Source organism: Labrus bergylta, chromosome 12 (genome assembly GCF_963930695.1).
Source record: "Labrus bergylta chromosome 12, fLabBer1.1, whole genome shotgun sequence".
NCBI classification, from domain to species: Eukaryota; Metazoa; Chordata; class Actinopteri; order Labriformes; family Labridae; genus Labrus; species Labrus bergylta.
The window spans coordinates 5,017,121-5,089,021 of record NC_089206.1 but is presented as its reverse complement, the minus strand read 5'-3'; the positions used below and the strand labels follow the sequence as shown (position 1 = coordinate 5,089,021).

General features: G+C 39.7%; 3 protein-coding genes across 21 annotated transcripts; 2 read left to right on the top strand and 1 right to left on the bottom strand.

The window, feature by feature from the left end:
• Positions 1–14,826: 14,826 nt before the first annotated feature.
• On the bottom strand, positions 14,827–20,011 carry pfdn4 (prefoldin subunit 4). Its single transcript, XM_020650891.3, has 4 exons — positions 19,876–20,011; positions 19,445–19,552; positions 17,026–17,166; positions 14,827–15,219 (listed from the first exon to the last, which is right to left on the bottom strand). The coding sequence occupies exons 1-4, from the start codon at positions 19,900–19,902 to the stop codon at positions 15,088–15,090; spliced, it is 408 nt and encodes a 135-aa protein (XP_020506547.1). The 5' UTR covers positions 19,903–20,011; the 3' UTR covers positions 14,827–15,087.
• A 1,772-nt stretch (positions 20,012–21,783) lies between these two features.
• On the top strand, positions 21,784–39,411 carry bcas1 (brain enriched myelin associated protein 1). Of its 16 annotated transcripts, none has more exons than XM_065961299.1 (17): positions 21,785–22,045; positions 22,141–22,228; positions 22,438–22,522; positions 23,321–23,916; positions 29,193–29,384; positions 30,321–30,380; positions 30,938–30,973; positions 31,237–31,452; positions 32,924–32,986; positions 33,191–33,232; positions 33,474–33,515; positions 33,642–33,713; positions 34,000–34,032; positions 34,812–34,934; positions 35,033–35,113; positions 36,435–36,647; positions 38,318–39,411. In XM_065961299.1, exons 2-17 carry the CDS (start codon positions 22,190–22,192, stop codon positions 38,393–38,395), a joined length of 1,971 nt encoding a protein of 656 aa, XP_065817371.1. In that variant the 5' UTR covers positions 21,785–22,045; positions 22,141–22,189; the 3' UTR covers positions 38,396–39,411. The 16 variants fall into 16 exon arrangements, with proteins under 16 accessions (XP_065817372.1, XP_065817371.1, XP_020506542.2 ...); XM_020650886.3 differs by having other exon boundaries at positions 34,000–34,044; XM_065961300.1 differs by lacking the exon at positions 30,938–30,973 and having other exon boundaries at positions 21,784–22,045; positions 34,000–34,044.
• Positions 39,412–48,127: 8,716 nt separating this feature from the next.
• znf217 (zinc finger protein 217) lies at positions 48,128–56,818 on the top strand. 4 transcript variants are annotated; one of them, XM_029280600.2, is made up of 6 exons: positions 48,157–48,379; positions 51,307–52,684; positions 53,129–53,236; positions 53,342–54,709; positions 55,136–55,261; positions 55,385–56,818. In XM_029280600.2, exons 2-5 carry the CDS (start codon positions 51,364–51,366, stop codon positions 55,246–55,248), a joined length of 2,910 nt encoding a protein of 969 aa, XP_029136433.2. In that variant the 5' UTR covers positions 48,157–48,379; positions 51,307–51,363; the 3' UTR covers positions 55,249–55,261; positions 55,385–56,818. The 4 variants fall into 4 exon arrangements, with proteins under 4 accessions (XP_065817665.1, XP_029136433.2, XP_065817663.1 ...); XM_065961591.1 differs by adding an exon at positions 48,639–48,708 and having other exon boundaries at positions 55,136–56,818; XM_065961593.1 differs by having other exon boundaries at positions 48,128–48,238; positions 55,136–56,818.
• Positions 56,819–71,901: the final 15,083 nt, after the last annotated feature.

The window sequence follows — 71,901 nt, the reverse complement described above, 5'->3', positions numbered from 1 at the left end:
ATAGCAGGCATCCAAAGAGGATTATTATTTACAATGAGTCAACTTTGATTGAGAACACTGTACTATAATACGATATAGAACTTACTTGCTCTGACGCACAATACAAGAACAATGATGATCTTTATTTATAAGTTTCCTTCTATTGATCTGAGAAATGAGCCAACAGGAAAGTGCCAAAAACTGCAGTTCCTTGAGTGACCACTCGAGGCTGGTTCCAAAAGTGAGTCAGTCCCCATAAGGCTCCATAATAAAATGTGCAAATTAGCAGCAGAATTACAAAAAAAAAAACATTTTTAGTCTCTATAGCTAATATAGCTAATTAGTTGTAAAGGAAGTATACTGTTGGTATCTTTTTTGGACATAGCTGAGTCTGAGTTTCATTTAGCAGCCAACAATCTCAATGTCTGCTACAAGTGATAAGACCTTTTAAATGTGTGTAGCTAACATCAATCTCAACAACCTTTGGTAAATCTGCCATTTATTGAATGCACAGGTATAATAGGTATGTGGCATAAAGGTAAACAGTGCCATGCACAGTAAGGTTTATTGTATTGAATCCCACTTCAATGTCTGCAAGATATGAAAAGCTGAAGACCAACCCTGCATGGAGAAATACAAACAAATCAGCACTTGTGATATTTAAACTTTGAGATTACAGAAACACAGCCTGCTTTACAAGAATTCTACTGCCAAGTTATGGATGCAATCCTGCCTAAGCCCGTTACATAAAGAGCTACAGCAGCACAGTCAGGTAGAGAAGTATAACAAGGGAAAGCCAGTAAAAGAAGTGGGCGTTTGTCAAAAAAAAGAAGTGTCGTCATGAAGCTTGAAGCTATATGATAATAATAACTTTAGATACTTCATTAATCTCATAATAACACCCTCGGTGAAATCAACACCAATCGGAAAAGCTATTCAAAATATGACCTCTTTCCAAAATTCTTCAGAAGTTTAACTTTTCAGTGATTTTTTTTGGTGAGTAAATCAGCCCCCTGAGTATCCTCGACTTCATTAGATGAAGTTCAGATCATATTTAAATCTCACACTGGATAATTTTTTTAAGCCCACAAAGAGCTTTTGCTGAACTGTCGCAGCCTCAGCATCACGCATTAGAAGTGTTGTTCACTCCAGACAGGATTAATATGACTGACTTTAATTTAACATTCATAAAACAAATTCACCTGCCAGATAGTTAGCAATAGTGTCATCGACAAAGCTGTAAGAGTCCAACAACTCTACAGATGGTGTCATCTCCATATTATATAATACATTTTTAGGCAGACCAATGACATAGGTATCTTATACAATGGATGTGGCTCAGTTGGTAGATTCAGTCGTCTCCCAATCGCAAGGTTGGGGGTTCAATCCCCAAACCCTATTCCAAGTGGGAGGATGTACAAATGTGTATGAATGGGATTAGTTACTTCTGGTGGTCACTTCACAAAGCAACTGCTGCCATCAGTGTGAATGTTTCTGAATGGGTAGGTGTGATGTGGTATAAAAGTTGAGTAATCAGAAGGCTGGTGTGATGACCTGTCCCTTTTTGCTCCCACTCTGTCTGTCTGTTTCGTGTTTTTTGTCTCTCAGCCTTGTGTTCTATCCAGGTGATTAGAATTGGGATGTGAGTGGAGCTAGCAGGGTCGTCAGCTCGTGCCTGCTCAGCTGAGTAGGGCCTTCAGAAGGTTATTTAGGCCTGCTTAAGAGTTGTGCTCACTCTCTCTCAGCTGGGCATGCTGCAAACATCAGTACATTTATGTCTATGATCTATTGTCAACTGGATGACCTTCATATATGTATGTATATATGTGATACTTTAGTTAATTAAAATATTATTTGAATGAATAACTCTGTGTGGCCTCCCTCCTTTGTTACCTGCCATGAGCCATTAGCCATTTACAATGTAGCTTCAACCAGGAATACATCATCTGACCCGTTGTTACGATTCTTATGGCATACTAACATTCGGGGTAAAGGAAGTATACTGAAAATAATGAAAATGAAGTGAAATATATTCATACACAGAAAAAGCAGGTATTGATATTTAATAGACTGAAGTAAATAAAATACCTGGTTATTATCTGAAGTTTGATGGTATAACAACAGAGCAAAAAAACATAGGGAAGAAGAATGAAAGAAGAAGTCAACTGGACTACCCAACAAACTACTCTCCTAATTGTTGTATAAATATCAAGTGATTTCACACCATGTTACACATAAAGGATCATCTGTGAGGCTAAAGTTAAGAAAACATAACTAATTCTAAAACATATTGTTGCATTAATAATTTTAATCTCGATTAGGTCGAAATACAACTTCCGAAAAATGTAGTATTTTTTTATTGCAAGTCCATGTTGCAGCTTTTCGTAGATAATAAGTCAAAGTCACTAAATAAGACATTACATCTTTGTGACATAAGCAGGTGTGTCACCAGGATTTAAAATCACACACTGTGAGCGACAATGACACATTCCTCTTTTGTTGTTCCCGGCTCTAATATTAAATTTAGTTTTACATTATTCTCAGTATTGAATGAAAGCCTGCCAAATAGAGCCACATTTCATTTATTAAGGGTCTGAGAAAACCACTTTTTCCAAATCAGCTTCTTAATATGAGCAAAGAGCTCCGACATTAGCACACAATTTTCCGCCAAGGTTTGGGGGTTTTCACAGACAAGTTATTTTTGGCTTTGATGTTTTGTGTGAGCTCACTTTTCCACTGGTTTAAAGAAAGTGATGAAATGTTTTCCCAGAGCAATCAGTGTTGAGCAATAGTTGAATAAAATAGTATGAATTTAAAACACATGAATGTAAGGGATAGATTTCTTTGAAGGGTGATTGTGTGAATATATGACCTCCTGAGACTGCTGACCACAAGTCAACGCCAACTGACTCTTGAACACTTGGAGCCAGTCCCGCCAAAAACTAAAAACAATACTCTAAAACAACTTACTGTTTATGCTTCATAGTGAATATTTTCTCCGACTCCCATTGCTGAAGATGGCCTTTTTCTTTGGCTCTATATTTCTTCTAAACCGTGCAACGTCCGTATTGCTACACATAGCACGCTCAGGACCCGCCAGTCTGTTTGGGTCAGTGGTTTTATGGAAGGGACGACTCCAGAAGCCTTCCTCAGACTGGTGCCATGCTGACTGCAGGTAATACACTGACTATTAATAGGCACTTGTTCAACTTCAACTTTAACAATCTGGTCCGTCCCTTTGAGGGTGTCTTTTGTTGCTCCCTTAGTTTTTATACAAACCTTCGGACTGGAATGGAACAGAAAGCCTTTATGGTCATTGCACATTGTTAAAATAAATGTGCTGTTCTCCTAAAACAGGTTAAAAAGCTCCAGCAACACTTGTAGTATGAAGATCAAATTTATTAACAAATGAGACTGAGGCGTTTTGGCTTGTTGCCTTCATCAGGGTCATCCAATGTGCACTTTGTGTCGCTGGAGCTTTTTGACCTCTTCTAGCCCTTCACTCTTCATGAACGTTGGTAGTTGGGGAAGTTGTGTCCTGGAAAATCCCAGACGGCATCTCCTAAAACGCCAAGTGCCCCATGTACAGAGGCTGTAGACCTCATCGCATTGGTTCAAATCTGACCACGGCCCTTTGCTGAATGTCGTCACCCACTCTCTCTTCTCCCACAACTTCCATTATGGAGGTTTAAAAGTACATTTTAGAGAATTTAAAATGCATGCTAATTGTCAGTGTTGTTACGTTATTAATCTCAATGAAGATACCCCAGCCAAACATCTCGAACCATTAATTATTGAATCATTTTTAGTTCATCAAAACTCTGAAATGCGTTGAAGTAAGTGAGTCAGACGTGCGCTATCTCTGCAGGATATTTTGTGTGATTAGGAAGACACGCATTGTGTTGTCTTTGTTTTGAGCCCGATCCAATTACACCACTTATGAAGAGGCTTGACTCGATTGTGCTGCAGTATCATGTATTCCTCTGCATCTATTATTGAAGGCATTTCCTCCCGAGCTGATCGAGTGGCCCAGTTGAGAGTTTTCAATGGACGATTTATTGGCAGGGATGACATCCACTTACTTGGCGCACATCAGAGTTACATTTGCCAGTTTGAGCCGAGTGATGTGTTGAAAACCAAAACTGAAGTGAAAGCAATGCACAGCACCTACCGAGGTGTTAATAGAAGAGACTCAGCAGCAGGATCAAGGTGAACAACTCCCACAGACATCACAGTGTCAGGCTTTAGAATAGAACTCACAAAGCACATCAGGACTTTTAATGAAATTCAGCAAACCCCCGGTAGAATGCTATACTATGATTTGATTAACCTTCTACTGCTCAGTCAATTTTTAGATGATGATTTATTTTGTGCTTAAATTTGTTGATACCAATTACACGAAAAATCAAGAAGTCATAATTCATCCTTGTTTTCCCCCTTTTATTTCCCCTCCTAATTAAGCCGTCTGATGTTTCAAAATAAGGACTGGTGAGATGGATGCCAGAGCGATTACAGAGAGAACAAAACTGCAGAACGTCACCCTAAAGGAGGACTACATAAAACCATCTTTTGCACGGTTATTTGCTGTTGCCGGCCCATAAATTGAAGCTAATTGGGCGACAGTACAGCTGAGTCGGTGCAACACTAATGTGACTGAAGGATCATTGGTTTAAATCACTACTTTGGGAAAATCCTGCCTGGATTGAAATTGCAGCATTCATTCTCCCACAGTTAATGTCATTACGGCAACACTGAGCAACACACAGGACTTTAGATTGGCCTGCCAGAGCTGCCCAGTGCTCATAAGCTCAGCGTATGTAACTGGACTGGACCACCCAGGTTGTGCTGCCCTATTGGTCTGAGTGGTTAAAAATAACTTTCCCACTCTGGGAGGGGATTAAACTTTGACTCTAGCACTTTATAAGCAACAAGCCTTAGGCCCAATGCCAACAGTCTTGAAAAAAAAGATTTCCAATCTGAACAAGTTTCTGTCCTGGTTAAATAAAGGTTATATAAAAAGAAATTAAAAAGAAATACATTCTGCCCCTTGGCCCGACGTCTTGTGTTGGAGGGCCCATTACTTACTGGGTAATGGGACGTTCCTAATTACATAAAATTCTTCAAGCTTTTTACGAGGGACACTAAGTAATTTACTAATTGTGTTTAAAGGTCACATATTCTCCTCCTTTTCAAAAAGTTTAAATAAGTCTCAGAGCTCCTCAAAACATGTCTGTTGTTTCTGAAGTTTATTGTTCTAAATCCACTCTGATCCTGTATTTGATCATGCCTATAAACCCCTCTATTTCAGCCCTGCTCAGAACAGGCTGTTTCTGCATCTGTACCTTTAAATGTGTAAATGAGATGTATCTAACCCTGCCCCCTCTCTGGAAGGGCTCGGGAAGCTCAGGACTTTCTCGCTCCATGCCCAAGTGTTTACGCTGAGAAGGCAGACTCAGAGGGCAGAACAAACACCTAGCTGTGGGAGTGTCAACCACCTGGGGGAGGAGTTACTGCCCTTATGATGTCACAAAGGGGAAATCTCCAAATGCCTGTTTGAGCACACATTTTCTGAAAAGTGGAGCAAGCAAAAGACGGAGAGGATGGACTTTTCTCATCATTGGGGGTTTGTAGACAGACTAGGGACACATATTAGTGTTAGAAAAACACAGTAAAGTGTATTTTATACAATGATGAGCCAGGTCCAAATAACTAAAAAGAAGTAAGTTTTACTTCTTGAACAACATGTTTGGAATGACTGTATTAGGCTACATATTTGCACAATTACCTTAACCTGCAATTGGTGACAGTTGGGCTGTGAATGGTTGCCTCTGAGGAGGTGGTATCTGGAAGTCTGAGCTAGCCTGTGAGCTGTGACTCGACACAGACGGAGCAAACTGTGAGCCTAAATCCTTAGGAATATGTTCTGAGGTAGATTGTTAAACAGAATCCATTTCAATGAGGTGTGACCAGCAGGTGAATCTGTGTCCGTCGAGACAGTAAGACTCTCTGGTCAGCAGTGGATTCTTGTGTGCACGCAGAGCTGATGATTTATAATAATAGTTTACTATTGTTGACAGACCCAATACAATTCTCGATAATAAATGGTTGTATTGGTGTAATTGCCTTTCCTTAAACTAAGCTACATCAAGAGAGTTTGATTATTTTTAATTACTTGGAAAAATATGAACATATTGCATCTTCCACATTTAACTGCATCCTTTCTTATGCATTTTCTTTTCCAGCTGGAGTCTACATCTTAAAATGCTCCAGGGCACACTGACCTCTACACCTCAATCCCAAACAGAAATGAGACCCTGTACTCTACTAGGAATCACACAAAACAGAGTGGTAAGGCCAAGTGGAGAAATTGGAATCTGGGCCTAAAAGTCCAGTTGCATTCTGTAAGGCTGCACTTAGGTACAAAGTTGGTTTGAGCTACATACTAAAAGCAGCATGACTTTTTTTTAAAAAAATTTTTAGAAGGTATAATAATATAATAACAAAGTTTATTTGTACCCATCAAGGCCGACGCTCCAAAGTGCTTTACAAAACATAAAAGCCAAAAATAGAGGAATCAAACAGGAGATCATTCTGAATAAAAAATGAAAAAAAAAGGTTGAATAAAAGAAAGACATGTTAGTGATTAAAATGTGGTTCATGCCATTGTGGAGGAATGTGAGGCTGTCGAATAGTGGTGATGTATTGTGTTGTTTTTAAAGTGCTAAAGCGCTATTAACCTGTTAATGTTTTAATATAATTTGTGAAATTCACTGTGGATGAATTTAATGCTGTTGCATTGTGGTTATGTTTTGTTGTGTATTTGTTTTTAGTGTCTCCTGCCCAGGGACTACAAATGTAAGTTAGCTCATAGCTAGCTCTGGTTTACAGCTAAGTGGCTTTACATTGTCAGTGTCAAAATAAAATACAAATAGATAAAAAAACTTTTTGAATAAGCACTACTTTTGGGAGTATTTAAGCCAAATAATTTAAATTCTAACTTGATGATGGAGGTAAACAAAGAGTGAAAATAACTGAAATGTGATTAAAGTTATCCTGAGGAGACCATGAATGAGTGCACCAATAGTTGTTTAGACATGTCTTTCAATAACGGTAATGTCTCTGTTTCTGTCATTGCTGGCATGCTTTGAGTCAGGGCAAGTCAACTTTATTTATATAGCACATTTATAACAGCCGAGGCGGACCAAAGTGCTGTACAGTAAATCATTCAAAATACATTACATCCAAAACATCATAAAGACACGTAAAAGCAAAAATTAAAAGTAAATTAAAACACAAAACAATAGTAAAAGTTCTAGTAGACACTGCTGCTGGGATAAAAACACTCAACTAGAGATAAAAGCCAAGGAAAAGAAATGGGTTTTTAAAAATGACTTAAACTGCTCAGTTGTGGCAGCAGATCTTATATTAAATGGTAAGAATATTCCAAAGTGTCGGCGCTGCAACAGAAAAGGCTTGAGTGTGCGCTGGTGAACGAAATGGGTAGAGAACGAGCATGGAGACGGGGAGTCGTGATTGGTTCATCAGATTGGTACCTCGTGGCAGACATTGGTCAAAGTTTTTACAGACTTACAAACTGCTACAGATGATGGACTTTCTTTGTTCCTTTTTTCAGAGAACATGAGTTATTAATTTCTGTCAGGACAATTTCAACCAAAATCTTAAAAAGTGGATCTGGAGGAAATTACCAACCCTGCCCTTAAACTTCTTGGGGACCATTTAGAATTTAAGACAATCTACCCAATAGTAACGAGAAATATTCGGGTCTGTACTAAATTGGTGTAATGACAGACAGACACACAAATCATGTGGTTAAAACTATCAAACTGACCCATTTTAAACGTAATGGTTACATAAGCTCCATGTATGATGTGAATATTTGGTAAGATTTAAGCTTGTCCATCATTTCCTGAGAGCAATTCAAAGCATCCAAAGTTTGGATGATTCCTCAAGGTCCCTGCAATGCAAAGCGTCGTAAATTCAGCCTTTGGTAATGATATTCATTGAAATGTTTGGAGGCATTCTACTGTCTTTCATATGGTGAGTTATTTGGTCTATTGTTCCATGATGGATATGGAAATGCATTTTTCTCGAGTAATATTCTCAGCATATGAAGGGGGGGTCACTGATTAAAATAGATAAGTGATGGAGACTTACAAGCTCACACTCACACCCACACATTTTAAGGGATTCTAGACGAAGAGACGTGATGATACACGAGCGAACATTTTAATTTCCAATTCAGGGATTCATAAATGAAAGATAAACAAATCTTTAAATAAACCACTGCGTGTTGGCTCTGGGACACCAATTTGTTTTCAAAGCACTTATAAGTCCTGATTGCTACACTGATGCCACACACACTCACACACACACTGACAGAGGGATCAGTCCACACAGACTTGTCTTCATCATTCAGATGATTCATACGCTGCCACTGTGGAATTGCGCCTTTATTGTCTCGGATGATCAACTTGACGGACAGTAATGAAATGAATGACAGAAGATATCCCAGCCTCCACACATAAATCCAGAGTCCCCGTCCAGGAGGAAGCGGAGGAATGGAACTCATTATCAGCAAATTAATTAGTGTTGAAAGTCTCACTCACAATAAACTTCCTCGGGCCTTCGGTGCATCTGCAGCTTGAGCTCGGTGCCCTTTCCTAAATGATCCAAGACATTTGTTCACACAGGTGTGCCGCTGCGTTGTGCCTCTCTCAGGCCCCTGACACATGGTCTCTTCATTGCACTCCATATTCTTTGTGTTTTTTTTAGACTTCTCTGCTTAATCCCCCCGATGCAGCTTACTTGACATTCACTCGGAATATGCAGCGGCACAGCTGTCGAGGCTAAGGACCCTCGTATCCCGTCCCGTCACTCAGAGACTCAGGTGGGTTTTGTAGCCGCTAGACGGGGTCGTCCTTGTGCCGCAGCCATTGAAAACTAATGCTGCGAATATGAATAATATTTGAATTGGCAAATCTGTTGGTATAATTACTACATATTGAGAATGTCCTCAATACAAAGGATTTCAACCCAACAGTCCAAAAATCAAAGATATTCCATTTACAAAAAGAGGTCGTTCTGTCATTTCAGCTCACTATTCCTACCCTTCTTGATAAATGGTACAGTAGGCATAGAAAAAGGATTCAATGGCTAATCAGGTCTGCTATGACTAAACGAGTACTTTCCATAGCCTGTACTTTTTCACTTTCCCTTTAGTAAGTCGAGTCAGTACTTCTATTTTTTACCAGACATGTTTAAAGGAAGCGTGTGTGACTTTTTGATCCAGTAGATGTCGCCCTTGAGCACCAGCATTACGCCAAAACAAACCGCTGTTTGGTCGACATCTCCGCTATTCTGAAGCCTCCGTTCATTAGACAGTCATGACTCAGAGACATTCACAGAGGATATACTTGATTTCAGATGAATTTATGTTTAAAATGTTGCACATTCTTCCTTTAACAAAAGTATCACTACATAATAAATAAAGCATACATTTTTAAAGCCTCGTTAGGAAAAAGAGAAAAGTTGCATTTCTTTTCTAATCTTGATCATGAGATGTTCCTGAACAAATACCTCATAATTCATGATTTAAATCTGACACGGTAGCTGTTGTTGCATGTCATCTATCTGTATTCCCACATCTGAATGAACTTCCAAACTCCATTCGATCTGCAGAGTCCCTCTTCACCTTTAAGAAAAAGCTAAAGACCCAGCTCTTTCATGAATACCTACTAACTTAATGATGATGGTCTCCATATTATTGATGATGATGATGGTAATGACGATGGTTTTTGTTTGATAACGAGGACTTATAAGATGGTTTCTATACTGATTAGAGCTCTCAAGAACTGCCCTCAATGTTGTGCTTTGCCTCTGGTCACTTCCTGTCAGCATCTGTGTGTCCAATCAGACTCAAAGCTGATCGTTTGCTCTTACTGACATTGTTCCCTTTTTTCTAGATCCTTGCTTGTGTTGTTCTTACTCTCTGATGTACGTCGCTTTGGAGAAAAGCGTCTGCTAAGTGAATTGTAGAATGTGTACTGTAGAATGACAATAAAATAATAATTAAAGCTATAAAGTGTGGATGAACACGTATGCTGAGCGGTCAACAATACCTGCCTACAAGGTATCTGTGTTGTACAAGTATAAATATCTTCAGTATGAATTTCATGGCCTTTCACTGGAAGCTTCTGAGCGGCGTTTAGATCTCGTCTCACTTCTCACGGATGAAGCCGTGTGAGACAGAAACGCTGGACAGTGATGGAGAATGGCTGAAGCTGCTGTGGATTACTCAAAGCGTCTGGGTTGACTCTCCTGACATTTAAGCCAAAACACAGAGACAGTGAGCGAACACTATTCTTCACTGTAGCACCAGCAGAGAATGATGAAGTGTGCACAAAGTCTCTAAACCTGTACTATTATATTTTATTGAGAAAGTAGAAAAGAGGGGATTTGACCAAAAAGGTGGTCTGACTCTGAACATGTATGACTTGAACAGAGAGTCCATATCATGAATGACCTGTGACAGTCACAGGCTTAATGTGTTTCAATTATTTCTGTTATTTCCTTTACATTTCTTTAGTATTTTGTTCTGTGGATCTATGGCGTAACATGTTTAATGAATTTCTTTATTATCGACAATGTGCAGCTAATGGCTCAGTTTGTAGAGTCAGTCATCTCTCAACTGGAAGGTAGAGGGTTCGATCCCCAGCTCCTGCAGCCACATGTCCGATGTGTCCTTGGGCAAGACACTTATGGTGCATTCATGTGGTATCGGACACATCAGTCCGATACCATCAGAGTTGTAAAATGCACATGAACGCCCGCTCATTTCGGAAGAAGAAGTCGGAAACACTGGGAAAAAATGAGGTGTCCGACTTGCCGACTTGTATCATCACATGGGGGGGCACATACACTTTTTGCTCAAATATAACTCATAACACAAACGTTCACACTTCTTCATAGCATCAACGCTTTTTTTGCAGTTGTTACATCAACCCGTGAACACAATGAAGTCGAAAGAACGACTTCCCTACTCGGAAACTGGGACCATCCGAGGTGCACATGAATGCAGCAATAACTCCAAGTTTCTCCCTCTGCTTCGTCGGCCGCGGTGGCTTATTATTGTAATTGGTGAATGGACTTGAGCTTGTAGTCCTTCTGAGTTTTCTTCTGTCCCATCTGTGCATTGAGAACAAAAACGGACATTTCTGTCCTTCTTTAATCTTATTTTGTTTGCACGTTTTAAGGAATCTTCTTAGTACTAGTAAAATCTGTGATTTCACTTGTGACATTACTGGGGAGACAGAGACACCTGCTGGTCGGTTTCTGTTGCTGCACTAAGCCTGAGCTTAAATATCAAATGTTTTATTCGGACACACACTCAGATTGTGTTTGGTATATTTGGGCCTAATTAGCAGAATTTATACAGCTGTAATTGAAGTAAAACTTTAATTTCATGAGTCCTCAGATCCTGGCAGACAGCAGCGTCCCACCTTATTTGACAGTTTAGTACAAATAGGAAATCAAATTTAAAAAGCTGTGAAAGTGTTCACTACAGAGGCACAGTTGATAAATATCAACATCTGTGTCATTAGGGAGGAAGCAGCAGAGTGAGAGGACGGCTAGAAAAGAACAGATGAAAAGAGAAGAGAGTGAGATAGAGGGAGGGAGGGAGAGCAGAGAGTAAACAAGGCCATCTGGGAAATAAGTCCAGTCATTTCCATGTGTTGCTCTGAGCTGGGGGTTTAACAAGCTGTGCATAAAGACAAGTGTGTGTGTGTGTGTGTGTGTGTGTGTGTGTGTGTGTGTGTGTGTGTGTGTGTGTGTGTGGGTGGAGTTCCTCTTAATCATAGCTCTGAATGTTCAGCAGGAGGTAAACCTACTGGGAGGAGAAACTTGTTAATTGAGATCTTGATCCTCCAGAGGTGTCTGCTAACGTCAAGCACTCCGTTTTTTTTTTCTTCCTTTTTGCGGATATTTTATTAGCTGGTGCAGGGCCACACTGGAGGGCACGGTTTAATGAGGTCTGTGCATTGTTGATGTTCGTGGGAGCTCCTTATACACCACCAGGCTTCTACAGAGGTTTACTCGAGAAAAAAAAAAAAGATGTCACCTGAGTTCATTCTTTTAGATCTTACAGGGCGCCTACTTTGATTTATAGATTGAGTTGGTGAACAGACGCAATTATATTCATGTAAATAGAAATAAGAACATTTGTATCCATCTGGATCTTTTTCATTCGTACAGATAGGGAATTCATTGCTAAATGGCCTTGAGCTTGTAGAGCACTTTTCTAGTCTTCTGACTACTCAAAGCGTTTTTTACACCACAGGTCACACCTACACATTCACACACTGATGGTAGTGTAGAGACTTGGTTGAGGACAGATCGGACATGTTGCTGCAGGAGCTGGGGCTCAAACCCCCAACCTTCTCGTTTCAGAGACGACGACGACGACGACTCTACCAACTGAGCCACAGCCGCCCATCTTCGTTGGCATCTTCAAAGTTTAAACTCCACCATTCTGGATCTCAAAGACAGTGACTGGTCCTCTTTTGAAAATCGGTGTTAATTTGGCTAAACGGATCCTCCAGAGACACTGGAGGAGGAAACACGAACCCCCTTATGAAGAATGGGTCACAACGATGGCTCAGTTATCTGCTGATGATGGAGTAACATATTCTCGGTGGGACAAGCTACATCAACGCGGGGGCACCCACAGACCCTTAGTATTTTTTCCGAGTGAGCTGATGTGAGAACGCAGCAGGATATTCTCCGGAGAATTCCCCTCAAGCCAATAGGAGGGGGGGGAGTGACGTTTATATCCTGTGACTGCTGCATGGTGCATAGAATGTCGGCATGCGACCACTACGATCTCTATGCACTGAATTACAGCTGCAATGCGTCTCTGTTGCTCCGTACACTAATTCAGTGTCTTTATTTAGGACACGTCTTCCCTCAGTCGACCCCTCGTCTCCCCTCTTTTCAGACAGGTATAGTCTCCAGCTGAGAGGAGCATACTGTATGAAGAACATCCTGAGCAGTCCTCCTGAAATGATCTAGATTTTTTCCAGGAGTGCACGTGAAAGCGGCTTTAATGTCTCTCTCCTTATAGCATTACATATCTTATGTATGCATATGTAATAAAACTTTGATACATGTAATAATTACATATTGTCTCCTACTTTTACTCCTATGCTAAGGCTTAACTTTTTAATAATAGTTAGCTTTTTTGCTTGTTCCTTGAATACAATGTTATCATCCACTGGTTTCCTGGAGGGAGAGAATTGGGGATTCAGCCTTTTTTTGCAATTATGCAGATATCAGGGAATCATGCTCGCTAACTACGTCAACCTCAAACAAATGACTTTCCTGATATCATGCTGTTTGAAGTCTGTTTATACACTGCTGCATTTGTGTGAATTATGTTTTCCATTCTTCTTTTACCTCATAGCATGTTATGAATTCTAATTTTAGTATTTATTCTTCTTCTTTAGAGGATTTTATTTCTCCCTCTTCAGCATTCAGTGTACTTTATTTCATCTTTATTTTCCTCTTGGAGGGGTTGTACTTTATTCCAAATCTTTTTTTTATATAATGGCCCTATCTCCCGATTTTTATGTTCCTACTTAAACTTTTCATGTGAAGGATTTGGAGCATGAAATGTTCTTTCTGTAAAGCAGTCCGAGCTGCTTTTCTTGTGTGAAAGATGCTCAAATTACAAAGCTTTATAAAAATGATTTTCAGTTTTCTAACTTTATCTTGGAAGTAAACCCACATACGACTTTTCTTCCTTGTTTTATTTATTAGTGTGTAATGATTTGTAGATGTAGTGTGTGCACAGAATGCTGTTTTTTTTCCACCCTTTGTTTGAAGAGATATTAAAGACAGATTCCTTTGAGCTCTGAACTTCCGGATTGGCTTCATTTTTCAAGACTGGCGGTTGCTCCTTGGTTTAGACAGGTTTATTATTAATCATGTTCACCCACTGTACTCTCAATTATTGGTCCTGGTCATAGCAGGAATGTATGTATTTTGATCCTGTTTGTATTATCTGTATTTTGTAGATTTAAAGCACTTTGTGACCTTTTTCCTGTGTAAAGTGTAACATAAATAAACTTTACCTACTTACTTGATTGGATTTAATTGGTCAACTTTAATATCGGGCTCAGTTTCAGCAGATGGCTGTTCATCATGAGTCTGGTTTTGTCTCTTTAAAGGAAGATTTTTCTTGCCACTGTAACTTTGCTAAATGTTGCTTGGTGCTCATGATGGATTAACGTTGGGTCTTTGTAACATAGCAATGAGTTAAAGTCTTCTACCTGCTCTTCTGTAAAGTTTCTTGAGATAAGACTTAGTATGAATTGACGCTTTACAAATAAAGATTGATTGAATATAAAGTATATTATGTCTTCTCTGTAAAGTGTAATGGATTGTGCAAACACGTGTTTAATTTTTTAATCATCCCGTTTACTTTTCTTCTTGTACAAAGGTCAGGTTTAAACGTTTTTCTTCTTCCTCCACATTTTCGTTCCTTGTACAGGCCAAACGAAAAGGAGGGAAGCCTTGACATTGCACCGCTTGAACAGAACGAAATAAAGAAATGTTCTCCATAAAGATCGACCAATCTGAACAGTTTTAAAGGACAATCTTCAGCACTTCTAGTCATCAATGTGGGGGCCGCATGGCGCACTGACAGATGTCTTATTGTTAGGAGTAGTCGAACACAAAGTGAGATCATGAATGAAACCATTTATAAAATATAACACCTTTTTTTCCATTCATTGACCAACAGTAACAAGAAAGCATTAAACAAACCGATTCATGTTTGACATGATTTGCATTTATTTAGACGCCAAATATTTACCTTTGTTGTCCTTGTGAATACGTTTACCAACACTCAAACTGGAGACTGATCAGCTGTGCAAACAAAAGGCAGGAGCTACAGATCTAAGCGGTTCATGCCGAGTCCTTTTTGTTCTGCAAACAATCAGTGGAAGTGATACAAGAGCTGCACGCACACACAAATAAAAAAAAAAGAAAAGTCCACAGTGGGGCAGCTATCAATGTCCATTAGAGAGCTCAGCTTTCATCTGCCTCCAGGTTAATGTTGTTACCAAACTTGGCATAGAGCTGGATCTTCAGACCCCCCAACACATCCTGTATCGCCGACACCCGCTCCTCGTGACCCTTGACCTCCAGCTCGAGTGCTTCCTGATTACAGAACATGAAAACGTGTTATATGATTACCACCTGAATTCCCCCCAACAACATGAGGCATGCAACATCTGGGGCTAAGAACACTTCCATAAGCCAGTTCTACTAAAATAATCCTGTTGGATAACTCTTTGAGAGAGCGGCTGAAGGTTGAAGGAGAAAAAGATGCACTAAGTTATAATCAGCAGAGATCAAAAGATGAGAAGGGAGCCGTTCCTGACAGGTTGTCATTCAGTGTGTGTGTGGCAGACTGCTGCACATCAATCAGTAAAGGCATGTCCGGGCTGCTTTGTTGTGTGATGAAGCAGCAGCAGCAGCAGCAGCAAAACCAAGGACAAACAGGAAGTTACAGAGGAGAGGACGAGCATTGATCTGAACCGTCTCCCGGTCACTGTCTGCCCTCTCTCTGTAGTTTATCCGCTTTGTGGCAATGACACTGAGCGGCTCGTCTCCCAAAGGCCCACAAGGAGGGTTCTTACACGCCCCTGTGTGGCAACTGCCATCTGGCTGCACGAGGCCGCATAACACAAAGTCGAGAGGCAGCTTCAGTGGGTTGGGTTGATGCCTCCTTCCTCAGCTTTGTTCTGATGTAATGCTAACTTGTTATCCGACTATCACTGCACATAAACCTGAAGAAGTTGTTCCACATCTTTTTAAATGTGTGTATTATTTCTTTAAAGAGGTAGATGAGAATATTCATACCACCCTCAGGTCTTTCATTTTGTTCAAGTCACCGTGAAGTTGCAAAATCAATCAGTTTAGAGTCCTGAAGTCAGTGTGTCTGGTCGAGAACTAGCCCAGCACAAATAATCAATACTGTTTTCTCTTTAGCAACATGTTGCTAAATGCTAACACATCTAAAGTCTAGTTGAAGGTTAGGGCTTGTGCCACACATTTTTTATGCATCAGGCTGTGGTATGATGATTCACTTCGGGGGTCGATGCCACCTTTCTGTTTTGGTTTGCAACTAAACTCAAAGTCTTATGTAAAGCGTATTCTCTGCGTATTTGTGATCAGTAAATGAATGCACACTGAGCACTTATCTGTACAACAAGAAGCACGAGCTCAGTAACGATGTTTGGATCGGCTTTTCAGATTTGTGCAATTTTAATATTTATTGACCACTAAGTATAAGAAAATCAGTCTTTGGACTTTGGTATCAAAGGGGAGAGCATGTTAGAACCTGAATGTTTATATGTTTCCTTCATGGCGCTTGAAGAAAAACCAACTTATTTTTAACAAATCGAAACAGCATGTGTTTGACAAATTCTTGACAAGATTGAATGAAAACTTATAATGGCTTTAACGACAATGAAAGATGTCAAGATTTTGCAGGTCGCTTAACAAAACTTTGACTTTGTGATGCAGTGCACAATTAGAAGAAACTCACCAGTTTAAAACAACACCTAATGTGTTGATCATAAAAAAAAACCTCAGGAAATCACTCGTTTAAACACAGGAATCTCATCAGATAATATAATATCAGACATGATCTGGATACCAGTGGCAGGAGTTTAAAATAAACTCAGTACAATTTAATTAGAAGAATATGATCAGATCATCTGAATTCCTAAATATTTGCCACCAATATTTTTTATTAAATAAAAAAAATGTCTTTCCCTTTTAATATGTTCACTTCATATGCCTTTAATCAGGAGGACAAATACTGATCAACTTCATCTCTTTGTCTATCACTGAATGTAAATTCTCCTTCATTGTCTCTTTTGATGACTTTGGTTTAACGAGAGTCTTTAATGGGTGATTAAAGGCTCAAAGAGCGTGTGTAGGTATTAAGAAACTAACCTTTGCAGCCTCCAGCATCTCCTGTGTTTCCTCCTGGGTGTGATTGATAAAGACATCCCCAATTTGATAAGGGATCAATAGAGTGTCATCGTCTAACATCATCAGGTCATCGCTCGCGTCCTGAAGGTTCTGCAGCGATTTCTGCATCAAGACATTAGCAGAATATTGAGAGGTTAATTAATGAAGGATGTTAACAGCTGAGTCGTTAAGAAGCAGCGCTCCCCTTCATTGTGACTCATCTGAACAAACAGCGTTGATATGACATTAAAGTCGTTTCTGTAGGCCGGTGGTGAATTGTGCCGTGTTAGCCCAGAGGTGTGGACCAGGTAGGTGTAAGGGCAGAGTCAATATGAGAGAGTGACCATTGAGTTTACTCAACACCTCCTTACAACAGTTCAACAAACATGACAGTGGACATGTTTGTTTACACTGCGTCCGCTCTGTGACTCATAACCTGGCTCTACGTTTCAGGAGTTTGAACACAGTTAAACTCCCTAATCTCCAGACAGGCAAACAAACTAAATAATTCTCAAATCAATAATTGTATTTAAATACGGCCTGTTCAAAACAAATGTCATCTGAAGACACGTTACAAAAAGAGCAGGTCCAGACTCTACTCTTTGTTGTAATATTTACAGAGACACAACATAAATCTCCAATGAGTACAGCACTGAACTAACATGAACATTTACTGATTGTCAATTCATTTTATACCATTTAAATCTAACTCTAACATTATGGTACTGTTTGTTAAGACTCTTTAATGTGTATTTAAATCTCTTTGTTCAGCACTCAACATGTAAAGGTAATAATGTTTACCATGTTCATATAAATATCTGTCATAAAAAGGTAATTATTATCATTAGGGATGAGACAGATTTGATCTCATATCGGTGTATCACACGGTCTCCCTTTGAAGACGTTCAGACAGTGTCCACAAATCGTCTCCATGACGACGTTCAGACGAGATAAAACAGCTTCTTCTATATGATCAAAAGTGCAACTCTCACACTTCAGTTTGAAAGATTTATTTTTGAAAACCTGACAGTTGATGACGCTTCATGGTTGTATGTTAAGCTGGCACAATGTTCAAACACATTTCTTTGCAATAAATTAATTTTTATTGATTTATTTTTACTCTCGTATTAATATTTGCAATGCCGGGTTTACTGAAGCTCTGTGTAGCCTTACACAAAAACAAAAATGACATTATTAGCTATGATTTAATTGAAAAAATATCTTTAAAGGTCCCATATTCTGCTTTTTCTGGTTTTATATGCTCTTTAGTGTGTTTTCCATGTGTCCTGTGCATGTTTAGGAACATCTGTGTGCAAAAATTCAAAATCCGCGGAAACACAGCTTCTCCTACGTCCTCCTGTTAGCTGTAGCATTAGCTGCATGTAACGCTCGGTTCTAGCCCCCCTCCATAAAAATGTGTCAGTGCGACGTCTTGTCAGTGTGAGATCACTGATCTAAGCCCATTGGCTCGTTGTGGCAAGACCTGCAGCTCATGTTGAAATTTCCGAGACGCGTGCTGAGCAACTGACCAATAACGACAGAGCGGATCGGCAGACCAATCAGAGCAGACTTGGCCCACGTGGGGTCTAACAGTGTGGGCTCAACAGAGTGTAGCTGACGGACTCAGAGCGTAGAGGGAGCAAGGAGGAGCAGTTCATGAAAACAGACACTTTTTTCAGACTTTATCTATTGTGAACGTACAAAAGTAGGAACATAGATTAAATATATGAACCCCAGAAAGAGCAGAATATGGGCTCTTTAAAGGATGTCTAATCTCCTTTAATCTTTTGAAGGGTTTTAATCTGTTTCCTATGACTGTTTGAGTCTCATCATAGTGATCCTTTTAATCTCTTATCTTTGGTGATATTATTATTTTATTGTATAAATACCCTTTCGTCTTTGATTGCCTCGGTGGTTTTAACACTGAAAACAAAAAAGAAATAACACAATGTGTCATTTCTCTTTTATTTACATTGCGTAAAGCACTTTGTAAACCTGTTACGCTACATAAATAAAGTTTATTATTAACAAGTTTGTTTTAGGTGAAGTGTTACCTAACAGCAGTCGTAGTTATTGTAGTACCATTAAGTTTCAGGTTACTTTATTCATCTCATTTTTACCTTTACAGTTATATTGTATATATTAGTTCTGTTGTTCCATTATGCACCTTATTTAACTTATAATTTAGTATTTACCTACCTGCACATAACTCTGTGTATATATATATATATGTGTATTTCTCGTTTAGTTGTGTTTACATCTGTTAGTCTGATCACCACTTATATCTACTCTTTTATATTTTGTATTTTTAAGTGTAAGCTTTAAGTTGTATTTAAATTGGCACTTTATATTTAGGTTTTGTGTCTCTGCACTGTTGTTAATGTCTCTGCACGTCTCTTACTTTCTTCGCCTCTATCTCCTTCTTCAGTTCCGTCATCCGGTTCGTGTTTCTGGCGAATTTATTGATCTTCTGTTGGTCTTCAAACGTCACGTTCACGTCTTCAACCGCCTGCAGACAAAAGAGGACAAGACGTGAAATCAACACACAGAAAAACACAACAAAGAACCCAGTGAACACAGCTGGTGTTAGCTGAGAAGCTGCAGACGACAACACGACTGAGGTCTTTATCGCGCTGTCGACGGCTAACGTTAGCTTCTGTCCCTGAGCCACACGAGGGTGTGTCCAAGACGTTTCCAACACCCCGGGAAGCAGTTATCTGGCTGGCTTTCTCCCCAATAATGACATATAATATCATTTAATTAATGCTCCAATCAAAACAGCGACAGGAGGCATCGAAAACAGAACAGAAGTTGCTTAATTTTGTAACTTACTACGGGTCCCTTCATGGTGGCTGCCATCTTGGCTTCTTCGACTGCACAAAGACAGCGGGCGAAACACGACGATGTAGTTACACCGCCACCTAGCGGGCAGGACAGGGACGGGCTGAGGCAGAACAATAGTGATAAATGCAAAAGTTTAATCATTTTTGTGACTTTTTCCTACTTTTTAATAACAAATTCTTTTTGCAACTTTCGTCTGTCGAAATAAACAAGTCACCAAATGTGGCATCAAACAAGGTTTTAACTTAAAGCTGAACACTAATTTACAACTCTGTTTTTGCACATTTACATTTAATCTTTCATATTTAAGACTAGTAATGCTTAGTTAAATCCTGGTTGTATATATTCCCATTCTTAGTTTTGATATTTTTAGTGCTTATTTACTTTGTATTTAATATTATATTGTGTTCAGATTTGCTAACATTGTGTTTTTTGCTCATATTGTGTGTTTGGATAACCTGTTGCTGTAACGCCACAATTTCCCAGTTTAGGATCAATAAAGTCATTCTATTCTATTCTAATGTTGCTATTTTGCCATGGTAAATCTGATCAGTTGTAACCTCAATTTTCCAAATGTATACAATTATTACTATTATTATCATAAAGTATAATAAGAAATGTTCATACTTGCTTACAATATGTGGAACTAGTTATTGTATCAACCGGAACTGCTGTTCAGCAAATATTTCTAAAGCAAACAGTACTGCGCCCAAGTTCAAATATTTACATGTGTGAAGCGAGGGTGATATTAATCCAAGCTACTGAAGCTACATAGGGTTGCGATGGATGTAATGTAGTACACCACATCAAAGTGCTCAATTACTTCATATGGGCAGTTTAGCCTACCAAGATAAAATCACACTGGGCTCCAGTAATTTAGTCCAGCTTGAGATTTGTATACTTTGTGTGAGGGGCTGTGACACAAATATACATTTCTGTGGGCTGTCCTGCGTTGGTTCACGCAGAGTTTGCTTGAGGTCTCTCAGCTGCAGGCCCTGAAGGCATGAAGTCAGAAGTGCACAATTCAAACAGGGGAATCCAAACGACTCCCACCTCAATGTGCAGGCCATAGGCTACAATCGGGACATTGTGTTTGTGCATTCCAAGCCTTGTCATAATAAGTTCAATACATAGTGCACATTTGAAGCTTTTAAACACAGTTTCACATTGGCTGACAACAAATGCAGTACTTAGTAGCTGATTTGCATATAAAAGGTTTGACATGTGTCATGAAAAAAAATAAAAATGAGTTTTAATGGGCTTTTGTCAGCATGATCATAGCTCTTTTCCTCACAGAAGTAGCCTGACAAAACAAAGACCCGAGACAAATAGCAGAAAGAAGGAATCCGTTGATGAACTACGGGCTCTCAGATAGGCCTGTGAGTATTGATGCATTGACAGGCCTTTGTGAGAGTCTGTAAAGACGGATGATTTCATTACAGAGCGCTTTGTGTGTCTTGATTAACTGTGATAATAAAACAGATACGTGATCATTGCAACTAAAAAAGCTTTCATTTATGAAATAACAACAACAAAATAAACAAGGACTTTAAAGGCTCATGCCAGCTGGATTTTTTCCCACTATTTCTTAAAATCAACACACCCTGAATGGGAATCATAAAAAAAAATCCAAATAACAAAGACTCAATTCAAGGCATTCTTATTATTCTTACTCAAATCCAAGGTATTAACCAGGTTGATACTTCAGGGTTGTAAGTCAAACATATCTATTTATGTTTTGATAGTAAAAGAATATGTCCGGTCAGTATCCTCAATGCACATCCTGTTACCTCTCAGCTGCATTTGTCAACAAGACTCCACTGCACCGCCTCATCACAGGGTGATTGATTGGAGTGTTACCTGTTCATGATCTTGTTGAGGTATATGTTCACAGGATACCCACAGAGATTACCATGAACTCATCATGTGATTTTACAAAAGAAGGCCAACACCTTGTAGGGCGGATGGCAGGCTTTCTACTGGAGGAAATCCAAATTGATTATTTTAAAAGGTTGCACCCTTTTTTTAAGCACACATTAAATAGCCTGTTTACAGTAGCCTTGTATACACAGTTGGGCAGGAGCTGCTAGTCCATCACTGGAACTTTCCATATTTTTCCCTAAGGAGGATATACTTTACTCGGCTGCAAAGGTGTAACAAGGTAAGACATTTGATATATATGGAAGTTTGACTCAATGCTATGTCATTAGAATATCAGTGCAATATAACACATTTGTCCTTTATTTTTTCTTTCAGTTTTACCCGAGATAAAATTCTGTGTCTGTAGGAGTTTGACTGGGAAAATATGGGAAACGAGCAAGCAAAAGCTAAAGAGCGAGCAAAGGTAAAATTACAACAATTACAATTCAATCATTACAATGATTCCTTATTACTACAATTTATAACCGTGTTACCTCTGAAACAAAGTGGACATGGAAGTGTCCACATGAGTTCTAGTCAAAATAAGTGTTTCTGTTCAAATTAGCCCAATACAATTTTTTTAATGATGGAGCTAACACAGATTGTTTTTTTTTGTTAAATAATTTTTCATAGAGTTTGAAAAAATCAGAGAAGCATGGAAATGGATCAGTGAACGGCCTCTCCGCAAACATCACATCTAATGGATTGCAGGTTAATGGTGAGTGGAAAACTTACATTTCTTCTTGGTATTAAAAGTAACAGAAGTCTATTGGATATGTCAAAGTGTAACGCTAGTGATATTGCGTAATACAAACAAAAGCAGACACAAAGTTAGTATCTGTTACCCTGGAGCATCTGAGGATGCGATAATGTTCTACTTTATCTTTCTACATCACATCATTCTTTATGGGAAAAGATTCTGTTTCTGACGGACAAAATCAGCTGATCATCCCATGTTGGATTAGTCTTTTGGACTTTTATATGCTCTGTAAACACTGTGACTCCCAGCTGGACTATGCCTTGAGTCTCCTAATGTAAACTCTAGGCGTAGTCACAGACCATTGACAAGGAGCAACTATTTGACCAGTCACTGTGTGTTTTTGTAACTCAGGTGACACCGTAAGATTCCCACTTACCTTGAGTTTGTTTAAGAGTGGATGCTGACGCCAGCGTTGATAATACATTTTTACATGTTTACTTTATGGAATAATAACACTCAAATCAACATTGATATCAAGTGGTATGGCTTCTTGAGAAAAATAATTGTGAAAATTACAATCAGTAGTCCCAACAGTAACATCCTTCCCATACAAAGACCAAACTGTCCATGCTTAATCTTTGGCCAATATCTGAAAATGAGCAACTAGAAATACAAGTGTATCTGCCTTTATTTGGTTAAAGTTCCAATTAGGTTTGGTGACAGCTGGTTAAGGTCGTACAGTTTGGAATAGTTGGACCATCTGCCGACGTTTTTGTTCATGTTTTGATAACAGATTCTTCTTTTTGTCTGTTAAAGGTGGGAAAACATCTGTAGACCTCCTCACAGATACAACAGATTATGTAGTAATCGAAGCAGACTCTCTACCTGCTCCAGCTGGGACTCCAATTATTTCTGAAGTCCTGGAAACTGCCACCAAGACAGAGGAGGTCCTGGAAACAATGGACGAGAAGAAGGAGGTCTTGGAATCCATGAACGAGAAGAAGGAGGAGGTCTTGGAATCCATGAACGAGAAGAAGGAGGAGGTCTTGGAATCCATGAACGAGAAGAAGGAGGAGGTCCTGCAAACCTTGGACCAGAAGAAGGAGGTCCTCGAAGCCATGAACGAGAAGAAGGAGGAGGTTCTGGAAACCATGAACGAGAAGAAGGAGGAGGTTCTGGAAACCATGAACAAGAAGAAGGAGGCCCTGGAAAACACGGTACAGACAGAGGTCAAGAAAAGTAAAGAAAAACTCAATCTGTTTGGCAAAATGTTCAAAAAGAAAGCAGAACCTCCCGCTCCTCAGCCAGTTCCTGTCGAAGTTGAAACAGTTCAAGAAATAGTCACGCCAACTGAAGATGAAACAGATCAAAAAGCTCCAGAGGAAACTCCCCCTGCCACTGATCCAGAGCCGGTAGGTGTACTTTTAATGCTGTTCTGTGATACTCTATATTTCTTAGTCAACAAATCCCATGAAAATACAAATGACAGTAAAATTATCCTTTTTATTGTTTTACTTCCATCAGGTCTCCAATATAGCCTTCTAAATGTTATTCATCAATGCCCTAGAGGTCGATTGTTTCCCAAAAAAGGATGGTAGGGAATTCCAAAAGCACTGATTGAAGCGCTGTTGCATTGTTTATTTGGGTTTTTCGATGGAATTTGTTGAGAGCAAAACAAAGCTAACTAACTAATTTCTCCAGTGATAACAAGTGCATTTCAGTTGTTTTGTCAAGATTTCAACTTGTTCATCTCATTGTCTCTGTAACAATACCAGTTTTTTTTCGCGAAGTCTTCTGGAAAGCCAGCGTTGTTATCCCGAGATAACGAGATACATAAGTTGAGATCTCAATGAAACAACCGACTGTATTCACTGGAAAACTGGGTAAAATAAAAATGTATGGATGTATAGCCCCTTGCTTGAGTACTAAAACATCCTACCTGCCAAAGTTCCTGAAATCATTAAAAGTTAGATCACATGTCCTTTCACATTTCACAGAATATATACTTTTTATTTAGTAATAACTGAACACTAACTCTCACTCACTGTGAAGCCAACAATGAATATAGATATCTGCATGATGTGCAATAATGCACTGTAACACATACGACCTGCAACAGATACTACTTAACTAACAATTATTTGTTGTTGTTGTTGTAATTTGGTTTGTCTTTTGTCTTGTCTTTGGTTGTTTAATATTTGACAGCGTAATAATAAAAATAAAATTTCCCCAACCCCTTTAAATAAATAGTGCAAAATTAAAAAGAACAATTTACTAATCTAATGTAATCCAATAAAACAACACCACCAGCTGTAAGTATTATGCAGGACTTTTGCATGGCATTATAATTAAGTGATGAATGTGTGATCAAGCACATGGTTGTCTTACGTGTCCCAGTGACAAAACAAATATATTTTATCTTAACATAATTGTTGATTTTCGTGAAAAAGGAGTCCGGCCCAAGTGAACAAGAAGCTACCACCATGATCGTCGCTGAGCTCAGAGAAGAACTTGAATGTCAACATCTAATGGTTGAAACATCAACCCAAACGGACAGCAAAACTGAAGCACATAGATCAACGCAAACTGACTATGATGATACAACCAGCTATTGTTTTCCGGTGGAAGTTGCGATGGAGGCAGCAGCGATGGAAGAAGATTTTATGAGTGAGTACATTGTCATCATTGGTGAGGAAGCTGTTGAACAGACTGCAAATGCGGAGCCTGTGGTTTCCGAGATCATCATCGAAGAAGTGGTCATCATGGACGATAGCGTGTATGAGAATGTAGTCGTCAGAGCGGAGCGGGTTGAAGTAACTGAATCCATTACAGAAGGGGAAATAGCTGTAGAGGAAAACATTGAGGAAACCGTTCCATTGGAGGTCTCGTCCAGCCTTCAAATTGTCGTGACAGAATGTGTTGAGGCTTCTGGTTCTGAATCCACTCACGATGCTGATGTAAACACCCCAAAGCCAAGTGAACATGAAAACAATGGTCAAAAAGCTGAAGACATCTGGACTGATGTAGTACTGATGGAAGAAGAGCCAAGGATTTTGGTGATGGAACCCATTCTCAGGGTCATTTTTGAAGAACCAAATCCTGCACCTGAAACCCAACTCAAGCCTGTAGAAGAACCAACTTTCCCTCTTACAACAGGAATTCTAGTAGAAGCAGATTCCGCCTGTGAAGAGGTGGCTGCTGATGCTGTTGCATCTCTTGAAGATGTAACAGGAACAAGTGAACAAGAGGGACTTGTAAACAATATCATTGTGTCACCTTTTAATGGGCTCATCACCATTGAGGAATATCCTGAAGATACTCTAAATGCTCCTGAAGATGAAGTCAACCCTGAGTCCTATATAGAAGTAATCCCTACAGAGATAAGTATTGATGTTAGTCAAGATATGGTAGGGGAATTTGGACTAGAAACTGTTGCAGATGCTGAACCCAGCATTGTTGAAGACCATGATGACTTGATACCACAGGCTGCGATCGATGCCCTCGCTCTAGATTTTGTCTATATTGCCATCACACACCAGGAGTGTGCCGTAGATTATGGCATTGTCCTACAAGAAGAGTTGATTATTGCAACAACTTTTGTGTCTCTTTCTGGAGAAGAAGAATCAAACTTTGCCATTCCAGATGAGCAAAGTGAGACAATTATTGAGGAGATCATTGAAGAAGCTACAGGTGCTTTATCAATTGGAGTTGAAGCAATGCCACAAAGTGTGGAAGAAGACACCACTCTACAAGCTGAAAGCATAGAAAAACCCAAACAAATCCCAGAAGAAGAGACTCTGAGCCCTTGTGAAGAAGATCCAGCTGCTGAAAACATAATTGAGAAATCTGTGCATGAGCAAGCAGATGTGCCACAGATGCATGGTACTGAAGATCCTGAGCAGTGTGTCTCAGTCCAACAAGAACTTGTACAGGAGGACATCACTCCAATTTCATCTCATTTGGAGGATGTTGATGAAGAAACCGATCCACCCATTGAGGTTGCAGTGGAATGTATTGAACAACCATTGACCGAATTAAATCCTGTTGTTTCTGCAGAGCCTGCAGTGGAATCGGTTGTTGAAGCCATTTCAGAACAGCTGGAAGTAACAGACAACACAGCTGAGGAACCTGCAGATAGTCAAGCCAATTTTTCAGAAATGGAAACCACAGAGGCGTCAGGCCAGGCAGGAGTCGGAGAGGAGAACATCTCAAGCCCTAATGAAGACCAATCAAAGACTGAAATGCTTATGGTAGAGGTGGACAATGTACTAGAATCAGACGTTGAAGCTAATTCAGAGACGATTTACATAACTGAGAACATAGTAAGGGAGCCTGCAGATGATCAAGACGGTATGCCTCTGATGGATTCAAATAAAGAGTCTTGTGTTTCAACTGAAGAGAAACTGGATGAGGGGAATATTGCCACAATTGAAGCCCCTTTGGAAGAAGCCTGCAAAGAAACATCTGCTCCATCTTTGGTTAGTCTTGAATGCATGGAACAAATGGATTCAGACCATGTCATCTCTGAGGAGTCGGCTGAGGAGAGTTCAAGCTCTCTTGAGCAACAACCAATAACCAAAGGGCTCATTGTAAAAATTGAGGACACAAAGGAATCAGCGGTCATAGCTACCATCGAGAAGATTGAAGTTACAGAAAACATAGCTGTTGAACCTGTACTTGAGCAAGAAGATGTGCCACAGATGGATGCCAAAGAGGAAACTGTGCCTAATGTTTCAGTTCAAGAGGAACTTGTAGAGGAGATCATTGGCCCAGTTGAGGTGCCATTGGAAGATGCTCTTAAAGAATCTGTTTTTCCATCTGTTGTTGCAGTGGAATGTATTGAACTAACTGATTCAAATCCTGTCTTTTCTCCAGAGCCTTCAGACACTTGAGCAGGAACCGAAAACAGAAGACCTCCTGGTAACGGAAGACCGTCAAGACTCTGTAGTCCAAGTCATTTCGGAAAAGGTTGACATTACAGAACAAATAGAAGTAAAACAAGCAGATGTGCCATTGATGGATGTCGTTGATGAGTCTGAGCCTTGGGTTTCTGTCCAAGAGGTACTTGGTGAGGATGAAGTCGTCCCATTCGTTGTTTTAAACCCTGAAATTTCTAAGCTGGATTCATGTCATCTCAAGGGGAAACAAAAAACAGAGGGGATAATGGTAATTCATGAAATATCTGAAGCCTTGAACCCTAAAGATTCTCAAGCAGCCACTTTAGATGACAGTGTGGTAGAGTTTGTTGATGTCGTTCTTGAGACCATTGTTGAAGATATCATAAAAGAAGATGTCGCAGCAGAGTTATGGCAAGAGACCACTACAGAGATAGAGACCAAAGAGAACTCAACAGAGTCAACAGTGAACTCACAAAGTGCAGCAATGACTCAGGATACACGTTCAGACATGGAAGACTTACTTGTTCATCTGCAGTCAGTTTGTACATCAGTTGTTGCAGAATCAGAATACGGGCTCAGTGGTTTAGAAATGTCTTCAGTGGGACACAGTATTACTGTTAATATTCACGTCGTTCCAAAGGAAGTACTTCAGTAAAACGTTAAAAAAATGTTAACATTGTTTTTGTCTTAGAAACAGTCTACCTCTTTAGAATAGTTTTTCATCAATAATGCAACTGGATTGTAATATTTTTGAATAATGATACTTGCGTTTGTTTGTATTTATCATGTTCTCGAAGTTCACATGTACTGAAGCGTTTTCCAATAAAATCTAAAATGAAAACTTGAAAAAATCTCATTCCTTCATGATAGTTTGTACGAATGTTTCATCAGTACAAAATGAAAATTACTGCAGAGTATCAAGGCCACATTAAGAGAAAAAAAAAGAGATTGACGTCATGATACTTTGAGAGTAAGGTAATGATAGTACAAAAGTTATTGTGAGATCAAAGTTGTAATATTTTGATAATAAAGTCTTGATATTAAGAGAAAAACGTTGTAATTTAAGGCTAATGTTAGCCTATATGCTATGTTGAAGGATAATATCAGAAGAGCGGCCCTGCTAAAATAATGGACATGGAGCATCTTATGGAGTTATACTTTAGTTAAGGGTTCACAATGGACTGAATATATCCTCTTTTCAGTGCAGGCAGCCTGTTGCTCTTCTTATAATCCCCTGAAAAATAACATATAACGCTAACCAAAGCCAAAAATAATGACTTTAATCTCACAATATTTTGACTTTTTCCCAATATTTTTTTCTTCAATGTGGCCTCCGTCATAAAAATAGTACCTGCATTCAAAATAGAAAGACAATAAGAGAAGTAGAAGTAGTTATAATTTTAGTTTTAAAAAGGTTAATTCTTATCAGGCTACAGTGAAGGAAAATTTAAGCAAATGGGTTCTTTTCAAATGATCTTGAAATCATTGTTGGTCAATTGTTTTCTTAAACACATAAAACATATTTTTCATCCTAAGGACACAGCAAGGTATTTGGTTCTCCTCACATTTCTTTGGGCATAACTCTCACACATTGTTGAATATCAATGAGTGAGGGGTGGGACAGACACATTAATAAAAGGGTGATTGTTGACAATGCTGTGAGTAGGCAGAGGCATGGTTGGAATTGTGCTCCCATCTCAATGCTGCGATTAAGACACTCACTGCTTGCATATCAGCGCCGCTGCTCTAACATAATTCTTAAAGGCTAACTTTTTGTGATGGTGTATTAGGAGACAGCTAACGTAGGGCAAGAACCAGAGCCAGAACCAGAGTCATCACCAGAGCCGGAAAGTGTGACTCCAGACCCGAGTGCAGAGGAAGAAAAAGCTCCTGAACCAGAGACGGAAAACAGTGAACCTGAGGACAAGCAAGAGGAGAGTATCCCAGAAGAGAATCCAGTTATGAACTTCTTCAAAACACTAGTAAGTGGATACATTTCAAGTTCTGTTTATACGCACTTCATATTGTTAATTGCTGCTCTTGTTAAATTTGGCCGCTTTGGGGAAATTAATCAAACATTAGCCGCAATCAAAACTGTACAAACAAATGCACGCTTGAAATGAAGTAGGGGCAAACAAATACCAAAACAACAGAAAATGAGGAAAACATCTCCTTACAATTGCTTTTAACTGAAGCAAAGACATGCGCTAATATATATGAAGTGTTGATAACACTGATCATACATGTAGACAAGATGTGTTACAGTTATTTTTGTGTGTGTGTTTGTGTTTGATTTGTCTTATTTTATGTTGAGCTATGTGCCAAAAAGCGAGTTTTTTGGTAGTAAAGGTATCCATAACTCAAATCTGCGATGATGACCGAGGCCTGATGGAAAACGCACAACAAGCAGCTATTGTATTTCCTCTTCATCGTGCTGTCTTTTGGACTCGGGCCGTTTTAAAGAGTTACCATTGCCCTAGCCCCATGCTAATCAAGTCTTTGAACATGCGGGAATGTGGCGGCCTATTGTTCAACCCATAGTGTGAGCTCACAAGGGAGGCCTGTGCTGTTGGAAGTTGAGATTTGTGAAGATAGAGCGAGGGCAGGCCTACGCCATCTCCGGAGCACAATGGCTGTCACAATGACAGCGCATGTACTGTATGTGCTCTGTCAGGGACCTCAGTGTGCACTCTGTGGGGCCTCAGTTAGTGTATTATAAAGGCCTATGTCTGCATTTATGAAAGGCTTCTGTTTTATCTAAGTAAGTATTTTTCTCTCCCTGTTACATCAGCTATACAAGCGGAATCTTTCACACTGCAGCTTCATCATTTAAAAATAACATAACAAGCCACATTTGATGAAGCTTTTTCTTCTTATTTCCTTGAAGTCGGTTAATGTTTTCTTCTCTTGTTGCACAGGTGACTCCCACTAAAACGACCAAAAAGGAAACAGCTGCTCCTGCTGCTGCTAAAGATCAGGTAATCTTATTTAATAAAGCTTTATCTAACACTAAAATACACTGTTACATGCGTTTGGCACCATGGCTTTGATATTGTTGTTTGACCAGCTTTCATTATCCGTCAGTATATCACGCTTATTTTGATTTATAAGGCTGTTTATGTGAATTATTGAAGCTCAGGTTTGATTACTGATATACTGAATATTGCAGGTTTTGTACATGCACACAGTTTTTGTTGATTGCTTACATCCATTTCTGTTCAGTCCTGTTTGTGGTTGAATCAAGGATGTCTTCAGTTACAATTTCATTTGGAACAACAAAACAGCAATTTTAGTCCATGCACACGAGCTATAGTAAGGCATGCGAGCTGCAGGGCTGCCCAGGGTGAACCGACTCGCCATTAAGAACAGCATGAACTGATTTATGTATTATGAATAAAGTTGCTTATTGACAAATTTATCTCAGGCGTGTGATGATGCATTTGTTGCAGAGGGGGTTGCATTGCCATATCACACTATGCTAATATATTTTTTTTGCTTCATTTCCCTAACTGCATTTTTTTCTGTTGCTTATTAGCCCCCAAAGGAGAGCCAACCAGCTGCAACCACTACTGTGAGCACATTGCCTATAAAGTTACAGATCTTGCAGTGAAAGTAAAACTTTACTGGACACTGTTGTCTTCAGTTAACTTCTAAGAAATGTTGCTTTATTTGCCAGTTTTGCATTTTGCATACTAACTCCACTGGTAATACTTTATTGATGCCTGCAGTTATTATCTCACATATAATTTTCACTGTGTATCTTTAAAAGTTGATGTTAGTCTGGGTGTATGTCATAGCAACACATTGTTTTAATACCCGCTCTCTCCTGAATAGGTTGCACAAGTATCTGAACCGCCCGCAGCATCCAAAGGAATGTCTATCCCACCGCCACCTCCTCCAGAGCCACCAAAAATGGAATTTAAAGCCGAACCAGCAGCCAAACCTGTCAAATCCTCACCGAAAGTGGAACCAAAGGCTGCTGCAAAAGAACCTGAGCCCGCAAAGGGAAAATCAGCCAAAGATGCGCTGAGCAAATTCTTCCTTCCAAAGGTAAAAAAAGAAAAACAGCAAACTGGAGAAAGCAGATTATTCATATAGACTTTTGAGTTCATGTTCCACTGTGTTTGTTTCCATGAAGTAGTGTGAAACATGATGTATGTGAATTTGAGGTACTGCTAGGTTTCAAGGCACCAAAAGGCAAGGGTGCTTCAAGTGGAGCCAAAGCCTCGGCCAAGCCTGCAGCAGGGGTACGGTAGATTATCGTATTCTAAAACTGACCGTCGCTCATCCCGTTACTAACTGCACAAGAGCTGTTTGTCTGGAAGTGGCAGAAACTGAACAATTTCCCTTTGTCGTAAAATAATTGGGTTTTTGCAATATTAATGTGACTTTGACCAAAAGATATCTTTGGGGAAAAAATCTTATTAGTACCACTGTTTCTTCCACAGTCCACAGTCTATTCCCATTTGTGATTCATTGCATTACAAAAATAATTGCTTGACATTTTGGGAAGTAAACCTTTTGGCTTTGCCTTGAGTCTGATGAGAATCAATACCACTCTATTTTCTGTACTAGAGCTGGAAGGTAATTAGCCTAGCTTAGCATAGACATTAGGAAAAGGGTAAACTAGCTAACCTTGGTGATCCCTGAACATCTCTACATTTGATAAACATATTTGTTTCATTTATGTTGCCCGTTTGTTCATGTAAGTTGTTCATGTAAGTTAGACAGGAAACCATAGGAGGCTCAAGGAAGTCCCTGCACCGAGCCGTTAATAACTGACAAATTGTTGCAGTAGATGATTGCTTAATTTTAAGCTGTGCAGGTGATATTGTGCATCTGCAGAGGCGGTTCTAGATCCTGTTGGGGCTCTAGGCACAAGATTCACGGTGACCCCTCCAATCAGTATTACTGACTGTTATGTCATAAACAATTAAAAAAAAAATTATATATATATATATATATATATATAGATATGAAGAACTTTAAAACCCTTAATTTTCCTTCAGTGACTTTCATCGACAAATTTAGGTTTTACCATCAATAATTCATTCGTCATTTAGCGGCCCACAGAGAGTGAGTGCTGTCAGATGGGGCCCTATTAAGGAGGTTTCCCACTGTCATTGAAAGAACATTTAGAGCCGCTGCTATGGTTGAGAGTTCCCCAACTGACCTGGGGCCCGAAGCAGTTGCCTGCCTTGGCTATTGACAAGCAGTGCCTATATGTGAACTTTGGATTAAATCTGGCTAGCTGTTTCCTTCTGCTTCCAATTTTTATGCTATGCTAAGCTAAGATAATCGACCCCTTGCGTTAGGCCCATACTCAGCCCACAAACAGAGAATGGTATTGACCGTCTCATCTCTCTCTCTCATCGACCAATCATGTGATTATTCCCAAAATCATCAAACAGATTCTAACATGCTGAGAAATTGCATAATCAGAACCTCTCTTTGTAAAGGACATTTCTTATCTGTCTTTTTGGCTTTTACTAACATTAACGCTTCCTTCACTGTCCTGCAGACAAGCAAGAACCCACCAGAGCCAACAGTAGAGGTAGATGCACAACCAGTTGTGGAAGTCAAGGTAAACTAGAAAAAAAATGCTGGACGTCCTGAGCTCTTTTCAGGGAATTATGAGAATTAATGCACATTTGAAACAGTTGTTTAAAGTTATCATTTGAAAGATACCAGCCGTGTACATAACAGATGTGTACACACAATCATATACATTGAATTTCAGCATCTTAATTTACATCTCTTTAGAGTAAACAGTAGTTTTGATCCATAGGAGTCACCAGTGGAGGAGCCAGAGCCAGTTGTAGAAGTTCAGGTAAATCAAAGGAGAGCTCTTAATCATGGGGTCTTATCTTTTTCAGGGAGCGGGATAATCCTCTGATCCTGTGATTCAGATCATAATTAGTATGCTCAATCTTCAGAGAGTTTGATATGAATGTGGGGTTGACATAGTTGCTTTGATTTTTTTTTAACGATTACATTGAATTGCAGCATTTTCATGTTGCCTTTTTAATTTGCATCTCTTGAGAACATAACAAAGTAGTTTTGCTCTGCAGGAGACACCAGTGGAGGTGCCTGAGCCCGTTGTAGAAGTCCAGGTAAATCAAAGAAGAGCTCTCAATCCTGGGGTTTTTCGTCTTTTTAGGGAGCGGAATAATCCTCTGATCCTGTGTTTTATAAAAACCAATATGTTCTGATGTCTGATTAATTTTGCATCTGCTCAGAGTGAAAATATTGTTGAACCTCCTGAGACAGCGGAGGAGGTGGCACAGCCGGCTGTAGAGGACAGTCAGCAGGTAAATCAGCGGGAAGTGCTGAAGAATATTAATTCTTAATTTTCTTCTCTCTACAGGCCCCTCTGACATGATGTTGTACAAGATGAACCAAATATTATGCTGAACAGATATAACCTCTCATTCATTCCAGACTGCACATGTGAAATTTTGGCATTTGCAGTTTGAGAAAAAAAAAAAAAAAAAATTCATTTATTGGTTCCATCATGACAGACGAGTCAGCTCGTGATTTATTACCTTTCTCGAGAACTTGAAACGATGGGGAAGCAAATAATGTTCTTCCCTGCAGATTGTTGAAGATGTGGAGGTACCACAAGCAGAGGTAGAAACTGAGGTAAATTAAAGGACTTCCACATTTTGGGAAATATAGTAAACTTACCTGACTTCTCGCTGATAACAAAATGAGAAAACAAGTACACTCATATCTGCCTGTAAGTACGAGGCGACAGTTTACACCCGGTAAGCTAAACTTAGCATTCAAACTGGAAACAGGTTGAAAGTTAGCTCTGCCGGAAGATAACTAAATCTGCCTGCTAGCGCTTCAAAAGCTTGCTAATTAACATGCTTTAACCCATAAACCCAGAGCTTTTTGGTTGAACTTTTCCATTTGGCTTTAAAACTAAGAATAAAAACAAGAAAAAGAACATGTTAGGTGGTGATATTACCCAAACACAGGCTACTTTCCCTGTTTCCATTCTTTGAGCTAAGCTAAGCTAAACGTCTCCTGTCTCATTTTTAAGGTTTGACATTGGATCAGCTGTTTTATCTTTTGGAAGTAGACAAATTAGTTTATTTCCCAAAGTGTTGAAATACTCATTTAAGGTCATGTACTTTCTTTTTTTTCGGACAATGGCATTCTTGACTTTTGTGCATGACGGTGTGGGTTTCTTGGCTCTTAAAGGGACCGGTTCTTATCAGGTTTGTTGGCCTCTTTTCCTGCTCTGAGCATGAATTACTTTTTTTTTATGACTTACTTCTTCTTTCACTTCTCAGGTGGCAGCTCCATGCCCTCACTCTGTCAGCTCCAATGACGGCCATGCTTTAAACCCCCTAAAGAGATCATGATTTGCATTTTCTTCTTCTCCGATCTTTTGATAAAAGAAGGTGGATCCCTCGAAAGCCGGTACTCTGGAGGCTGCTGCGAAACCGGAACCGCCGCCGCCTGTTCAGGAAGAGAAGAAACCAGCCGCAAAATCAGCTTTCCTGTCTTTCTTCAAGCCTAAAGTAAGCACCATTTATTGGTCTCTACAATGTCTAAGATTCTGAGCATGAATTGTGATTGCATTACTAAACAGACAGTAACAGATGAATGTGAATTTGAGGTACTGTTAGACAACATGACCACAAAAGTCCAGGCAGCCTCCACAAGTGGAGTTCGGTTCCTCAGGAGAACAACTGGAGTGGTAAATATAGAAAGATTCTGGCTTGAGATCATCTCAGCTGCTTATTTAACCGGCGTTATTTCATTTAATACATCTGGTTTCCAACCTGCTCTAAAACCACTTTGTTGGCTGAAGTGCTTCTATGATTATCCCTCATAATGTCGTTGTCACACTTGATCCTAACTTCCTGGTTGGTACACCTTAATATTTTTTTCAAGTTTTAAATCTGATCATCACAAAGTCCATCTGCACTGAGTGGAGAGGTACGGAAGCCCTAATGGACAAGAATCAAAACATTTTATTTACTCCGTTTTCTGTGGTAACGAGTTATTCTCCTTTTCTGTTTCAAGATCTCAACTTAATTATTTTGTATCTCCAGAGTTGCAAAAGCACAAAACAAACATATTAAACCTTAAAGGCTTTATATGTTATTTTTTGATCCAGCAGATGTCGCCATTGAACACCAGCATGAAACCAAAACAACTCGCGCTACATTGTTGTGTTAGCATGCTAATGCTAGCGAACTTTATTATGCTCGTATCGTCACACTGCATGTAAATTTACCTGAAATGAGCGTGATCTAGAAACACAGTGAAGCAGTGAGTACAGTATGTTATTCTTACTGTTTTCTCTAGTCCCTCAATTAAACAACTTTTATATGCCAGGGGATGAGCCGGCCGTCCTGGCGATGTAAACAAGTTGAAGCTAGGCTAGGAAAGCTCTGAAAATATCACAGACAGTGGGACTCGGGTGTTACACCCATTGTAGACAGTCATGACTCACAGAGTTATTTTCAGAGGATATACTTGATTTATATTATATTTAAGTGTGAAAAATCACATATAAAGACTTTAAATATGGTCTAAACTGACCTTATCATTATTGTGTGCAATGGCAGCATAAGCATTAGCATGTCGTGGTCTGGCCATCACAGTGACCAGCCTATTATTTTGTTTTCTAGATCGCCAGAAAATCATCGTGTAATCTTCAGACAACAAGCTTTGTTGTCTGAAGATAACGAGATAAATATAATCTGTTATAGTGGGAAAACACGCTTTGTTATCCCGAGCACATGAAAATAAGTTAAGATCTCATGAAATCAACTGACGTTAAGTCATTGTCAAGTGAAAAGTAGTGTTGTTATCTCCAGGTACTGAGTTCAATTAGCTGAGTCCTTGAGATAACAACCAGAGATTTCTTGTCATCATTGGAAAACCAAGTAAATCAAATGTATGGATGTTTGTCCTCTTCGGGCTTCCGTAGAGAGGAAGAGGCGTGGGCCAGACATTTGAGCCACTCCAGGAACAGGAATAATTCAGTTTTTCATTCACAACACTTTCAGGCTGACTCCAAGAAGGCGACCCCTGCCCCCGCTGCAGCAGCAGCAGAAGCAGCTCAGACAACTAAAGCCAAAGAGGAGCCCAAAGCAGCGGTCAAAGAGGCGGTCGTAGAAAACAAACCAGCTTCAGGAGACTCCCCGGCTGGAGACGACGCCGCCAATGTGCCCGCCAAACTGGAGAAGAGAAACTCCATCCACAAGTTCTTTAAACATCTGGTAAGGAGAGCATTATTTACCCCCACCTCACAGTGCCAGCTCTGCAGATATCATGTTTGTTCACAATGTCTCCACTAGATGGCAGCAGCAACTTGTGAAGCAATTAAAGGTGTGGGCTCTTTTTCCACAGTGCAGTGCACCTCAAGACACAAACAGGGTGTTGTTCTGCACATGCTGGTTTAAAGCAGAGGTGGAAAGAATACAAGAATATTGTACTCAAGCAAAAGTAAAGTTACTGTGATTAAAATGGACTTAAGTAGGAGTAAAGTTACTTCTAGAAATCTACTCAGTGTAATTGATTTAAAGTTTATTCAAATTACTGATTGGTAACCTTTCAGACCTGAGGGGGAGGAGCCGAACCTGAACTATGATCTTTCCTCTTGTGCAGTGCAAAAACAACAAGATAATATGGATTTCTTACCAGGTTGTTGAATTACATGCACACCTTTAATAAAGTGCAATGTAATGTGGAGTCTTCCTGTCGCTATGTGATACTGACTGTCATGTGGTAGAACAAGCCAAACTACTATTCAACTAAGTACACTAAAAGAAATGACTTAATTATAGTCACAAGAGTAAATGTAACTCTGGTTTGAAGTAAATATATGATTGCAAGGAATGCAGTTTACAGAAATAGGGCAACGAAATAGGAAAACAACAAGTTAGAAATGAGTCACCACAACCTGAAGACCACTGCATCAAGTAGACTTGACCTACTGCACTTCATGATATTGATGATGAAGATGGTAGGATGGTTTTGATGCTGATTAGTACTCTCAAGAACGGCTGTCCATGTTGTTGTTCATGACGATATATTAACTTTAATTATAAAAGAAGAAAAAAGCTGCTCTACCTGTCAGCAGCTGCGTCCAATCAGACGTCAGAACAGCTTTGTTAATTTGCATGTACTGACGTTGTTTCCTCCTCTCTAGATCCCTGCTTGTGTTGTACTTATGCTGCATTCAGGTGCTGCTCGGGGGGGGGGGGGGGTTGGGTCGTTCTTCCGACTTCAGTGTGTTCACGTGATTTCAGTACGGAAAGTCTGAATGCCGTCGAACTGTTAAAAGTTATATTTGAGCAAAAAGTTGATGTGAATTATTAAAAAAGTATGTTAACATTAACAAAACATATTTTGCCCCCTATGTGATGACTATTGAAGTCAGGCAACTAATTATTTTCTGAGTTTCCGACTCGTTGTTCCGACTTGAGCGGGTGTACATGTGCATTTTACATCTCGGAAACTCGTTTTTCCCATTGTGTCCGACACCACATGAATGCACCATTACTCTCTGATGCTTCTCGCTTTGGATTAAAGCATCTGCTAAATGAATTGTAGATTTTGTTTGGGGGGGCTTTTTGTGCCTTTATTCAAGAGACAGGAGAGTGGATAGAGTCGGGAATCAGGGAGAGAGAGAGAGTGGGGAATGAGCCTCAGGAAAAGAGCCACAGGTTGGACTCGAACCCGGGCCGCCCGCCTGGAGGACCACAGCCTCCATACATGGGGTGTGCGCACCAACCACTGCGCCACCAGCGCCCCATGAATTGTAGATTTGAAGATGCAAATTAGTATATTTTGCTCTGTATATATGTTCAGATTGTTTTTCACTAATAACAGAAAAGAGCCTCAAAGTGGTTTCATGTTCACTAAACGTTTCTCTTTCTTGTTTCAGGGTCAGAAACGTGGCTCTACAGATGCCGGAGTCCAGACGGAGCCAGCCGTCGCTGCAGCAGCTGAGAAGGCCAAATGAAACCAAAAGCAACACGAAAGTCTCCCTGTACAGACTCCCTCTCTCTCTCTCTCCTTCTCTTTCTCAATCTTTTACCCCTCTCTCTCTCTCTCTTATCTCCCTTTCCTCTCCTATCTCTAACTACATTTTCTTTTCTTTTTTTTTGCTACACTTAAGAAGTCATATTTCAAAAGAGTGACGTGTCTGGAAGGATTAAAGCAAGTGTGAGAAAGAGTAGGAGGTGTTTGTGGTGGAAGTTAAGAAATGGCAAGGTCGTTGAGATAAATATATATATTTTTTGTTATATAGATGTCTTGACAAATATAGCGATGTGAGTGTGAAACCTTTTTTTTTTTTTTTTTTAAGAGACATTTAATGTGACTTATCTCTGTTCCCACCACCTGACCTTCTGTAAACCGGGCGTATGTTATAGACAGAACCATGCTTTGCTTTGAGCAGATTAATATGTCAAAAACATTGAAGAACACAATGTTATAAAGGTTTTATTTTTACAATATGAACCAGAAATATCACACAGAAGGTGTCAATGCAAAGGATAATATATAATGATAATGAAGAAGTACTTTAATGTATATAACATTTAAATACAACGAGCACATTTCTATAACAAACTGCACTTACAGATTTTTTTTTTTAACTTTATCTAAGCTCCATGTAAAACTAAAGCACATAACATGTCATGTATTGGGCCATGTGGGAAAAAATCTCAATCTTTACTGCTCTGCGGGGACCTGATTGTAAAGTGTTCACGATAACAAATGTGTCTGAAGGTGGCAGAATGGTGTCTTTGTGCAAATGTGTCCTTGTGGTACGTTTTCGCAGTTCTCATAAATCACAGTCGATTAGCTTTTAATTTGGTCGCAGCACTTTGTGTCGTGTCGTTTTCATGGAAGTGTCTCAAGTCATTTTCTGTTTTTTGGCGTATGTGCAATTAATACCGTGCTTCTGTTTGCACTATAAGTATGTATGTATGCATAACATCGGCTCTCTCGAAGACAATAAATATGTTCAACATTTGTTTGCTCTTCATTTTAGCACACTACATTCAGAGTCGCACCATCAATAACTTCAAGTCTCAATTTCTAAATCTACCTCTGCAGCTGCTGACGCTCACCATATTATTGTGATTCATTTTTTCAGAGTATCGATGGCTTTTGTAATTGGAAACATGAAGAAAACGTGACAAAATCTGCCATGAAATCATGAAAACCAGAAATATGTCCATAATAATATTTGATCACTGGTATATGTTGAGTTAAATTTGAGACATTATTGACTGTAATCGTTTTTTGTATGCTACAATTTGGCCCTCTGGCAGTGAGAATTAAATGAATGTGGCCCTTGCTGTGAACGAAGTTGCCCATCACTGATCCAGCAGATATCGCCCTGCATGAAACCAAAACAACTCGCGCTGCATTGTTGTGTTAGCATGCTAATGCTAGCGATCTTTATTATGCTGGTATCTTCACACTGCATGTAAATTTACCTGAAATGAGCGTGATCTAGAAACACAGTTAAGCAGTGAGTACAGTATGTTATTCTTCTTTTCTCTAGTCCCTCAATTAAACAACTTTTAAACTGTTATTATCTGTCGGCGTGCTGTCCATAACTGTACTGTGAAGTGGAAAAGAATTTCCCCCTGGGGACAATAAAGTAAAGTCTAAAGTCTAAAGTCTAAAGTCTAAATGCGAGGGGAGGAGCCTGCCTGCCGTCCTGGCGATGTAAACATGCTATAGCTACGGCTTGGAAAGCATCACAGACAGACTCTGGTGTCAGACCCATTGTAGACAGTCATGACTCACAGAGTAATTTTCAGAGGATATACTTGATTTCTTCTAGTGAAAATTCGCATATAAAGCCTTTAATCTTCAGATCCCTATAAAGAGACATCAATATTCAATTAAGACTGTTTAATACACCTTTTAAAAACTCCTCCCAAAGGTGTAGACAGCAAACTATTGGGCGTAACATGTGAGTCACACTTTTGCTATCTTGGGTGTAGAAGCGAATAGTTTAGACCTTACTCATCTGGTACACAAGTAAAGTGACAGTTTTTCTGACAGACAGCGCTGCAGCACAGGCCTTTATCTGGAACAGTGGAAGTCTGCTTGATATCACCATTGAAAAACTCATTTGCATTTTTGAGAGACACCTTAGGGATAAAAGATGTAGAACAAGATCTAAGGAACAGTACGTTCCAGGTAAAGTAAGCCCCCTCAAATCTTCTTTTACCGTTTATGATGTAATTTCTTTTGATGGATGGCGCAGTGTGAAGTCCCTGGAAGGATGTGTTTTAGATAGGTATAGCGTCTGAAGACCCCCCCCCCCATTCACCCACCATTAAGTGATGAGTCGTGGCCCCTGAAGGCATAACTCACACCGCTCCTTTGTTATCAATGAGGCACACGCCCTCCATAATAGGTATGATCGTTTTAAATCGTGCATTAAAGTAATTGCCGTGGCACTAAAGGAGAAGAAGTGAAGTATTGCTTGTAATGTATAAGACATGTGGTCCGCTGTCTGCTCTTTTCTCCTGAGGAAAGCTTTAAATTGAGATGCAGTGTGACGGGGTTTTTTTTTGCAGAACATATTCATAGTATGTGTGAAGGTTTTATGTTCATTTCCAAATATAAAATCATGAGAAATGCTTCATAATACTACCCATAAATTAAACCTTAACCCCCCCACCTCCACTGACTCTCAACCCTAGTTATTAGTTGCTTCACTTTCTTTTAAATAAAACCCCTTTGCACAGCTTTGTGTCTGAGTTACATGACAAGACTAAAGGAAATGATGCAGACATGCGTTACATGACAGCCACATGTCCCTGCATGCAATATGTGAGCGCTGTGCCAGAATTATGTCAGCTTCTTAAGACTAGACTTGTCTGTGCGGTTATGAAATCAATAAAATCTTCATGAGGGCTCGTTGATTTTTCTGCAAGGGACCAACTCTGAGGCTTATGAGAAAAATAATCAGTTATAGGTACGGGGGAAAAAAACTGTAAAAACTGCACAAGATGTGCTCGAGCAGCGTGTTGCAGCAGTTCATCCCAGGACAATGCCTGCGATTGTGTGAATGCACTGAGCTCAGAGGGGGTGGAACAAGGGCACAGTGGGCAGGGAGGCCTGACAGGAGGCCTGCTGTCAGCATTAATGTGCATCACGGCCCTGCATGCGCGCCGCTAACAGGTCTGCTCTGTGGGGGAAACATGAGGGTGAAACAATCTGCAGGGACCAGCGAGAAGACACAGCGAATCACATATTCTTGATCTAATAACACAAATCAATACCAGTGATCTTTTTCTCTGCAGTCAGTTTGAACAGCTAGAGGGTGAATCAGCAGGTCCTGCAGGCGCTACATGTGTGTGTGTGTGTGTGTGTGTGTGTGTGTGTGTGTGTGTGTGTGTGTGTGTGTGTGTGTGTGTGTGTGTGTGTGTGTAAGGGAGGCATTCTGATGCAGATGCTCTCCAGTGATATTGAGGGTCTGTTTTTTTGTGACTCTTTCAGGGTAATGTTACATCCTGCTGCAGGGACAAAAGGCCTCTGCGGTGTGACACTTCAAATCCTATAAATGTCTTTGGGAACAAATGCTAAATTGCTTCTGTTCTTTGACACTCAAATCACATCTTAATGGTCATAGTTTAACCTCAAATGAAAGATAACATAATCTATGTTTTTAGAAAAGGTTTGACTTTGAAAATAATTACTGGGCTAAATCATTTCAGATTAAATGTTTATTTGTATACTTTGCTTGGTTCCTGAAAATACAATCATGTAAAGCTCAGAGAGAGTATGTTGATGGTAAATATAAGTCAAATTGAATCACTGATGCTTACAACAAATATGAACATGATGTTATCAGAATCAGAATCAGAAATACCAGGTTATTAACACCAGGTGGAAATTTGGAAATTGTTATTATCATCATCATTGATTTGTTTTAGATGATAAATGTAAGTTTTAAACCCTGTGTTCTGAGAAAATCTGTACAAGAATGGTGGTACTCACCTTTTTAATATGTGATAACGCATGTGCCATGACAGTTAACCAGCTGTCTTGGCTTTGATCCCTATGACATTTAAAATTTTCTAAAAACAATTTTTCCAACATTCGACTATTTGTGTTATTTTCAATCAAATACGATGTTTCATTGTTTAGCAAGTCATTACTCTCAGTTTTTACTCACATTTTACACAAAGTCCAAACTTAGTAAGAAACAGGGTTGTATTTAAAGGAGACAAAATTACTAATACAGGCATTAATTAATCTAAAAATTACTCAACAAAGATAACATCAAAAAGTGAAGAAAAGAAGAAAAATAAAAACCTAATTTATGTTGTCTTACCCTGCAATTGAATGCCGAAGGGAATTATTTAAGGAACTATCTTGAAGTTTTGTTTTGTGTCTGCGTTGTTTATTTATATATATATATATATATATATATATATATATATATATATATATATATTATTTATTTAATTTTTTTTCTTAATTTACTTAATTAATTTATTATTTCCCCTGTCTTCTTGCTCCTTGTCCTAGTATGCATGAGTGTGAATGAGACTCCTGGGTAAGCTACTGTGGAAACAGGCTACCTCCGGAGTGGGAATAGGATTCCTGACTCGGTGGGTGGGTATGGGGTTAACTGGGTTGGGCGAGAGAAGGCAGGAATGGGGTTTATAAAAGATGATCACAGTACAGTGTCAACTCTTATGCCAACTGTAAGTTATCTTATCATCTGTGCAAACCAATAAAAAGAAGAAGAAAAAAAGAAAAAAAGAAATAAGGTTAGGCATGAGGTGAAAGTCCCAACTACTGACTTAGAGTGCACTATACTAGGGCTGCACAATGAATCACAATTTCATTGTTATCGCAATCTGAATTTTCACATTAAACACATCGCAAAAAAAAAAAAAAAATGAAGGAAAAACAAATTGTTTCTTTTTTTAATGTCTGTATTTCTTGTTCTTGTCGTGTTATGAGTTGTAATTTCACCCAGGTAATTTGGTAATTTGATATTGAGTTATTTAAGTCACTGAGGAATTTAGCCTAAAGAAGCAACAACATAAAAACATCATATAGAGGGACTTGCACTGACAGAAGCCCGCTGCATTCTCTTAAACCCAAAATATTTCAAACTTGTGCAGAAGCAGTTAAGGTCATTCTTTCTGTGACTGATAAAATGTCTCTGGTGATCAACAACACAACAGCTGGTTGCACTGAATAAACATAACCGTCTCGTGGTGAGAAAAGGAGATTATATATTATCAGTGTGTGTGCCTCAGGAGCGACACTGGGATTATGAAAGAAAGCAGGCTGTGAATCTGCAGGAGAACAATGCAGTCAGCTGCTCCTGACACGTCAGGACAAAAAGAAGTCTTTCCCCATCCGCCCATCCTGTTCCTATCAGGCTGTCTGTCTCCTGCATACATTATCATCCACTCAGGAGTTGGATTTTTTGAAACTTGGTCTTTAATTAGAATTCATTGACTGCAGACATACGTATGATATTTTTTAAAGGAACAATCCGAGGCATTGAGGAGGATGCAGGATTTTTGGAGGAGAAATTAAATTAGCATAAATACAACAATGGGACGAAGTTAATGAAATCAGTTGGAAGTAAACAATGTTTGCCCACTTGTTGCTGTCACACAGGATGGAGATTCAGTAACAGCAGTAAAAGGAATACTTGTGATTTCCACCTAGATATGGATAATGTTGACGGTGATATCATGTTATGTTTTAACTAAAGAGGACATGTTATCCCCCTTTTCCACCTTTTCAAACAGTCCCCAGAGGAGGTTTGTGACCGTGTATAAACCAGCTCTCTCAGAACACTCTGTTTTAGTGTGTGTGTCTCAGTAGACACTCAGGTTACCCAAATATATGTTCAAAAACACTGTAAAAGTGGATTTTGTATAATACGTCCCCTTTAAGTACAAATCTGAGGTACTTTAAAAAGGTGCACTATGGAAATTTATAGTGAAAATTAAAAGTTGGAGAATTGAAACAATTCCATGTTACAGTTTCTGAACTGAAAACACAAACTTCACTCAAAGAAAACAATGAGTCCCTGGACTGGAGCTAAACGCTACCAGGAGAGATAGGGTTTCACTGTTGTGATCCCACCACCATAACATCTCGCCTAGCATTTTATCTTCAGTGTTTCAGGGACCAAATTTTCCTCTGAGGACAGTTTGTGTATAGAGTTATGAACAAATACCACAGAATCTGTATATTTCTCCAACTTTCAAAAGTCTCTACCAAAACCTCAAAACGTTAAAGTCTCAATACAGTATTTCTTCTGTTACTTTCTTCTATAAATATTAAGCACAATATTTCCCTTTTTATGTCACAAAATAAATCACAGAGCTATAGAAAAAGTTACAAATAAAACCTGTGATACTTTTCATTTCCGACATATTGCTGTGCAAAGGTTTAACTATATAAAAGTATATAAAGAAGTCAACATGTGTGCCATCTCCACCACCTCTCAGATCATCTTATCTCAGCATCCTTTCCATCCACACGCTCCAACTACAACTGCTTTTGACGCTTTTGACCCTGTGGGGGCCCTGAGCAGCTCCTTCAGCAGCAGACTCAGACACCCACCCTGCAAGACAGAGCGATACCGCAGGTCGTTCATCCCATCTGCCGTCAGATTGTTTAATCAGACTGTTTAACAACATCACCACCTCATGCTACTCACTGTGTGTGTTTTGTCAATAACAAGTTACTGTGTAATTTTACATTTACATTATTGTATTTTTTTTTTACATTATTGTATTTTTTTTACATCATTGTATTGTATTGTGTAATTTCACATTTACATTATTGTATTTTTTTTACATTATTGTATTTTTTTTACATTTTTGTATTTTTTATTTTTATTTAAATGACGTAAATATGTTTGATCTGTTTCTTAACTTCTATTTTTATTTTTTATAAGTATATTCCCGTCCCCTGTTTTTCTGGAGCTGCTGTAATGCACAAATTTCCCCCACGGGGGATCAATAAAGTTTATCTTTATCTTTAGCCCCCCACTCTCTGGAATCAGCTCGCACAAACAATCAGATCTGCAGAATCTTTGGACCGTTTCAAGAAGCATCTAAAAACTCACCTTTACAGACAAGCCTTCATGTAACACCCAAAACCTTTTTTTTGTGTGTTTTCCTGATCTTAACTTTGCCTTGTTTGACTTTGTGATTTATTTATGTACATTTTCTCACTGTATGATTTGTTTGATTGCTTTTAATTGTTAAGCAGATTGTGACTGGGTGCTATATAAAGAAAGCTTGACTTAAATGCGGCATACAAGTTAAGTCATCAGTTATAATATTTCACTCATGATGTAAAAATTATATTTCTTATTTCTGCACTTTTTTCCCCTATTCAAATTCTGTATTAAGTCTACTTTGAGCACAACTGATAAGTAATACGTGTGAGCTTTTACCCAAAATATCTTGCTATTAAAGCCCTTTTTGCAAAAGGTCAAATTTTCCAGATTCATGTTGCTACTTTTACTTTCTTCTGTGAGTAACTTCTCCAACTCCTGCTCACATTTTCTTATTTTTTTTGTGTAATCTCATCATTCTGAGGCATCACACTGCTCCTGCAGATTGATCGCCTTTCACGGAGCCTTTGTGGCCGCAGAACAAAAGGAAATGAGCGGGAGGCCTCGATGTGTCACATGTGGTGCCTTTGATTAACATACTAGACCTGTTTGTGTAACAGGATCTCAGGGTGAAGGAAGAATACCCAAAATCTGATTCACACTATTCTGAGTGGGGGAAAATTAAAATGTTTAGATTTAGGGGCAGCACATTTAAGTGATTGACTTTTAATCATGCAAATGCAGGGGAAACCCCACACTTTATTATATGTACACTATTATCTACTAAGTCCTAATTTGATATGATTTGTAATTATTGTTCTACATGTACACAATGATCATTACGATAAAAAAAAAACGTTTTGAGGAGTATGCTTGCCAAACCTGCAGATCTACTCATCTCACTTAAATAAAGATTGCTGGATTGGTCTGACCTGTTTGGTGACACAATTAAGGATTTCCAAAACAACATTAAAGAGGGCACAGAAAGAAAAGTCTAAGAGCTTACAACAGGGAGAATAAAAGCAACAACCCAAGTTTAACTTTAGGAAGAATGTTAAGGCAAAAGGAGTCGCCCAGTCTTTGTCCACTGTTCCTTAGCAGGGAGTGGAAACTGATTTAAAAAAACCTCTTTTAGACATTGCTTCCATTCAGGGAGAGAAGATAAGATCATGTGTATGTTTCAATACACTGAATCTGACTGAATGTCATTCATTGATGGTATTAATGTATGGCTTTGAGCTACCATCACTGAATAGTGTCTCTTCAGAAGGGTTTAAGGGTGGAGGAGGGGCTGTTGTTTAACTTCACATTAGGGTGCTACTGTAGGTGATGATCTTCCTCCCACAATAATCACTCTTTCTTTCTTAAAGGGTCTACAGTGACAATACATATGATATTTTACTACTTTGTGTTACCTTTAGCCCTATTGTGGTATAGTTTTGTATGTTTCTTTTTGTCATTTACTATCATAATGGGCTATAGAAAACCTCCCCCTCCTTTCAAGATCAAACATTTGCCTGTCACAGCAGCATGTTGTGGTCTTTAAGGTGAAGAATATTATCGAATTGTGTATTTAAAAAAACCCATGGGCCACGTTTTTACGTTGTGAAAGAGAAAGAGGGAAAAAAAATGTCGTTTGTCAACCAACCTGCTTCTGCAAAAAACCTTCACGTTACTGTGAAAAAAAAAACTTGGTGGCACCCCTCCCCCAACATCCACATGGTGGCTGATGCATGACGTGAGAGCGTGGAAGAAGAAGAAGATTTAAAGAGGCCTCGATCAATTCATCAATAACATCAAACGGTGTTGGTGTTTTTTTTATGTAAGTCTAATCAACACGTTCAATTCCGTTTGTATCAAACAGGAAAACTACGTGAACAAAGACTTTCATTATAAAAGACTTTACAATAAATGGAATAATAGCCTAATTTACATAGTCCTAAAGCTTTCTCATATAACCGTGATGAAATACCTAAGATTTACATCTTATACTGAATAATAATATGTCTTAAAAAAAATCATATCTGCATTGATAACTCACCTTTTTGGGGGTTTCACTAAAACATAAAAAGTAAAACTTTTTTTCCCTCCCCAACAGGTTTTTATAATCTATTCAAATCAATTTAAAAAAAAACGATAATTAGACTATTTAAGTGTTTAAAACGATGAGTAACATATCTGTGTGGGTTCTTACTCATTCCAACCAAATGGGTGATGAAAATGCTAGTTTTGTTTTACTATCAAAACCCTTAGGCCTATACACATGCTTGCATTTTTTCACAACAGAAACCTAACCCTATTGCAACAACAACAAACATATCTAAAGCTGTAAAAACTAGTTAGTTTAGTTCATGTATTTACCCCTTTATCCTGTATGTTTTGTTATTAGTTGGTTCCCCATTCGCTTTACTGATCTTAAAAATGAGTGGTAAATCAAATTGCGTCAATAAAGTTTTTTTTTATTCGAAAAATAATGAAACCTCATTATCTTATTGTAGTGTTTTTAGGTTATTCGTGCTGCTAATCCCTTTCTGTTTTTCATAAACACGTGATCACCCTATGCGTGGTTTAGGGTTTTTTCGTTTTGGGAGGGGGGAGAGGAGAGGAGAGAGAGAGAGAGAGAGAGAGAGAGAGAGACAGAGAGGGGGGGGGTTGCCTCAGAACTCAACAGCTGCACAGTGAGGACTCGAACAAATATGAGATTCAACATTCAAACAAATTGACTAGGTGAGCTTGTCGTGCCAGCAGCAGAAACAACAACAACGCGTTTTGTGCGAAATGAAGAAAGAACTAAAACAGCAGCGAGCTCACTGAACTCAGCCGCTCGGCACTGTCAGTGTCATTATTAATCCGGAAACTCTCAGTTTGGTAGGTATTGTTTGGTGAGTTTCTACAGTTGAGTCGAGACAACAGAAGGTGTCGTTTTCTAACGTTTAACCACAAAGTTGGCGACGTTTTCCGGTTAGTTAACTTTAAACCGGCGTTAAACTAATAAGACAAAGTAAAGAAACCCAGCTGGGTGGTTGATGGTGATTTTTTTTACGCCAAATCTGGTTGTTATACGAATAACTATGGGAACATGCTTCTACTCGATTTGTAACGTTAACTGACTTCTTGTGATTTAAAGCGACCCCCCCAATGAAGAGTTAACCGACTGAAACATCGTTAACAAAGATCGATAATGGAGATTTGTATCGGTAAGAAAAGACACCGACTCCTCGTGTTCTGCTTATTATGCACACATAGAAATGTAATAGCACACGCAACACAAACTTTGGTGGAGTTTACGTCGTTTGTTTGTTTTTCTATCCGTCTAAACTGGTGATTTAAGAGCGTCCTTCCTTTAGTTAACGTTTATGGGTTGTGTTTTTTTTTTTTTTTTTGTGGTTTAGTGCCATAACAAGGTGGTTAACGTAAACGCTGCCTCACACAAAGCATGCATGTGCTTTAAGGACACACACACTCACACACACACACACACACACAGCGCCTCATTATCGTCCACAGTGAAGCTGCAGCTCACCTGGGTTCAGTTAAAAGTTCTACCTGGCAAAGTAATTATATATATTAAACAGTAAATAACAATTTGGGCCCATGTTAAATATGTTAAGCTACATTATTGGAGAGAATAGTTGAGATTTTATCTGGGAAATTACAAAGTGAAAGTTGGGATTTCCCCTGTATCAACATCATGCCTGTAGTTAGGAGATAGATTTATTTGTTTGTTTGTTTGTTTGGGACAGGGCATATTAATGAACAGCTGTAAAAGATGCCAGATCATAGCAGAAGTGCGAGTTTCCATCTGTTGTCTCTAGGCAGGTAACAGAGAAATACAAACACAAAGGCACAAGTGACACAAGACAGTAATAGAGGTTAAAGGTTAAAGGTGGTCACAGACTTGGTTTACTTTTATCCACTGTTTGAGGTGTGTTTTGAAGGTTGCATAAATATAGATAGATAGATAGATAGATAGATAGATAAATAGGCGTTTTATTGTATTTAGGAACACAATTAAACTTTTTTGGCAGCAATCCTGTACAGCAGTACCTTGGTCATATATATTTATAGTTATGTACACAATAAAAGGTTGTGCTAGATTGGAAGAGAGGCAGTGGCTGAAATATGGTAGGCATAAAAGTAGTAGCATTATGTAGATGTATTCATATTAAATAATGTCTTAAAGTAATAAAAAACAGGTCCTTAAATAGTCTTTTAAAGTCTTGAATAAGATTTGTATAACTCAAGGTCATAAAGTATCCTAAAAAGTCTTACTTTGACGTGTGAGAGCTCTTAAATTTAAGATGTCACTTTGACTGAGTCATGTCTTATTTACACTGTTTGATTAGTGTAAAAATGTTTTCCTCTCCTGTGGATTTGCTTGTACAGCCATTACAGGCAGAATCTATGTCAGTGTATTATTAAGTAAGCATTCACATGATCATAATGGAAGAAAGAAGGAAATGCAAGTTTAAGGAAATCTGGCTTTAAGATGAAAAAATACTGGGAAGGGTTGCAAGATATGCAAAAAAAAAAAGCTTTTAAATGTAGGATAACATTTAGTCTTATATGGAATCCCTTAAAGTATGAAGCAAAAATGTTATTTTTTTCTTTGTTTGGGTCTTAAAAAGTCTTAAGTGTGCAGCAACCCCGAAAGCATGAAGCTATAGATATTTAAATGTGATAGAGCAGCCTTTATGTGATTTACTGTTGTCACAATATTTACTTGAAATGCATTAAAGAAAAGTTATCTATACTTACTAAATGGGAACAAAGTAAAAAAATATAAAAGTATTTAATTGTTAGGATGAGGGATGCTAAAGAATCATTGAAAATATCTGTACAGGACATGTAAAGTTAATGTTGTTCAAATATGTAAAAACAAAACACTGTTATGTGACAATGGGCTGCTTTATATTTTTCTGTTGTCCCAGTCTTCACCTGCTTTAGCCTTGAGCTTTTGAACTCGCTGGTCCTGTCTCTCCACTTTTGTGCCAGTCACCTCTATATAAGCAGTCAGTTACTATACGTGGAAAGAACTACTATGACAAAACCACAAGGAGGTAGCCCCCCCCCCCCCCCAATGGAAAACAAACATTCATACGCAGCATGCCTTATGAATGTGTGCGAGTCAACAAGGAAGTTTAAAAAAATGTTACTACTATAACATTAAAACCGCTACTATAACACCAAGAACAGGTTTCATTTCTCAGTTGTTTTAATTTGTGTGATGTTGTTTAGTGCAAACCAAACTGAGACCATTCAACAAATCTCAAATTGTAAATGTAATTATTAGTATAAAATAGAAAGAAAATGTTGTTTTTATCCAGAATAATGCTGACTATTTGATTATACAGTATGTTGACCTGGACTGCAGTACCTTGTCAAATTTTTCTGCAGCTAGTCATCATTCACTCTGAACTGAAACGATGAAGTTTCCAAATGAGTCTCTCTTCAGTTGTTTCAGACTGGAGCTCACGTTTACAGTTAAAAGTGACTTTGATTGTGTTAAGTCTACAAAGTTCTTTAGATGACTCACAAACTAAGTTTGACATGCATACTAAGGTGTGCACCTTAGTAAATAATCTGTGTACAGTTTCTTTACATCTTATCGTTGGACACAGGAAATGAGTCGTCTGTGTAGTTGATTGCCTAAAAGATACATTTCCTGTTTCAGTTTAAAGGAGCCCAATTTCTCTCTGTGTGGTTGTATTTTAAACAGATTTGTTCTCCTGTAACGTTGCCTGATCCTGTCATACTATTTAGTTTCTAAAGACTTTTTTTTTCTTTGTTTCTAGGTTCCTAATATTCTGGACAGTGCATAGAGCGTTGTTTTTTTCCACCAGAAGACGACAATGCCGACTCACTCATCACTGCCGTTTGTGGAGAGCCCAGATGGCCTTGCTCAAGATATTCTTATTAGTAACAATGCAAACATCCCGGGGCCTGGCTCCAGCATGACGCCACACGCCACCTACTCTGAAAAGGCTGTGTTGCAATCCGGAGGAAGTGTATCAGTATCTTGTATGTTTTGTGACCTGACCTTTGCCCATCAGGATGAGCTGGGACCCCACGTACTTACGCAGCACCCCACCACTTTTTTTGAACCAACCGTGCTCCGAGTCGAAGCCGAGTTCAGGATCCCAGGAGAGAGACCCCGGCCCAAACCCAGCACCCTCCCTGTTGAGAAAGAGGAGGTTCACAGCTGTATTGTGTGTGGTCAGGTTTCACAAGATGCCAGTGAGCTGGAGACCCACATGAGGAAGCACAAAGACTATTTTACTTACTGCTGCAATGTGTGTGGGCGGAGGTTTAGAGAGCCCTGGTTCCTCAAGAACCACATGAAAATGCATGTGAAACCAGGAGTCAAGAGCAAGGCCCAGCAAGACCTGGACACCCCTGTCACGGTCAATGATGTCGTCCAGGAGCAAGCACCAGAAGCCGTAGTCACTGTTTACAAAATGTGCATGGTTTGTGGGTTTTTCTTCCCTGACCACGACAGTTTAGTTGAACATAGTAAAGTGCACAATCGAGAGGTGGAGCCGGGGAAAGATAAAGACAAGGAGAGCATGGATGACACTACTGAACCCCCTCAAAAACAAGAATCCTTTCTTCAGAGTCTAGGACTTAGGTCTCACCCTGCAGGAAAAAGTTTGCTAGAAGAGAGATCATCAAAATGGATCCCTCAGCTGGATCCCTTCAACACATATCAGGCCTGGCAACTTGCAACAAAAGGCAAGATAGCAGTGGGCCCTAATACGACTAAAGATCTGGGCCAGGAAGCCAGCACAGACAACGAAGAATGCGGCTCGGATAAGGAGGAGTTGAATAATATTTGGACGGAGGGACAAGGAGACAAAGCCACAAAAGAGGTACTTGGAAGAGAGCTCCGGTCTCAGACGCAGACTGCAGCAGAAAACCCCCAACCACAGAGGAGGTCTCTGATGCAAAAAGATAAAGAGAGGCCGACAACGTGCGAGGAATGTCAGAGAACCTTCAGGACCTACCACCAGTTAGTCCTCCACTCCAGGGTCCACAAACGCGAGAGAGGAGGGGAAGAGAGTCCGACCTCTTCTTTGGAGGGGAAGTTGTCGAGGGTGAACTCGCTTGAAAACGCAGAGGAAGGCTCCGAGGAGGGATTTGAGGAGGCGGCTTTGACTGAAAACCTGGGTCCAGGTAACATTTTTGGGATCTTTCAAGCTTCACACATGCTGTCTTGATTTGTGGAATGCAAATGACTCTGTTACCAAGTGCTCCCTCTGCTGACAGGAGGGAGTATAACAACTGCTTTAATCAAAAGACAAACTCCCTGGCACCCTCTCTTTCTCTTATAAACAATTAAAAATGCCTTCACTGTCACAGGCTGTGGAGACCTTAAATCAAACTCCTAGATGTTTCATGTCGTTGAGTTAGATCTGTGTCACTTCCTAACAATTATCGATTATTTTTAAGACAGTGTCTAAGATTTTTGACTCTATGTATCCTGATCCAAAGAGAACCTGAAACTTAAACTTTCTGGGGTGCAAAAAGCGCTCCTCCTTTTGCATTTTTAAAAATAACAAATGCCTTTTCTGATTTTTGTTTTGTCTTAAACATTTCATGTCTATTTTTGTTTTAAAGGTGAAGATGGATTTGACCGTTCAAAAGTCCGATCGAAAGCATGCAGCTACTGTGGGAAATCATTCAGATCAAGCTATTACCTCACAGTTCACCTGAGGACACACACAGGTAAATGAAACGCGCTTAGCTTGAATTATTAACTCACAGCAGGTTGAGTCTGTCACTTTTTAAAAATTCCCTTAAACATTACTGTTTTTTTTTTTTTAATTTCAGGTGAAAAACCGTTCAAGTGTGCTTATTGTGATTACGCTGCAGCCCAGAAAACCTCTCTGAAGTATCACCTGGATCGCCGCCACAAGGATAAACCTTATGTAGAAATTCCCAGCAGACCGGTTCCTTTAGCGTCCTCTCCAAATGATGTGAAACCTGACCATGAGAATCCAGCTCCAAATAGATCCAAACTCTGGGTTCCTGCAGCCAGACCGGGCTCCAGTGGAATGCCAAAGGACAGATTTGACAACATGGGCTGCAAGCTGAGCAAACCGCTCATCCAGATGAATGCTGAGTATGAGAAATTAATTGCAAAGTCCGCTTACTCCCCGATTGATGATGTGGTCGTAAAGTGCCCCGTACCTGTTAACCTGAAGATGGAGAGGGAGGAAATAAAAGACGAGAACTCTGAGGCCCCATTAAATCTGTCCTTAAAAGTGTCTCTCTCCATCTCAGCCGGTGCGGAACCAAGAATTGCATTAACTCCAATCGCCTGTTCGTTTTGTGCGTATAAAACCATGTACCCTGAAGTTCTGATAATGCACAAAAAGCTGACGCACAAAGACAAGTCGGACTGTGCGAAAAAGAACGGATTTGGAGGAAGTGTGAAACAAAAGCGTTACACAGGTTGTCCTCCTGCACTTGAAGGGAAGGATGTCACCCCGCTGCCGATGATAGATCGGCCGCATCCTCGTCGGACAAAGTCCCCGCCCCCTCAACCTGCTAAACCGCAAGAAAAGGCGCCGATTAACCTGCCGCACGCCCCCAAGCGATCCCCAATTCATGCACCCTCACATGATGTCACCCAGGAGAGCCATCGTCTCAGACTTAATTCACATCCCAGTCAGGACTCGACAAGGTTCACAGAGCTCATGAGGAAATCAAACACGGCTACCAAACATGTCCTGGACCACCCGGCCCCCCCAGAGAGAGTGGGAATCGGCGAGCGGAGCTACCCGGCGAGGAGCGGCGTCATTTGGCAATCGGATGCCAGACTGTGCCTTTCAAGCCGTTTCGGGAGGCTCCCGCAGATGGATTTTGGTGAACCCTCCAGCAAGAAGTTAAAGTATGTGGTGCCTACGGGACGGGAAGCGGAGACGAGCGAGAAGCCGGGATTTAGAGGATCAACATCGGACGCATCCAGCAGGCTGCTCCTCTCGGGGAGGAGTGTGAAGAGCACGTCGCAGGGGCAGAGCACGCCTTCGCTGTCTGACACTTTGAAAACATCCTCTGCAGCGATTGGAGGAGGTCTGGACTCTGATTGGAGCATGATGAACCTCCTGCGCTCGTACACGCCCAATGACCTGGCGTCTCTCTATCACAGCACACCTGCCAACCCCAATCACGGAGGCCTGACCAACCCAAGAGCAGGTATGTGTTAAGAGTAGCTGCTTCAGCAAAGACATGTAGACATTTCAGATCATTTTCGATACCATGCGATTTTAAACAACACAGTATCTATTACTTTAATGATCGCTGGTATCGAAAAACATTTTAAAAGCTACATCTATTTCCTAAGACAGGTGAATCACATCGTCTAAATTGCACACGTATGTTGCAATTGTTTGTTTGTTAGTGCAATTTAGACAGTGTGCAGGAGATTGTCTGCAGTTTTTGATGATAAAAATAAGAAAGAAAAGACCAAATATTGGATGCCTAGGACTTTCATTTTTGTTTCTGCATCATATCAAAGTTTCAAGTTCTGGTTGTCTTAATAACCGATGATCAAAGTGGGTCATTTTGAATCTGCACATTCAAGCAGTCTGTAGAGTTAACATTAAAGATTTTGTTTCTCAGGGGGCAGAACTGTGCTGTACCAACACTTACCCACTCTGCCCAACCTGCAGAGGAGAGACCCCTCAGGCCCCTTCGCTAACCAACGCTATGGGACCACTGACAAAAGTAACTAGAGTGGGCACCAAGGTAAAAAAAAAAAGAAAACCACTCTGAAAAGTCCCAGACCAGAATCTTAAAATCGTCTGTGTGGATCTTGACATACATGTTTCATATTTGACAAACATTAAGTATTTCTTCTCCTCTCTTTAGATTTGAACTTTGCTGCTACCTTATTTGGACAACTTCTTGGAATATAAGTTTAAGATAAACATTTAGGAGGGATGGTTTGTGCTGAAAAAAGGGCCCTGGCTCCCTTAATTTGAGATATATATTGTTTTTTTTTCCAGTCAAGGAAAACTGTGCTGCATAAACATTTCAGGGCAGAGGCCTTTAAGATATTTTTTTCTTTTGTTTAAAAAAAAAAAACCAGTGCAGGTAAAGTTTCCTAAAAGATATATTTCCACGGGTGTGCACTGTGATGTTTTCTCCCTTTTCATTCTGTTAGTTCATCCATATCTGATCCAGACTCTGTACATGTCTATGACATAACAGCAAAGTTTTGTATTTGGGGTAGGGTTAGTATATCTCTTAAGCGTTCAGTACATAAAATTCTATTGAATAAAAATGTATGAATTATAATTTTTGTGAAAAGAAAAAAAAAAAAAAAAAAGCTGCTGCTGCTGCCCAGTTCACTTCCTGTTGATGTCCATGCAGCAGTTTAGAACTTTTCTCTTTTACTTTTCCTTTTTTTTTTTTCCAAGACACTGAGGGGTGTGTGTGGGAATTTTTTTGGAATAACTTGACGGCTTCGGGCCACAGAAAAAAAAAAAAAAAAGAGTCCTGTGTATGTTGAAGTGGTCTACCTCATGTTGTGCTCTCGACACTGTTATTTTCATTTTAAAAAAAAGCTGCTGTAGCTATCATGTCAGCTGGGCCTCTGTACCGAGCAGAGCCACATGTTTTGAGTTGGAGTGTGACTAGATGGACATGTGTTCATCAGGCAGCCGCACAAAACACACACACACACATCTGGTGACGGAACAACTACTGCTGCGGCCGGGCCGAACCGACCTGTGGCATGTGATTAACTGTAACACAATTCTTCTGGTGGATTTCTTTGATATGCTCTATATTTACGAGCCCAGTTTTAAACACAGAACAGATTTTGTTCAGGTTGTTATTTGTCTTCTTAAAAATGGCAAACGGTTATCATCTGCTTTAGTTGGTACCTCAGATCCATCAGCTGTACGAGGTTCTGTTTGTGTGTGAAATGCTCATGGCTGTGTTCTCTGAACTGCACAGTCAGCAGTTTGCTAACGTTGAGCCTTTAAAAGTGTCGTTTCATCCACTGCTCTCGTTTGACTGTGTAGTTTAGACAGAATGAAAATGTAACAGCAGCTATGTCGATGGATGTCTGGATTGAATTCTACACTGTGAACAGAGTCTCAGGTGAACTCATTTATCAGCTTAGTTAGTCTTCTTTTGTCATTTTTGAATTGTTGCCACTTTGAAAGCCTTTGGTTTAAGTTATTTCTTTTTGTTGTCGTTGTTTGGTTAGTAACCCACATGTGTACTTATGTAAAAATGAAAAATATTGTTTGAGATTTGTATTACACATTTCAATAATAAAGTGAGAGGCGAACAGCTCTGTGGTATTCTTTAACACTCCATGGTCATTCACAATCCAGCGCAGTGTTGTAGGACTCAAAAGACCGGTCTCAAGTGCACTTTTTGAAGGGCTCTTCTCGGAATCAAAAGCATTTTTACCTGGTCTTGGACTAGGCGGACTCCAATTTTTAAATCAAGACTGGTCGAGACAACCACTTAAAGTCATTACTGTGATAAGAAGGAAACCGCCCCTTTCTAAAAGAACAAATCATTTTAATTCATTCTTAATTTGTTTGGAGTTAGGGCCGCAACCTTCCCGGTGTTCAGGTATAAGTGGGTGACGCCCGCTGCACACAAGATGATGATTTTTCATGGATATTTACGGTCCTGGTCTTGATTCTGTCTCCATCCCTAAATGTCTCGGCCTTCGGTCTCGGGTATGTCCTGGTCTCGGGTTAGTGTGGTCTTGACTACAACACTAATCCACTGAGCACTGAACACACTGCAGGTTGTGGGATGTAAATAATTAGATAGTTTTTAATTCTTGGTCTGACAAAATCGCCTTTCTTTTTTAAGATTGTCAATGTTCTCGATGCTCACATACTTTTTAATACCAGATGTTTTGAAAAGAAAAACTCCTGCACCTTTCTCAAGCTGAGTTAATAGTTTGATGTCCTACACCTACTCCATGAGATAGTTTAATGTGTGAACATTTCCTTTAACACCAGGTGTTTTAAAATGATACAAACTAAGAAGTGACAGAACTTCAGTCTTATTTTATAACCCAAAGCTGACGAGAGGGAAAACGAGAACTCTGTCAAAACTGCAAAAATACATTGGCAACGTTTTGGATATTGGAAAGTTATCGAGTTATTGGTTTCACTTAAACGGTGTACAGGACACGCCTTCTCTCCACACAGAGAGGCTCCTGTCAGTCGGGGATTTGAACCACGAGCCTCCTCGCTGTGAGGCAACGGGGCTAACCACTGCCCCACCGTGCAGCCGCTTGACTGTACCACCAGGTGCAATTTAAAAGTTGTTGTTTTTTAAATTAGAAATGTTAATTGCTGTTTGTTGATAAAAGATTTTCGACTACAGGACAATAATCAGATGTGTATTAAAAGTGGTGATTAATCCGTGTTCATAACGTCTAAAGGGAGGTGGGGAGAACACTTTTGCTGATGCTCAAGCCTCCGCTCCTCATTTTTAAAAACGATATTATGTGCATATATTATAATGTGCTGAGGCCAAGAGAGACCCCAGAAGCCTGGTTTCTTGAACTCGCTCCGAGGGGACGACCTCAAATGACCGCTTTAATTGCAGATTGTAGAACAGTGGGGGCTCTGGATCCCCAGAAGAAAAGGTTCAGATAAAGTTAAGATTGTTTTAACAGACCGAGTCAACTGCTGCATATAAGATGAACAGTGAACTTTAATATGCAAGCTTTTCTCGTAAAGGGCCCTTAAGATGTGAAATGCATTTCAGAGTAATTCTCCTCCAGCATCTCCACACTAAAACTACAATTTCAGTAACCTGAATCACCCTCACACCTGTGATAAATGATGATAGCAAATGTAAATGTAAATAATTTCTTTGTGTGTAGGTCACTTAAAACACTGCGAGGAAGTACTTAACAAAAAATCTGAGCAAACTCAATGAAACACTGAAAGCCAAAAAAAGTGACCACGTTTCTGCAACACAAAGAGTTCAACAGAGCGACTAGGCACAAATGGAATCAGCGCAGACTGATATTACAAGAGGGTTTATAGTGTGATTTCAATAAAGACAGAGTTTGCAGGAAGGCCTTTAGCTTTGCACAAAATACAAATGAGACCTTGGAACAATTCAATTCAATTCAAACCTTTATTTATTCTCAAAAGGACACTGAAGTTTCCCTCATTTCCAAAGCCGTCGAGATTACAAGCAAAACACAACAAACACTAGTGGACAAAGACCACTGAGATCCATTTAAAACAGTCACAGTTTGAAACAAAGTGACTAGAAATCTAAATCCTAAACTCTGGAAGAGAGGGAAGAACTCCGATATTCAGACTTTGCTGGATGTTTGGGGCCTCAAAATAAAATGCTCATTTACCGAGTTCAGTAAGAGAGCTCGAGGGACTTTAAGAACAAGCCACTCGGAAGAACGACAAGAAGGGGATGGATGAAATAAGAAATGAAAGAAACTCTATAACCTTAAATACATCAACACATTGTGGTGCCAGTAGCCTAGTGGTTAGTGTGCATGCCCAATGTATGGAGGCTGTAGTCCTCAAAGTGGGTTTGAATCCAACCTCATATGTCATTCCTCTCTCTCTCTCTCTCTCTCTCTCTCTCTATCTCCCAAATTTTGTCTGACTATATCCACTTCCCTGTATCTTAATAAATGCATCAAGAACTAAAAAAAACCGTGTGAAATATGAAAATAAAATGTAGTTGAATTTGGCTTAGGTGAAATTCCTCTTTCCCATCAATAACTCAGATCGGCCACTAGAGGGCAGTGTTTGCAAAGTCTAGATTAAAGCTTTTTCAGACTTAGTGTTCACAGCCTTGCATCTTCAATATGTTGTTCTGTTAGTTATGATAAAACTGTTCATAGTGGAAGTACAGAGTACATAGTTGATAATTGCAAAAAATATATTTGCCTTTTTGCGGAAAAAACTAAGATTTATAAGTTACTATCATTTAAAAAAAAAATAAAGTTCACCTCTTCACTCAAGATAAAAATGTGCATGTCAGCTCATTTTAGATTTTTGATTTAAAGTCAAGTGAATCCTGCACTTTGTGGCCACACCTTAATTGTAAACATCCCAGAGGTGTGGCCTATCATCAGCTGTCAAACACACCTGGTGATGACATCACAGATAGCGAGTGTGTATCAAACAGAGCTGTGTTTCCGTGTGAGTCCTTAAAAAGCTTCCTGGGAGAAGTTTGCTAACAGCCTCCTACATCTTGCGAGACAACGAGCGCACTATTGTCTATAAACAGAGATGGCTGACAGAACCCATCGTGGCGGCGCTTTCTGCAAACAGCAAATTGCAAGAGACAATCTTCAGCGCATTGAACACTTTAAACTTAGATTTTCCTTTTTTCAGCCCCTCCTCCCGTTTTGAGTCGACCACATCTGCTTGCTGTCTGTTCCCCTGGGCCAGCACTGTGTAATCTATTGCATTAGCTCACATTAGTGCATATCGCCCATGGGCCCTGGTAATCACAAACGCAAAATGAGCATTTCACTTAGCATCACCCTCATATGCCCCCCCCCCCCCCACACACACACACACACACACACACACACACACTGTGGCAAAGTTAGTGCAAGTGCGTGGCAGAGGAGGCAAGTCGACAACAGCTTATGACGTGCATCCCGTTAACTCTCAATCCACCGTGTCCAGAGTGCTGCGAGGCTTTCATGTCAGGAGTCCATTTGATGGGCGAGGACGCACTCTGAATTTCCCCTCTCTGTTTACTTTATGTTCTGAAGGTTTATTTTCTGCCTTTTCTGAGCGTCAAGGAATGTTTAAAATGTGTGCATCAATCGCAGAAACCTGTCCTGACCCCCACCTCTTCTCTACACGTCTTTATCCACGGCAGATGAATGTCACTGCAGGCCTCATGTTCATCAAGATGCATGATGGTTGGACTTGGAAAAAACTGAAAAGAATTCAAGGACTCAGGGAAGTTAACTGTCAATTCAGAAGATGTTAGAAGCACAGGAAAGGGACCACGTTATAGGTACTTAGTACAGGTCCCTAGAAAATAAAATATTACATCGTATTAAAATGAAAGAATCTAAATACAACAACTGTAATGAAAAATATTTCAGGATATGAATCTGATGATCACACAGCCAGTTATAGCATCATAGTTGCTCTGTATATGAGAAAGCGACGGAACAATACAATAAGTTATTCAATCAAATCAGATTTGATCCTTTAATGAAGTACGGAGAGAAGACATGGGAAATAGAAGTTATTGATAATTAAACCTTTCTTTATTTAATCAAATCTGCAGTTTAATTTGAATTAAAACCAGGCCTTATATAAATCCAGACAGTGATGATTAAAATAAATAATCATGATTTGAATGCACATTTTCGGATATTTCTCAACATGCTTTGGCCTGGCACACCTGATGACCTTCCAGCTGGGCCGTTATTGCATTAGCCTTCACATGATTAGGGCTTCACACAGACACTATTTTAGTGCACATTTCATTACACAAATGGCGTTTTCCGTGTCACGCACTCGTCTGTTCAGAGTGTTTGGTTTGAGAAGAGAGGATGTTCCGTAGATTCATCAGTGACTGAGGATGTTTTTATCTTCAGTCCTATGACTCTAAAAATCTCCCTCTCTCCCTCTCTCCCTCCCTCATGAAGTAAACTTCATGTTTTTCTGCTTTCCCCTTAAGTGCTCTCTTATTTTCAGGCCTTTCATCACTCATAATTGTTGCCTCCAGATTGTCAACTTGCATGAATTAGCAATTGGGCCAACAAAGCGGATACGGTCAATTGTTGAATATCCTTGTCAGAATCTGAGGCAGAAAGTCTGCTCTGGCTGTGATTGCTCATCATCGTCACCCCATTCCTCTGAGGAAGAGGAGCAATGTAATGGTTCCCACAAAAACAGCCCCTGGCCTGAGGAAAAGGGATTTGGGTGTCTGGAGACAACAGAGGCCATATGGAGCGGGCTGAGATAGCAAGGCACATGTACAGAATAATGGATGACGTGTCATGTTTCATGTTGCCGAGGAGCCATCAAGAGAGTTGGTTTGGGGAAATCAAGAGGCTCACGTACAACAAAAGCGACTGTTGGACCATTTAGCAGTTTTTTGTTTATTTCTATGTTGTTAAAGTGCTGAACATATAGCCTTAAAGGATGTGCTGCTCTATTTCCAGGGCCCTCAGTCTGCCGAGGTTGTTTGTTTGTGCACACAGATATGAATCAGGTTGGAGTCTTTGTAACTTTGGTCTAAAATATGAAAACAAAGTCTTATATGTTGCCTGTGCAAGCAGCTTAACGTCACCTGTGTTTACATTACAGTGATAGTCAGGTATTTCTAATCATGACAGGTGCAAATAAAGAAGTCAGCTGATGTTATACATGAAGGATTTATAGCTGCTTAGAGAGAAGGTCAGGTTGAATACATGCCTAATGTACACGTCTTAGACCCCCCAGGAGACCAGAGTGTGTTTCTATTCTGTGAATCTACCACTGAAACCCAACAGTCAACATCAGCTTTTTTAAGTAGTAACTTTCACACAATAGCTTTATGTATGTTACAGAAAAAACATTTTTAACCCAAACTGTGACCTTTAATTCTGATGGGTTTTTTTGACTGGGGTGGTCAAACTTGGCACTGACTTATGCAGAGGTGGCTGTTCAACACCTGAATCTGTGCTCTTGATATTTTATTGAACTTAACCAATTGTTTGTGTTCTGCATTTCATTCTATAAAGCTTTTCCATGTTACCCTAGGAAATATCTGTTTTTAGCATGTTAGCATCCAGGAAAAAGCATTAAGCCTATATATAGGCCAAGAGAGTCAGTAGAAATGATGTAGGCTCATAGGCCTCGTACAGACTGTTGTTTTTTCCCTTTATACAAAAAGAAATCTGTTAACACAAAGTGAGATAAGCAAACCATTCTGGCCCAATGAAAACGCAAAGCATTCTGGTCTTTACACGTGTGTGCAGGGCCGCTAAAATACCATCTACGCTAACAAATGCAAAATACCAGAGATGATCATGCGGGCTCGCTTGTTCAAACAAAAAAAACTCCAACAGTTATCAGATAGGATCAAATCTTGAAATCATTTTGTTCAAAAGAAAAAAAAAAAACAGATGACACATAATCAGATAAAATCAAATCCTGTTTTTTCACTCTGGATAAAACCTGCAGAGTGTGTTGTTCAGGATCATCCTGATCCCAGAGGGGGGGCTGGATTCAAACTGGATTACAGGGAACAATGTAAGAAAACTGTTAAATTGGACAAACGTGTTTTTTAACAAGGCTGTTTTGCCTCAGCGACAAAGTAAATAAAGTACACATTAGGGTTATTGAAGAGAAGGTTTTTACCCCCATTAAATATTTGACCAATTAGCATCAATATCAAACCCCCTGTGGACAGTGTCTTGTATTTAGTCTCCTTTAAAGCTCAAGTAATCCGGATGTGGCCATCTTTAATTCTCTGTATGGTTGATCCAATCCATTTTTCCTTGGAATAAAAAAAGAGCGCTGGATTACGTAATCCTGGATTACCAAATCAGGATCATTCTTATACGTGTTAAAATTTTGAACAACCGGGGCGAGATTTGAACGCGCTAAATTTCATTTGTTGGTAAAAAACACTGAAAGACAAAGAGAAAAAAACGCTAATTATTGTTTTATCTGTTCATGTTTTTCGGCAACTTGTAGTTAGTACTAGCTGCGCTAATCATTCAAAAACAAACAGGTAAGGTGTTGTTGTTGTTGTTTCAGATTTGAATGTGCTAAATGAAATTGTTACTTCCTCAAACCGCTGTTTTTCACGTCTATAATGATTTCCTGAAAGACGCCTTATGGTGCACATAAGAAAATAACCACGTTTCCAAGAAATTAAAAAGTCCTACGCTAACACAACACTTCCTCGTTAGCATTTGTGGGCTGAAAAGACGCTTAAAAGAAGCCTCTCTAGCCAGCGTTGGAAAAAATGGTTCAAAAGTGAAACAAGAAAAGACTATTGAAGACGATTTCATTTAAATCTTAAATTCCAAAATGACCCTTTTAACACTAAAATAAACACGTTTTTTTACATTTTAAAGCTAAACTGTGTTTCTGACACGATGATATTATAACCTACTTCTTTGCCTCATTTCTAATTCCACTGTGAAAATCATGAAGAGGGCTCGCTTGGATATAAAAAAACAGCATATATCAGGCATCCATGTGTGGAAGTGGCTGTTACAGTTCTCTTCTGGTGATAAAATCTCCTCTTTCTAGCTCTCTCCAGTCAGAGGTGCATACTGTATACTTAGCCCCCACCCTCCCCCTCGTCCTCCCCCTCCCCGTCCTCCTCCTATCTGCTCTACCTGCATGTGGAATAAGCCGAGCAACTCACCTCTGTTTTTCTCCCAGTGTCAGAACTACACTTAAGTGCTGTTTCCGATACCCATGAGTAAGCCCCATAAAAGCTGCCCCATCGCCGCAGCGTTATTGTTTCTTGCGGATGATTGATTGATGGATGAGGGCTGACACTTCAATGAAGCCATTTTCACTGGCATCTCTATCCGATGATGTGCAGCGTATATTTTCCATCCACGCCTCATTGCTCGCCTGTGTCATTCCTGGAACTTCATTTACACCATGTTCCCTGAAGGACCTTTTTTAGCCCCATCTCCCTTTTTTTCCCTCTCCCTCGCTCTTCTTTTTATCTCCCTCTTTTTTTCTTTCTTCCATGCCATAAAATAATGCTATTTCTTGTCGACTCTGGAGGGGCCTGGAATCATTTGCAGGGAATGATAAAACCAAAGGCATGGCGGGGTTATTTACAGGAAGTGTAACACTGACAGGGTCCCACTGTTCTGCTTTTTTTCACTGTCAGATGCCAAGTCCACGCTGAGACGGGGCCGGGCTGTGATATACATTTCAAACACATTCGACCCTTGCTATGCGGTGTGCACACCACAATCATTCACTGCTATCTCGAGGTGCCAAATCGGGGCCTTCCAGCACAGCTACGTCGTCCAAAATCTTGCCGAAAAAACAGGTTAAAAAGAATATTAGTTGGATGACAGTGCGACTGAGTTGCCTTCTACGAGACAATCGGCTGTTTTTGCTCATATGGGGAGCAGATGGTAAGCAGGCATCAGTGCGGCAGGCTTTCTGGGATGACAGCCATGAGATTCCCCCTCAGGTGCCATTGGAGCCCCTTTAGAAGGAGAGAGTGATTGGTAGGACATGGCACCTCCTAAGCAACTGTTTTTTCCCCCTGACTTTTCCGTCTTACAGTTCTCGTCAGCAAGAAACAGAGCAGTAAATATACCGAGTGTCACCTACGACCAAATGTACTCACTTCCTGCAGCTTAAATCATATCATATATAATATATAAATTAACCATGAGTTTATAAGGATTCCTCCTGCCTGTTAGTTAACACTATTTAACCCATCTATTTAGAATGTAAAGGCAGAATATGAACAATGAATAAATGACCTTTAAAACACTTAAATGATTTTGTAGGCAAACACGAGGACAAGGTGAAACAATGATGTGGTTTCCTCGTCAAAAACCATCACATCGACCTCTTATTAAAGGCTTTATATGCGATTTTTTTGATCCAGCAGATGTCGCCCTTGAGCACCAGCATGAAACCAAAACAACTCGCGGTGCATTTTTGTATTAGCATGCTAATGCTAGCGATCTTTATTATGCTTGTATCGTCACACTGCATGTAAATTTACCTGAAATGAGCGTGATCTAGAAACACAGTTAAGCAGTGAGTACAGTATGTTGTTCTTCTTTTCTCTAGTCCCTCAATTAAACAACTTTTATACACGAGGGGAGGAGTCAGCCGGCCGTCCCGGCGATGTAAACAAACTGAAGATAGGACTCTGAAAACTCTGAAAACATCACAGACAGTGGGACTCGGGTGTTACACCCATTGTAGACAGTCATGACTCACAGAGTTATTTTCAGAGGATATATTTGATTTCTATTATATTTAAGTGTGAAAAATCACATATAAAGACTTTAACATAAGATAATGGCAACATATACATCTTTTAAGCTTAATTCTTCAAAGACTCAAAAGTAATGTGTAAAGTCACAATTTAAAGTATTTCAAAAATCGCAAACAAAGAACTGGACACTGAAAACTATGAGCTTCCTGTTGCAACAAAACCTTGAATGGTGGACTCCAACAGGCTCGGCAAATAGCCTATCATAGTTAAGGATTTTAGGGTGGCACCTGGGGTGGCCAATAAGATTTGAAGATGGGGCAATGCCACCCCTGGCCCCCTCCTTTTTTTTGACACGCCCCTGACTGCAGGACATGATATCAAATTGATATTCAATGTGATATTAAAAAAGACTTCTGGCTGTTGCATGTGATAAAAATGACTCAAATGCAACATTTAAACAGTATATAATTCATATCTACTTAACATATGTCTAAATGTAATTAAAACTGTGTTATATACTGTGTGATGAGGCTCCTGGAACTGATTATCAACCAGTCAGTAATGCCTCATCAAATGAGTGTAAAGAAACAAATACATTAACAAACACTTTAATATGTCCTTATATTTGTTTACAACAATATAACAGTGTTCAAAAAAGGCATTCATCGTGTTTTTACAGCCAGTAAATCCTAAACAGGGCCAGTTAATTGACTCTGCAGTCTGGAGATGGGATTACAGAGACAAACAGTGTGGGTCCAGGTTGAAAGTGAAGCGCCTGCAGGCTTTATTAAGGGTTGTTAATGTGACGTTATGAGAGTCTACTTTTGTGTGTGAAATGCGTTTGAAGCATCTGCCTTCAGCACCTTGAGATGGAAACGTACCCTGAAGTGCACTGCGAGGACATAATGCACAGTTGAACACATGATGCATCTACTGAAGCTGTGTGCGTGTGTGTGTGTGTGTGTGTGTGTAGCCCCGGTGTACTTGACCTTGGCTGTGATAGGACATTTGGGTTCATCAGGAAAGATGATTGTTTCCTTTAAAAGATATTAGGAGGACTGTGTCTAAAGGAAACTGACATGGCTCCCTGCATCCCTGATGGTTTCCACTCCGTTTCCTTTATAGTCACTGGATAGGGTTTGGGAATACTGTCCCCTCCACAGTATTTATACATTAGGCAAGGTTGTCCCTCTGCAGAAACAAGAGAGGGGGAGCTGATTGGCCCCGGAGTATAATTCCTCCTGTGTCTACATTGGCGTGTCATTCTTTATCGATAATCACCATGGAGGGAGGGCCGCTCGGCTCTCTCGTTCAGGGGACATTGACCTCTGTGGTGATGAGGGAACATCGTGGTCATCCGTTACCACAACCAAAAGCTCCGCCCGGTATAATATCTGCAGAGGGGGAGTCTGGGTAGAGCCCCCTGTTTTTAAGGGATTCAAGTGTTTTTAAAGCCAATTAATTTATTATTGACATATATTGAGGTCTAAGTGAATAATAAAGCATACATACTACATTTAAAACAATCTCAATTGAAGAACTGAAGAAGCTTAAAGGTGTATTAGGTAGAATCTTTACACTGAATGAACGGGGTCTCCTGACGCAAGACATGACGCAAAAAGACCTACACAGGCAAGGTAGAAGAAGCAATATAGAGTCTGCTAACCATGCTATAATGAGAATATTTACCTTTATACCAATGCCATTTTGACTGAGACAGAATCACAATATCAACAAAAGAAGAGAAAAACATAATGTTACAGTTTAGTTATGTTCACAGAGATCGCACCATGTACTATATAGTCTATGGTCGTGCAGTTTCGCAGGGAATAAACGTCACCATCCACTCACCACTGGCTGAAGCTCCTGGTTATATCCTGCTGCGTTCTCACATCAGCTCACAGTTCATGGACTTTCTGCAGAATAAAATACAAGGGGATGGCAAGGAGAAACTCCGGATAAGTCAGAGAGAAAAATCCGCCTTTTTGAATCCAAACATGCAGCTCACCTCGAGAAACTTTTGTACAAGTGTGAAAGCACTAAATGAAAAAAAAAAAAGAACTAAACTGTGAGGCACGATTAGCTTGAGACTCCTATTTTTTGTGAGGTAGAATTACTGGCTTTGAAGGGAACAATCTAACAGCTGGTTGTGGTACAAACAAAGCCTTTAACGCTTAAAGAGTCAGGTCTACTTCTGTTGGGATACTTTCTGAAATATTGTCAGATACTTAGAACAGCAACCTGAGCCTCTGTGGTAAATACAAGCACTTTTCATATACATACAGTTATATGGTAGTTGCCCCAAAGGATTACATGGGAAAGCCTGTTTCAGGACTGCAAGACAAAAACTGGAGAAATACAAAACTTTTTTTTAAAATTCATATCAATACCTAAAAATTCTAAGATAGGACAAAGGTTTTTTTTTAAAAGCCAGCATTCCCCGTTTAAAGCCTATATGCTTTGCTTAATGTCAGCCCATCTGAGATCAGTCACATCCAACACATGTAAGAAAAACAAAGAAACAAACAAATGTTCCTTTCAAAAAGAAGAATGAGGAAAGTAAGACGGGGGGTTGCTCAGGCCTCTATTTCCCTTTTAAATGCATCCCTTAGAGCCATTATGTGATTGCAGTGCATTTACATGTGATCACTTTGTTATTCTATGCGGCGGTTTAATGCAAAAAAAAAAACAACAACATGTGAATGAATGAGCAGTTAGATCTGGGAAAAAAGGAGGAGCGAGGAAGTTACGCGTCTGTTTCGCAAAGCAATAGCCGTCCTCTTCTAATGCAATGTGACACTGAATACTACACACAGAGAAACAAGTAACCTCAAATTGGGTTATTCCTCCTACCTGCCAGTAATCCAGTTGATAAGCACTATACATGTAGATTTCTGGGGAGCAGAGAAATCAGATTACCCCGAGCTGAACTGGGATTTTCTGTCTAAATTGGCTGTTGTTCCTCGGGTCTCTCATTCTATCAGGATGAATGAGGGGAAATAAATGATTTGACTTTGTGCTGGATAAATTGTGTGCACAGGAGCACACATAAAAAAAACTTTGGCAGGGTAATTGAGCATGTATAGATGGACCACATATATGCAGTTTTAAAAACACTAGTGTGATCGTCGACTGAAAAGTTTGGTGATTCATGTGAAGCCGTCTCCATCATATTTAAGGAGACGAACAACTGCAGCGGCTTCAACAGCGTTTCTTCACTCATAACAAACACCCATGACACTTCTCAATTTGTAACTTCTGGTTTTGCAAAGCCAGCAGCCATGCATCGACTAAGGGGAGAACGTAATAAACTCTTAAGTGTTTGGACCGTTATTGAGCAACAAAGAGTAATCTGGCATCGTGAATGATCAAAGAGGCCTTTCATAAAGGTGACTCAGGAAAGGGAGGATTATTGTGTAAAGCCTGGACTCAATGACGAACCGAAACCAGGATTCATCTGTTTTAATAAAAGCAATCCAGAGCTGATGAGACGGGGCTGATTAAAGCCTGATTTGACCAGATTTAGAGTCATGCTGACGGCTTTGTGAGGCTATACTTACTCAACGGCTTGGGGGCTAATGCTACTGCTAACATTGAAACTGCTAATTAGCTGATATTTAGCATGGTTAACAATTCACCATGTACACCAGTGGTTCTTAACTGTGGATATTTTTCAACCAATCAGATTTATTATATGAAACATTGTGCAGTTTAGACATCAGACGGTAAAAAACATATGACAGAACAAAGAAATGGAACAAAACAAACATGTTTAAAAAGCACTTCATAGACTTTGACACCATTTTTTTTTACCAGCACACCGGAAGACACACTTAGCGACCCACTGAAAATGGCTCCACAACCATCTTAAAGGCTTAATATGTGATTTTTCACACTTAAATATAATAGAAATCAAGTATATCCTCTGAAAATAACTCTGTGAGTCATGACTGTCTACAATGGGTGTAACACCCGAGTCCCACTGTCTGTGATGCTTTCAGAGTTTTCAGAGTCCTATCTTCACTTTGTTTACATCGCCAGGACGGCCGGCTGACTCCTCCCCTCACATATAAAAGTTGTTTAATTGAGGGACTAGAGAAAAGAAAAATAACATGCTGTACTCACTGCTTAACTGTGTTTCTAGATCACGCTCATTTCAGGTAAATTTACATGCAGTGTGAAGATACCAGCATAATAAAGATAGCTAGCATTAGCATGCTAACACAACAATGCAGCGCAAGTTGTTTTGGTTTCATGCTGGTGCTCAAGGGCGACATCTGCTGGATCAAAAAATCGCATATAAAGCCTTTAAAGGGTCCCGTCTTCTCGTCATTAAATATCATCCATCCATTCAATCAATCAATCTTTAATTGTACAACCCCAATTCACAACAAATGTTATCTCAAGACACTTTACAAAAAGAGCAGGTATAAGCCAGGAAAGGAAAATGTAGGAAAATGTATGCTACAGTGTAGATTTGATGCAGACGTATAAACCAGGCTTTAGTAGGTTCTATCTTTGCAGTATGTGGCCGTGATGCCGCCTGGTTGTATATTAATAAAATGTTTCTGATTGTCGAGAGTGAAGCTGGAGCTCATTCAGTCACACAATCTGTCTTGAAGATATTTATTCTCAGTAAGTGGAAGTCTGCTGTATTTTTGAGGGATTGGGCCCTTCTGCATTCAGAAAGTCCACCTCCAACGTTAAGCAATTCAAATCTGCCGTAACATATTTAAGGTTATAGGTAATGCTGCATTAAATGCCCTGAAAACACATTCCAGCCATAAAACATTATAATTCAAGCGTTTCAGTGGCTCTTACGTCATCACATGTGTGACTTGCATGCAACATTTCAGCCTGATTTACGTCTTTAATGGCATTTTCCCTGCATTCGCAAACAGCCAGAGTGTGAGCCTCTCCTCTGCTGTTTTTTTTTTTTGTATTTTCTAACATGACATGAATCCCCGGTGGCCCTGGAAATCAGACAGCCCAGGTGCAACACTAATATCTTCCCAGTATCCAAACATTTTCCTTTAAAAGTAACTGGCACATTGGGGCCCATAAATTAGAGCCGAACGCTGCTCAAGATGTCTGGCTTCCAATAAGAGCGTACCCAGAGCAATAAACTTTGACATTGCTGCTTGAAAAATGCCTGCCCTTTTTCATTGTCAAGTGTTACAAATTGATGAAATGAGTTCATCGATGTTCCCTGGTCATTATCTCTCCAGTGGCACTTTGTTTCACAGACAGTGGAGAAAAAGGGACAGTGCAGATTAGAGGCCCAGGCACAGTTTATCAAACAAAATCTAATATCATCCATAAGAGAGGAATCTGGAAATCAATACTTCATTACTAAATTGTTAGTGGGGATGAAGAGTAATTGTGTGAGTTCAGAGATGTGTCTCGGCAGCCGGGGCATAGGAAGTTCAATGTCACCCGGGGAAGTGATAAGTAAAGGCACTGATGGGAAGAAACATTTCTGTAATGGGGGGTGCTGGAGGAGGGCAGTGGCCTGAGCACAGAACAGACAATAGACACTGGTTTGCCATTGATTGGCTCGGCTATAAAGATGGAATGGTTTAAAGAGGCAGAGAGAGAGAGAGAGAGAGAGAGAGAGAGAGAGAGTGGGGGGGAAAAAGAAAAAGCAGCTACTCCTGATCGTACCCTTGTCCTGTCACCAGATTTTTGTGCATTGCGTAAAGTCTTCTCCTGTGGTCACGCCGATCAATCGTCGGGGAACATTTGCATCCTGACAGAGATAAGTGCAATGATGAAACAAAAAATGGAGGAGTGTTGATGACACGGCCATTACGGCTGGCGGAAGGGTTTTGCCTTTGAGATGGCTTTGTATTAATGAACGTTAATAAATAACTTGGATGATTTGTCGTAGTCATCGCTGCGTGTTCTGTAATGTTTACAGTGCAGCTTTCCGGTCTTCTCTGTCTCCTGGAAATTATGTTTCCATTAAACTCATTCTAAAAACGTTTATTCCAAAAGAATCTCCTGATTTTAGCCTTTCAAATATTTTAATGCCATTTCAAGACTTTTAATGGATTTGTTATTTCATAATGTTTGACTTAACTGTGAAGATACTTTTTTATTGTCTGATGATTTTATTTTCTGCCCTTTGTCACTTGGATTTGAAAAGTGCTCTGTAAATCAGGCTGTTGTTATTATAATTGCATGATTGCTTCCTGGATTGTGTTCTCAGACAATGTTTTGTTGGTTTGAAAGAAATAGCAGATATGTATATGTACAGCACTGGACGCACAGAGAGCTGGCCGGCTCAGCTGAATGGCAGCAGATTTAAAGAAACAATGAACTGTCTCATCAGCGTCTCAAAATGTGCTTCAAAACGTTCATCGGTTAAGACACCTAAAGCCCTTAATTTAAATTAATGTAAGATCAGGTTTAAGCTACAAACAAAGTAGATTTATGGGGCATTTTGGGCCTTTATTGTA

Bases quoted from the DNA above. Each gene is read 5' to 3' on its own strand.
- pfdn4 (XM_020650891.3), bottom strand. From the start codon at position 19,902: ATGGCAGCCACCATGAAGGGACCCGTA. The intron at 17,167-19,444 runs GTAAGAGACGTG...GTCTTGATGCAG, and splicing joins AGGAGATAGAGGCGAAGAAA to AAATCGCTGCAGAACCTTCA. The intron at 15,220-17,025 runs GTTAGTTTCTTA...TTCTGTAATCAG, and splicing joins AGATGCTGGAGGCTGCAAAG to GAAGCACTCGAGCTGGAGGT.
- bcas1 (XM_020650886.3), top strand. From the start codon at position 22,190: ATGGGAAACGAGCAAGCAAAAGCTAAAGAGCGAGCAAAG. The intron at 22,229-22,437 runs GTAAAATTACAA...AATTTTTCATAG, and splicing joins AAGCTAAAGAGCGAGCAAAG to AGTTTGAAAAAATCAGAGAA. The intron at 30,381-30,937 runs GTAATCTTATTT...GTTGCTTATTAG, and splicing joins CTGCTGCTGCTAAAGATCAG to CCCCCAAAGGAGAGCCAACC.
- znf217 (XM_065961593.1), top strand. From the start codon at position 51,364: ATGCCGACTCACTCATCACTGCCGTTTGTGGAGAGCCCAGATGGCCTT. The intron at 52,685-53,128 runs GTAACATTTTTG...TTTGTTTTAAAG, and splicing joins GACTGAAAACCTGGGTCCAG to GTGAAGATGGATTTGACCGT. The intron at 53,237-53,341 runs GTAAATGAAACG...TTTTAATTTCAG, and splicing joins TCACCTGAGGACACACACAG to GTGAAAAACCGTTCAAGTGT.